The sequence below is a fragment of the Chenopodium album genome, chromosome 1 (assembly GCF_948465745.1).
Source record: "Chenopodium album chromosome 1, dcCheAlbu1.1, whole genome shotgun sequence".
Lineage (NCBI taxonomy): Eukaryota > Viridiplantae > Streptophyta > Magnoliopsida > Caryophyllales > Amaranthaceae > Chenopodium > Chenopodium album.
This window is the reverse complement of record NC_137834.1, coordinates 23,044,877-23,116,965: the sequence shown is the minus strand read 5'-3', so window position 1 is coordinate 23,116,965 and position 72,089 is coordinate 23,044,877. Positions and strand designations below refer to the sequence as shown.

The 72,089-nt window shown below is 37.5% G+C and overlaps 1 protein-coding gene and 3 non-coding genes across 4 annotated transcripts; 2 read left to right on the top strand and 2 right to left on the bottom strand.

Moving 5' to 3' along the window:
* Positions 1-18,637: 18,637 nt before the first annotated feature.
* Positions 18,638-18,744, bottom strand: LOC145564527 (small nucleolar RNA R71). Its single transcript, XR_014094850.1, has one exon. It is a non-coding gene; the product is annotated as a small nucleolar RNA R71 (small nucleolar RNA).
* Positions 18,745-50,466: 31,722 nt separating this feature from the next.
* Positions 50,467-50,573, bottom strand: LOC145565052 (small nucleolar RNA R71). The gene has a single exon (XR_014094956.1). It is a non-coding gene; the product is annotated as a small nucleolar RNA R71 (small nucleolar RNA).
* Positions 50,574-61,246: 10,673 nt separating this feature from the next.
* On the top strand, positions 61,247-61,352 carry LOC145566257 (small nucleolar RNA R71). Its single transcript, XR_014095390.1, has one exon. It is a non-coding gene; the product is annotated as a small nucleolar RNA R71 (small nucleolar RNA).
* A 3,421-nt stretch (positions 61,353-64,773) lies between these two features.
* On the top strand, positions 64,774-65,510 carry LOC145572195 (uncharacterized). The gene has a single exon (XM_081631227.1). It carries the CDS (start codon positions 64,834-64,836, stop codon positions 65,359-65,361), a length of 528 nt encoding a protein of 175 aa, XP_081487353.1. The 5' UTR covers positions 64,774-64,833; the 3' UTR covers positions 65,362-65,510.
* The last annotated feature ends 6,579 nt before the right edge of the window (positions 65,511-72,089 follow it).

Genomic DNA, 72,089 nt, shown 5'->3' with positions numbered 1-72,089 from the left:
GTTCTCCTTATTGTTCTTGCTCGATCACTTGTGGAATCACGCTTCAAAGGTATTATTCTTACTCTTTATGTGTTATGCATGAGATCCTTGGTTAGGTGCTATATGAATATGATTCATGATTATTTCCGTTGCGTAGTACCTATTATCCCCTACATGTGGCGCCTGGCGACAGTCCTGTCGTCCGGCGCTACACTGCAAAGAGAGGCGCCAGTTCTGTCGTTTTGACGATAGTTCGGATTATTGATCGAGTCATCACTTTGTGTTTAATTAACCAGTTTACTAATTAATTCGGTTAAATATTACTGTCAATAATACCTTGTTATGTCATTAATTGAGTCTAGTCACATAGTCTAGCCACATGGTCATGACACGAGTCTTAACATGTCACCTACACTCACTAGTCTTAGCACACACTTTGAGTACATATCACCACGACCATGTCTTAGGTTCATGCATGAGTTGGTTTTTTCCGTCATTTGAGTTGGGGGTACATTCTATTCCTAATTTTCCACATCCCTCCATCTACATCACCTTTCTTCACTTCCTCCATCCATTGCATGTTGAATAAAAAAATTTGAGTCAAATAATTAATTATGAATATCCCCATATTCCTTTTCCATAGTACTTGGCCGAGGAGAGAAGGGCGATTAATCAAGGACAACCTCTTTATTCAAGTCTCACTTTTTTATAAACCAATTCGTCAAAAGAGGAAGGCTAAAAAGATAATGGCAAGTCAAGAAGAGGTCAATGAACTTAGGAATCAATTGACTGACGTGACTGAGGTGTTAAAGGCTTTAACCCTCAAAATTGATGACCCTGTGAAGCAACAACAAATAAACCTCATGCAAGAAAGCTTAAGTAATCTATCTAGTGACTATAAATTTCAGGGCATTAGTTCACAAGGGGTCTCACTGGACAAGGAACTTCTTCCGCATAAGTTCAATGCCAACGACATCCCAAAATTCAAGGCAACGTATAACCCTTACTTTCATCTAAGAACTTTTGAAACTATAATAAGCATTAAGGGGATCGATAAGAAAGTCTTTCATTCTTTGTTTTTTTTATCTCTTGAGATCGTTTGTCAACAATGGCTCTTTTCCCTTGACAAAGAGAAAACCTCTTCTTGGGAATCGATAACAAACGCTTTCATAGATAGATATAAGTGCAACATCCAAGACGAAACAGACCATAGACAACTTGAGATTTTAAACCAAAAAGAAAACGAAGGGTTCACGTCTTTTTTCAACAAATGGTGGGAAACTTCCGCTAATATGGTCAAGGCTCCTACCGAAAAAGAATTTGTGAGGATGTTTATCAAGAATCTCCAAGGGAAGTATTCATGATTATTTCCGTTGCGTAGTACCTATTATCCCCTACAGTGGTATCAGTTAGCCTCTTGCAATTACATATATTGAGTATTAAACCTTTGTTGATCCACAATTTTAATTCAATTAGGAGGGAGAATAATTTAATTATGGGTCAATTATTATATTAAATGTGATTTAACAATATAGAATCATTAAAGGTGTTTAATTTGCTCCATATTAGCCCTAAAAAGATCCGAAAATTGCCCTATCAAGTTCAAAAAAAATTCGAACCCCCCCCCCCCCTTAATATTTCGAAAAATTTCGAAATCAAGAACCCTAATTTATGAAATTTGTGTTTTGATTTTGATTTAATTCGAAAGTTTTATGTTTAACTGAATTTAATCTAATTGATTTCATGATCAATTATGAATTTTTCATGATCAACCTATTTAATTTAAAAGTTAAATTGAATTGGGATTAAATTCATGAAGAACCCTAATTTTTAAATTGAATATGATTTAATTTTAAAATTGGATGGACCACACTAATTTTAATTTTAATAAATTTTTTTTGTTTTAAATTAAAAATCAAAAAAAAAAAAAAAAAAAAAAGGAAATTGAGGTGCGGCAGCCGCGGCTAGGTGGCGCAGCCACGGCGACTGCCTCACCGGTGGTGGTCCAGGAGGGAGGGCAGGCTGGGCACGGGTCAGTAAAGGGGGCAACGCAGCAGTGCACCACCCCGATGTGTGTGCTGCTGCTGCTGCTGCTGTCCGGGCGTCGCTGCAGGGGCAGCGCACACCGCAAGGTGTGAGGCCACCGTGGCCGGCTTCGGCTGGCCACACCACGGTGGCTGACGCGGGTTTTCAAAATAAAAAAAAAATTATTTTATTTTATTTTATTTTGGATAAAATCAGTTTTCAAAATTAAAATTAAAAGATAAGTTTTGATTTTGAAAAGATAATTAACAAAATTAAAGTTGTTAATTTTGTTAAGATAGGATAATTATGGAGCAAAAGATTCTATTTGGATAATAATTGATTAAATAATATGATTATCCCATAATTATTTTAGGATATTAATTGATTTAAAATATGTGATTGGCAAGTAATTAGGATAAAATCTCCTAAAAGTTAGGATAATCATGGAAGATAAATATGATTTATCTTCCATAATTAAAATAAGATTTGATTCTATCTCATACCTAAATTAAAATATATGATATTTTATAATTGGTCATGAATAATATATGATATTATCTAATTCCAGTAATTAATTAATTAAAATATGAGATATTTTAGGAGCCATGTTTCCTTTATTGTGAACATTCGATGTTGTAGTTTAGGAAAGCATGATGAGTGATTTATTATATGGAATTTTATAATATATGATGTTATATATTGCTATATAGACTAGTATGGCCCATAGATTCTAAATACGATCTGCGCATCGTTTCGTATTTTTGTAATCTAAATACGGTCTGCGTACCGTTAAGTATTTTTGTAATTTATTTTATTTTATTTAAGTAGTAGATAGAATAGAATAGAATTACAGGTTGCAGTTAATCCAAGAATCCATGGAGTGGAGGCCCAAAGGAGCAAGATGGATGAGATCCATGAAGGTTCAAGTGGGAGCTTTAGCTTTATTAGTTTTCTTAGGATTAAGGGGCCATACTATGTCATGTTTTATTTATGCATTAGTAGATTATGCATGTTAGATTTTATTTATGTTGTTTGATGATGTGCTAGAGTTCACTAAACAATCACAACATAATGAATCTAGGTCCCAGTAATATTGAGGTTGCTTTCCCAATTAAAAACCCGATGAAACCTTCGATATTTATGGCAGGTCATGCCTCAGCTGGGTGTCATACTATATCTTAGGGGAGTGGGGGTAAATCACGTTTTACACTTTTAATTGGTTATACTCAACGAGGTTACCTAAAGAGTTTAGAACCTTGAAGCTAAGGGTAATAATTAAACATGTGATGGTTAATTATTCAACCAAGAATTACAAAGAGTTGTAATCAGTAAAGAGTTTACTCACCTTGAAAATGCAATGTTTGATGGTAGGGCCTCAGTCCGGTCAATTTTTGCACAAATAAAGGATCTTGGAATCATTCTATTCAATAGGGATCAATTAAAGATTGAATGAATGTTTTAAAGTTACCAATTTTATAATCGATTATGGTACTTTAAAAGTTTATTAAACATAATTATTGAATTTTGCCTCGTTTTTGTTCTTGTTTGTAGATGAATAACTTATACGACAACACAATTTTACCAATGAAACTTAACTTAAGGCTGAATCTCAGAAACTTCAGGGAATGGGAAAAGGAGTTGAGAAATGTTCTCACAAGCCATGGGCTTGAATCTCGTTTATACATTCCTGTTGAGAGCAAATACACAGAAAAGTATGGAGCTGAAAGGCATGCTGAAATTGTTTCAGCTGCAGAGAAAATCAGAGAGCTCATTTTAGAATCTATTCCAACTTGTTGGAAAAGAAGATTCAGGCACTATGAGCTAACCATATTGTACAAATGTCTTCGTGCCATCTGTCGAGGTGGCATAGGAGCACTAGGAAGTGGAGGCATAAATGATCAAAATGTAAGAGAGGTCGTTAACTCGATCCCTCAGATTTACTATTCCTGGACTGACAGTGTAAGATATGAGGCTTACAATGTCCATTGTAAAATAGTGGCTAAAAGACTCATGCCTGGTCAGTCAGTAAGGGCCCATGTAAGGGAATTGATTGAAATGTTCAATCAAATGGATGTCCTTGGGAAACCGATCGATGATGACTCTGCTCATGATATTATTTTGTTCTCACTCCATGATGGTTTTGACATTGTCAAGCTCACTCATAATGATGAGGGATCTTCGGTGACATTGATCAATCTGTTGCTTAACCATGCTGAAGAGTTCCTGAAGAGGAGAGGAAGCGAATGCTTCTTTTGCGGTAGTTGGCCATGCCATACACCAGGGTGTCCCCACTATACACCAGTGAAAACAGAAGGTAAAGAGTTATTTGATGTTTTCGTTGTAGAAATTAATCTTACTTCATCTTCCACTTGGGTATTTGATACCGGATGTGGTGCTCATATTGTTAATAACGTGCAGGGCTTGAAAGAAAGTAAGAAGTTGGCAAAAGGGGAAGTAACGCTTCGAGTAGGAAATGGAGCAAAAGTTGCTGCACTTGCTATTGGAAGCTATCATTTAAGACTTCCCTCTGGACTTATTTTGGTGCTTAATAACTGTTATTATGTACCAACAATAACTAAAAACATTATTTCAGTTCCTGTTTTAGATTCTGAAGGATTTTCATTTGAAATAAGAGACAAGTGTTGTTTTATTTCGAAAGAAAATATGTTATATGCCAACGCCAAATTAATTAATGGTTTGTATGTATTAGAATATACAACCCATGTCTACAATATTGATCATAAAAGGCAGAAAAAAGATGGTTCAAACCCTACTTACCTATGGCATTGTAGGCTTGGTCACATAAACCAAAAGCGCATCCAGAAACTACATAAGGATGGACTTCTTTCTTCATTTGATTATGAATCATTTGAAAATTGTGAGTCATGCTTGCTTGGGAAAATGACTAAGTCACCCTTCACGGGTATAGGTGAAAGAGCTAGTGATCTTTTGGGACTCATACATACGGATGTGTGTGGACCAATGAGTTCAAAAGCAAGGGGTGGTTTTAACTACTTCATTACTTTTACTGATGATTTAAGTAGATATGGTTATGTCTACTTAATGAGGAACAAATCGGAATCCTTTGAAAAGTTCAAAGAATTCCAGAATGAGGTACAAAACCAACTTGGGAAGACGATTAAAGCATTACGATCAGATCGTGGTGGTGAATATTTAACCCAAGAATTTGATGAACATCTGATTAATTGTGGAATACTTTCACAGTTAACTCCTCCAGGAACGCCACAGTTGAATGGTGTGTCAGAAAGGAGGAACAGGACTTTACTTGATATGCATTACTTGGTGTGTCAGAAGGTGGTAAGGTCCATGATGAGCTTTACTGATCTTCACATATCATTTTGGGGATATGCATTAGAAGCAGCTGCTAGAATACTAAACAGAAGCCCGTCCAAAGCAGTTGAAAAGACTCCATATGAGATATGGAATGGAAGAGCTCCAAAGTTGTCTTTTCTCAAGATTTGGGGATGTGAAGCCTATGTAAAATGTTTACAAGGTGATAAACTACAACCTAAATCAGACAAGTGTTTCTTTGTGGGCTATCCAAAAGAAACAAAAGGGTATTACTTCTACAATTGCGAAGATAACAAAGTGTTTGTTGCTCGCGATGGTGTCTTTCTAGAAAAGGAATTCCTGTCTAGAAAGCCAAGTGGAAGTAAAGTGGTTCTCGAAGAAATTCGAGACGAGCAACAAATGGATGTGGATAGCACCACATCAGATGCGAGGGCGCATGAGTCGATTAATCATGCGTCGGAGCAAGCTAATTCGACTAGCGAGACTCCTATCGTCCCACTTGAACCTAGTTCTTGCGAAAATCTTCAAAGAGTTGGAGAGAATATTTCTATTGTTGCTCCTACCCCACGTAGGTCTGCCAGAATCAGAAACAAACAGTTTGTTGAGGTTCTGATAACCGAGGATTCTGAAATCTTCTTATTGGAGAATGAAGAACTCACAACCTACAAGCAAGCTTTGGCGAGCCCCAACTCAGATAAATGGCTTCAGGCCATGAAGTCCGAAATGGAATCAATGTCTGAAAATGAAGTGTGGACCCTAGTTGACTTGCCTGATGGGGTAAAACCTATTGGTTGCAAATGGGTTTACAAAATTAAAACAGACAAGGATGGAAATGCCTACATCCATAAAGCAAGACTGGTTGCAAAAGGTTACAGACAGATTCATGGTATTGACTATGATGAGACCTTTTCCCCAGTAGCCATGCTTAAGTCCATTCGGGTTCTTCTAGCGATTGCTGCATTTTTCGATTACGAAATTTGGCAGATGGATGTCAAAACCGCCTTCTTGAATGGGTTCTTGACGGAGGAAGTGTATATGATACAACCTGAGGGTTTTGAAGATCCAGAAAATCCTAGAAAGGTATGCAAACTTCATAAATCCATTTATAGATTGAAGCAAGCATCGAGGAGTTGGAATCTTCGTTTTGATAAAGCAATCAAACAGTTTGATTTTATCAAAAGTGAAGAGGAACCTTGTGTATACAAGAAGTCTAGTGGGAGCAGCATTGTCTTCCTAGTCTTGTATGTAGATGACATACTACTCATGGGAAATGACATACCAATGCTTGAGCCAGTCAAGGAATGGTTGAAGAGTTATTTTTCCATGAAGGACTTAGGAGAGGCTGAATACATATTGGGGATCAAGATACATCGAGACAGATCTCGAAGGATGATTGGATTAAGTCAAGAAACTTATATTGATAAGGTTCTTGATAGGTATTCCATGAAAGACTCTAAGAGAGGATTTCTCCCCATGTCTCATGGCATTACGCTCAGTAAATCTCAATGCCCTAACACGCCAGAAGAGATGAGACGTATTGTTGATAAACCTTATGCTTCGGCAATAGGGTCAATCATGTATGCCATGATATGTACGAGGCCGGATGTTGCATATGCTCTGAGTATGTGTAGCAGGTTTCAGGCAAATCCAGGAGAAGCACACTGGACAGCTGCCAAGAACATCCTTAAGTACTTGAGAAGGACTAAAGGAATGTTTCTATTATATGGTGGCGAAAATGAGTTGGTTGTCAAAGGTTATACTGATGCGAGTTTCCAAACAGATAGAGATGATTTCATATCACAATCTGGATATATTTTCTGTCTGAATGGAGGAGCAGTGAGCTGGAAGAGTTCGAAGCAAAGCACTGTCGCAGACTCTACAACAGAATTAGAATATTTAGCTGCTGTTGAAGCAGCTAAGGAAGCAGTTTGGATTAAGAAGTTCCTAACTGAGCTGGATATTATACTAAGTGCTCAAAAGGGAATCGAGTTGTATTGTGATAATAATGGCGCCATTGCTCAGTCAAAGGAGCCTAGGTCACACTTCAAATCCAAACATGTAGAGAGGAAATATTACCTCATTCGAGAGATCGTTAACAGAGGAGATGTCAAGATGTGCAAAATTCATACGGATGAGAACATTGTTGATCCACTTACTAAACCCCTTCCACTTCCAAAGCATGAGAAACATGCTAGTGAATCTGGATTGAGGCAGATGATGTAATTAGAAGTTGTATTTATTTTTGGAGAAAAATAAGTTACATATGTAATACATTCATTTGCAGAATTATGTTTAATTAGAAATTTTATTATTTCTCTTATTTAATGATGGTTTTCAATATTAAATAAAATGTCCAAAATAATTATGGATTGATGGGCTCATCAGGTTGATGACCTGGTGAATGAAACCCCACAGGTGAACAAAATCCATATATTATTTAAAGTTCCTAGTTCAGAATCATTAAATTGGACATAAATGATTTCTAATAATGGACTAGCATGTAAGATTGATTGGATAGCGCAGTTTCATGGGCTATAGGAGCATAGTGAGGCTCGGTCAATCACATGGATATGCATGAATGATGCATGATCGAACTATAGACCTACTTTGAAGTTCAAGTATAGAACTTCCGGATATATTAGTGGATTCCTTTGACATGAGTGGAACATTGATTTCATTCAATGGATGTTATAGCTGTGGTACACTCAAACGTCTGCCTGTAACTGGAGATTATAAAGGGTGTTTCCCGGTTATTTCAGAAATTGAGTGGGAGCCTTGGTTGCCACAAGATTGAATTGAGTCTACCTATTTAATTAGGAATGTGTCTTGGCCTCTTGGAGAGGGAGAATTCAGAAAAATGCATGGCCGTGCTCAAATGGATTACATAGTAATCATTTGTTTTGTAATTCTCACTCAGTTTTCAAGAAAAGATTTGTAGACTAATATGATCACGACATGAGATGCAATCATATTATCAAATCGACACACATTGACTTAAGGAATTTGAATATTGCGCACTTGTCTCAGACAAGTGGGAGATTGAAGGAGTTATGTCTTCGATAAGTGCAATTACTAGATATATCAAGGATCACTATTATGGAGATAATAAGTTCATTCTATAGGGTCGTCAATGTTTGGTGCTAGATATGACAATTGATCTTTGGGCTAGCTTAATAGCCCAAAGCCTTATAGAATGGATCCTACAAGGTCACACATAAGAGTATTGGGTTAAACAAGTTAGAGGCCCATTATTGGGCCTCATGAGTTCATGACATACCATATTGATATTTGGGCTTGGATAATTAGAAGAGTCTAATGGGTTTTGGACTTGACATGGTTTTATTTCTAGATATGATCTATAAATATAAACCATGCCTAGGATTGCTAGAGAGAACAATTGACATACAGTAAATTATCACACAAGCAACCAAGCATCCCAAAACCCTAATTCTCTCTCTCTCTATTCGGCCCTCACTCTCTCTCCTCCTTGTCCGTACGGCTCTCCCTTGTGGGCGGCGCGTGTGGTGGCGCGTGGGTGGTGGTGTGGTGTGTTCGTGACTCGGATCTCCGTTGAAGGTTGATTGAAGCGTTCAGTCACAACTAACTAGCATTAGTGGAGGTTTAATCCGTGCTCGTGGACTAAGTAGAGGAATCACACGTGGGGTTCTTGTTCTCCTTATTGTTCTTGCTCGATCACTTGTGGAATCACGCTTCAAAGGTATTATTCTTACTCTTTATGTGTTATGCATGAGATCCTTGGTTACGTGCTATATGAATATGATTCATGATTATTTCCGTTGCGTAGTACCTATTATCCCCTACATGTGGCGCCTGGCGACAGTCCTGTCGTTCGGCGCTACACTGCAAAGAGAGGCGCCAGTTCTGTCGTTTTGACGATAGTTCGGATTATTGATCGAGTCATCACTTTGTGTCTAATTAACCAGTTTACTAATTAATTCGGTTAAATATTACTGTCAATAATACCTTGTTAAGTCATTAATTGAGTCTAGTCACATAGTCTAGCCACATGGTCATGACACGAGTCTTAACATGTCACCTACACTCACTAGTCTTAGCACACACTTTGAGTACATATCACCACGACCATGTCTTAGGTTCATGCATGAGTTGGTTTTTTCCGTCATTTGAGTTGGGGGTACATTCTATTCCTAATTTTCCACATCCCTCCATCTACATCACCTTTCTTCACTTCCTCCATCCATTGCATGTTGAATAAAAAAATTTGAGTCAAATAATTAATTATGAATATCCCCATATTCCTTTTCCATAGTACTTGGCCGAGGAGAGAAGGGCGATTAATCAAGGACAACCTCTTTATTCAAGTCTCACTTTTTTATAAACCAATTCGTCAAAAGAGGAAGGCTAAAAAGATAATGGCAAGTCAAGAAGAGGTCAATGAACTTAGGAATCAATTGACTGACGTGACTGAGGTGTTAAAGGCTTTAACCCTCAAAATTGATGACCCTGTGAAGCAACAACAAATAAACCTCATGCAAGAAAGCTTAATTAATCTATCTAGTGACTATAAATTTCAGGGCATTAGTTCACAAGGGGTCTCACTGGACAAGGAACTTCTTCCGCATAAGTTCAATGCCAACGACATCCCAAAATTCAAGGCAACGTATAACCCTTACTTTCATCTAAGAACTTTTGAAACTATAATAAGCATTAAGGGGATCGATAAGAAAGTCTTTCATTCTTTGTTTTTTTTATCTCTTGAGATCGTTTGTCAACAATGGCTCTTTTCCCTTGACAAAGAGAAAACCTCTTCTTGGGAATCGATAACAAACGCTTTCATAGATAGATATAAGTGCAACATCCAAGACGAAACAGACCATAGACAACTTGAGATTTTAAACCAAAAAGAAAACGAAGGGTTCACGTCTTTTTTCAACAAATGGTGGGAAACTTCCGCTAATATGGTCAAGGCTCCTACCGAAAAAGAATTTGTGAGGATGTTTATCAAGAATCTCCAAGGGAAGTATTCAAGGCACTTAAAATACCAACACAATTTGAATACTTTCAAGGTTGTCTATAATATAGGCATTGACATTGAAGATGACCTTCTGAAAGATAATAGTGCGAGAGGAAAGAAGAACGACCATCCTTCTTCTTCCTCTCCCATTAATGAAGTACGTGCTACAAAGGCCTCTAAGTCGCGAATCCAAAGGTCAAAAAGAGTGTTCACTCCACTTGGTATGAGTTATGAAACCGCTTTCGAGAAGCTACATCATAAAGGACTAGTCATGCCCATAGGGCCCATCAAAGATCCAGTTCCAGAAGCCAGGCCACCCAAGTGGGATCCTAATAAACACTGCATATATCACCAAGGAAAGGGTCACGATGCTGAGGAGTGTTGGAAGCTTAAAGAAGTCATTCAAGATCTGATCGATAACAATGAAACTTCCGAGATTCTAGCTATCGAAGAAGATCAAACATCCTTCGATCCATCACTTCTTATCACACATGTAGGAGAGCCCATGATCGAGACAGCTTATATAACCTCTCTCGATGAAGTGGCCATGATTGAGGAGGATGAAAGTCTTTTCTTAGATAATACCAGGGAAGACTCGTCAAGTGTAAAAGAGGACGTTTGAAAACTGCAAGATGTCGTTGCCATGCTCTTGAATGTGGTAGAAGGACTAGCAAATCGGGTGATGCTTATCGAACAAAATTCTCGCCAAGAATTTAATGAAGAACTCAATGCTCCTAAGCCACGGGCAAAACGGACCATTGAAGAATACACACCAATAGGAATGACTTACAAGGAAGCTTTTGACTGTCTTCACGATCAAGGTCTTATTCACCCCATTGGTCCCAGTCAAGACCCTCCGCCCGAAAAACAGTTTCCCAATTGGGATCCAAATTCTTATTGTCGATACCATAGAGGTCGTGGTCACACCACCGAAGTATGTCTCGCCCTCAAAGATCATGTTCAAGATCTCATTGACTCAAATCTCCTTCATGTTCCTCCGCGCGACAAGAAGGCCAAGATTAGTAATAATAAAAACGGTGGCTGTAAAGGAAAGAAGAACGACTATCCTTCTTCTTTCGAAAACACCTACTCTAATAACAATATCGGTACTTTGGACCTTAATGAAATCTTAGCCATGGATAATTGAGGATTTAGAAAGCAACTAAAAAAGGATTTCACCCCTATTGGAATTAGCTACGATGATGCTTTCGATCGACTCCATGCCAAGAGACTCATTACTCCTATTGGACCTCTCCAAGATCCCCCGCTTGAGAAGAGATTGCCTAGTTGGAATCCAAATGTGCGCTGCAAGTACCACCAAGGTAGGGGTCATACTACCGAGAGCTGTTGGAAGCTAAAGGAAGCAATCCAATATTTGATCGACAATAACGGGCTCCCAATACCTCCAGTCGGCAAGAACACCAAGTAATGATGAGCCAAGGGACAGGAAGAAAGCTTCAACGACAAGATTTCATGATATTTTTTCTATTTTTTTTATTCACTTTTTCCCCAATAAGTCTAGCATAGGCACCTTTCTATTCTCTTTAGATTTATTTTGTAGGATCATTATTTCTTTTCCTTAAATAAAATGAGCATTTTATTTTCTTGCATATGATCATTCATTACATTGCAAAAAAAAAAAAAAAAAAAAAAAAAAAAAAAAAAAAAAAAAAAATCCATGTCAAACTAAGCACAAGGTATGCCAATGATTTGAGGCACCCCTTGTAACCACATCATAATGCCTTTCACCCTTCTAATTTACAACCCTTTCTTCATAAACCACTTTGAGCCTCGTCTAACGATAGACCTTTCTTTCTTCAACCTACATCTACCTAACCTTGGGATGGGATAGTGTACGTGCAACTTATGCAGTTTTTAATATTATAAAAAGCTTGAGTGATTTCAAAAGATCAAAATAAGTAAAAATAGAAAAAACCAAAAAAAAAAGTGTAACAAAGGGCAAGTGTTCCAATGTCATTGACATGGAAATGTCTTTGATAAGAACACGTCTCATATTGCGTCTTTTATCGAGTGCTCAGTACCGTGCCTGAGAAACATGAATGCCAAGTGAGTGATAGACCGCATGATCGGGATTTCCCACACTTAAATAAATAAAAAAAAAATGCAAAAACAAAAAAAAAAAAAGAAAAAGAGCTAAAAAGAAAAGAGTAGAAACTTAAGCATAAAAATACAAAGATCCAAAAGCAAAGTTGCACACCTTGGGGGCTTATCCAGGGTCTTGAGCCTTTATCCCCTTCTTCTTCAAACCTTTAGCCTAACCACGTTACAACCCTTAAAAAGACCTTTTTGAGGTATACATACACTCGTGCGAGGTTCGGCTAGAGCTACATTCGGCCTGATTCCTAACGGATACGTAGGCAACCTCACATCGAGGTGTGGCCGTAATAAAAATGCATTCATATTCACATTCACACACTTACACCATGATCATATCCAGGGATCTCCTATGCTCAGCCCTATTCATTTAGAGCTAGACTTGGGGGCTTGATCCTTACATCATTAGCTTGCCTAGCCTAAGAGTCACCACTATTTGACTCTTCTAAAAATAATATTTTCCAACACAATTAGCCCTTGCAGCCTAACTTTAGTGTCACTTTCACACACAGCACAGATACATGACCAAATATACTTCCCTTAGGAACCCTTTTGTCATGGAATCTTAACACAACGCTGAAGCATGCCTTGTCATATCAACATCACTCATCAATCATAATTGTCATTGCATCACGAAGTATGAAGTGCTTAGCCTCCGTGCCTAAGTTACCCAAATGCTTTCATCATTGAGTCAACAATTGAGATAGCCTAGGATGGGTTAATCCTTGCACCTTGAGAGATAGTATCAAATGACATTTGACTAAGCTCATTCAACATGCACCTTCAAAAACTTCGCTTCTTTCTTTTTTGCATCTTTCTTTTTCGGGAGAAATTTGGTACCCTCCACAAAAATGACGGAAAATTTTTGCTTTTTACGAGTCGCACAATCATAATACAATGCACACACGGGTCATGAGTCACATGTGTCAAACACTTCGAGTCGAGTCAACCTTGAGTCAATCACAGCGAGTCAAGTCTATGCCTTGAGTCGTGTCGTGTCAATGAGTCAAGCGACATTAAACCTTAGGTCAAACCTAAGATAATTAAAGAAATTAGAAAAGTTCTATAGTTAAAAATAAATGTAGGTGCAGCAGAATAGGAAAGACCCCACTCCAGCGCCAAGCAAAAACATCTAGCGTCTAGCAACAGTTTTTAGCGCCTGGTGCTAGATCCCAGCGTCTAGCGACAGAGCCAATTCTTGGCGCCAGAGATATTTCAGCAGCGACAGAATGCTCAACCACTCAAGGAAGTATATTTCAATCTCATACAGTAATTCCGGGTTCCTTGGTACGCCAGTTAGCCCCTATAAGCAATTTGACATGATTAAGTAGTCGGTTTGATTACAATCGCAATAAGTGATCGACCTGACGAAAGACCGTCTCACTTAGCTTAAAGCGCCTAACCATTGGCTCATAACAGAGACACCAACATAATGGTTCACAAGCAGCATAGCGGAAGCAAAGTTCAAGCGAGCTTTAAAGGTCGACAAGCGTTGGTCTTCGGAAATTTTCTTCGGAATATTATCACAGAAAACATTCAAGTATTTTCAAGCTCTTTTGTTCAGAGACGCGTGGACATTTCTTTTAAGATCTTTGCTCAGAGACGCGTGGGTATCCTATTTTCAAGCTCTTTTGTTCAGAGACGCGTGGACATTTCTTTTAAGCTCTTTGCTCAGAGACGCGTGGGCATCCTATTTTCAAGCTCTTTTGTTCAGAGACGCGTGGACATTTCTTTTAAGATCTTTGCTCAGAGACGCGTGGGCATCCTATTTTCAAGCTGTTTTGTTCAAAGACGCGTGGACATTTCTTTTAAGCTCTTTGCTCAGAGACGCGTGGGCATCCTATTTTCAAGCTCTTTTGTTCAGAGACGCGTGAACATTTCTTTTAAGCTCTTTTGCTCAGAGACACGTGGGCATCCTATTTTCAAGCTCTTTGTTTAGAGACGCGTGGACACATCATTCAGAAGTTCATATTAAAAAGAAGCTCTATTATTCAGAGACGCGTAAACATATCCAAAAGCTCTGTTGTTCAGAGACGAGTGAACATCAAAATAGTAAGATGGCGTTCCCTAGATTGTGGAGAGTTGTCAAAAACAACTGAAGGTAATTTCAAGCGAAGTTGTCTTCGATCGTGTTCCCTAAGATGTAGAAGATGGTCACAAAGCGGAAGAGGATCGTTTCAAGCGAAGCAATCTTCGATAATGTTCCCTGGTTTGCGGAAGATTATCATGGTGGAATTGGAAGCAGTTACAAGCGTATCAGTTTTCAAGAGGGATGGCATTCTCTAGTTTGCAGGAGGTCATCAAAACAGTAAAAAATGCAACAATCGGTTACCCCCAGAGACGTGTGCTCGACGGTGCAAGATACGCGTTTCTTAACTCTTTTATCTGTTTAACTAACGCTAGTTTGCAGGTATTGGAGTTACCAGAGTGATTTAGGATCGCAGAACATTCTGAATCATTCTCCGTCCCTATCGCTACTTTGACTTTTGTTTTCGAAACTTGCGTTTCTCCAAACTCAGTCAAAGTGGGGGCTTCTGTAGACACCCGTTTGTGTCTCCCAAAAACCAAACCCGGTGATGAGTACCTTTTACGTCGAATCATAATCGAATGAAGTGAAAGTGTGGAAAGTTTAGAGTTGCGGATAGTTTTAATTTCTTTTCTCTTCTCTCTGCTTTTGAAAACCTATTTTAAGAAAACAGCCAATCCAGTTTGGTTGGTCCATGATATGGGCCCAATAGTAGTGTAGTTGGATGGGGCTTTTGTTGACTTTTTAGAGTTTTAATCAGAATAAAAGAATGTTTTTGAGGAAAATACGATTTTATCCTCCTGTACGGTTAAATTATATCTGATTTTAGAAAACACGTTAAAAACGGTATTAGCGCCTAACGCCAGACATTAGCGCCTGGCGCTAAGCCTGGCGCCTGGCGCTAATGTTAGCGTCTGGCACCAATTGCCGGCGTCGGCGCTAATCAAGTTTTATCCGCGTCAGAGCTCTGTTTTGATTTTTTATCTTTTTGGTTGATTTTCTTTATAAATAGTCTTCTAAAAACTCCGTTTTCAATCATCAGTTTTCACCAACTCTCAACAAGATTCTCTTGATTACTCTCTCTCTCTCTTTTTATAAACTAGTCTTTTCTCAAATATAAAAATTCCGCATTCATTAGCACTAGACACACCTAGCCATATTCGAAGTTGCCTTCGCCCTAGACGTGAAAGGTTTTAAATCTGAGGGTTTGGTCCCAAATCTCTCTTTCAATAATTTAATTTAATTGTTGTTTATTATTTTCCTTGAAGTTACTAACGTGTGTATTTTTTTATTAGAAAGAGGTACGAGGCATCCAAGTAAGTGCTTTAATGGTTTTTATTGATATTATTATGTAGAAATCATGCTTAGATTGTGATTATGATTCCTAGTATCATGTTTAGCGTAACTTTAATACCAATTATGATTTCTATGATGCCTTTTATGTTCATTCTAATATTTATTCATGTTAGTGTCATGTTAGGGTTAAAGATTTGATCTTTGATGCTTAGTGACATGCTATGGTTTGTTATTAATCTTGTTAGTATCATGCCTAGGATCTTGCTATTATTATACTTTAACATGATTATTTTTAATTATAATTGTTATTATGATTATAATTATGATTATTTATTATGTTGCTTGATATATATATATTTTTATTGCCTGATCACGCCTTTTATGCATGTTTAAAGGGAATTTGTACTTGTAATCACGCTTAATAAGATAATTAATAATCTTGTTTAGGGTTAATTTGATTATAATTCAAGTGATCGCCAATAATAGTTTATTTTTGCATTAATATTCAACCAACATAGATAAACATGTTTAGGGTAATCCTAGTGATTGTATGTTAGTCAGAAAGCGCACATGAATACGATCATAATAAAGTATAGGCCTATTATTAGGGCAGGTTCAATCTCTTTTAGGTTGGATTTGTACCTTCATCCCCGAACCCTATTTGGTTCAAGACCTTATAGAGTTGACGATCTCTTGGATCGTTAAGGGGTGTAACCTTCACCTCGTGAACGGTTTACAAGTTCCTAAAACTTGTTGGCGACTCTTTTGCTCTATCTTCTTTCCCTTTGGACGCCACCGTACTTTAGTGTACGATCACAGTGGGGTTCAAGCTAGGGGTTAATGCTTGAAATATTCCCTACAGCCATATTCTTTTAACCCTAACTAATTTTTTCCTTCATTCAATCTAAATTATACACAAATTCATAGAGTCATGGCCTAGATTTCGAATTCATATCTCATTTCTCCTTGTGTTTCTCATTATTCAATCACAATAATTGATATATTTTGTGGAAAATAATTGTCTTCCACTCAGATTTGATGGTTTGTATTGAAAATTGATATGCGATAGCTATTGTTCTTGTTCTCCTCGCAGGTTACATTTTTACATCACTCTTTGTTGATTTTAACTTCTAATAGTACTTCTTTCATTTTTTTGTGTGAGTTTAATTGATACTTGCAAGTTGCAATTACCTAATTTTACTCGTTTCAGAACCCTAGGTTATAGATCTCGTTGAACTAATATTTCTTCAATTAAAACTCTTATTGGATTTCAAAAGTTAAGATCTTTTTTATTACGGTATTAAAAGGTTGACATTGAAATTTTTGTTTATAAGAGAAAAAATTAAAAAAATCAAATTACTCTTATTGGAGCAGAGTCGAATGGTTAATGGGGTTAGAGATTATATCGTGGAGTTGAAAGAAACTCCTAGAAACAAGAGATTGTATCAAACTAATTAATGGGTGAGATATTGATTGATTTATTGTTTTCACTAGTTTTGAATGATTTTGATAATAATGTTATGAAGTTGTTGGCAGGGCATTGCAGTTGGATGCTAATTAAGCACAGCCGATCTTGACGCAGTATATTGGTCCTTAGTATGAAATAGCTTAGAGTATACTGGTCCTTGATGTGTCTATTTTATATAGTATTTTTACCCCCGCCCCTTGGTCATAATTAGTAGTGTTTTTGGCTCTTTAGAGCCACTTTTATTACTAATTGGTGTTTTCTAGCGTTTTCGTAGATTTGGTTGACTTTTGTAGGGATTTGCACTTTTGGAGCATTTTCCCGAGATATTATGGAGCAATTACGAGCATTGGAGAAGCACGACCAGTTTTTATAGCTTGATGAATGATTATTATGTTTTACTCTGTAATATTATTTATTGGTGAACCTATGCCTTAGATCCTTTTATTCATTGTTTTCTCCTTATTCTTAATCTTCGTAGTTTAGTTTCATATCCAAATTTACATATTGGTTACTTTATAATTTAGATTACTTTAATTAATTAGGAATAGAAAGACTCGTTTCTCTGTGGATTCGACCCTACTTCCCTATCTACATTAGTTAGAGGATTTAGGAATTACTTTTGATTAGGGGATACGACTTTACCCTGTCAAAATTTGGCGCCGTTGCCGGGGAAACGGTTTTATTTTTATTTATGATTATTTTTGTAGTCTAGGTTATTTCTTTTTGTCTAAAATAACGTTAGTTCTTTGAGGCAAGTCTCATATTTGCTTTTAGTTTTTTTTTTTTTTTTTTTTTTTTTTTTTATTCCCAGGTGTTCCAGATCAGGGTACATCCCATTCGATCCTGAGATCTTTTTTTTGTTTATGCCCAGGTGTTCCAGATCAGGGTACATCCCATTCGATCCTGAGATCGAACGATCCTTCCATAGACAGAAGAATTTTTCTAGCAAATTCTGGCGGATTCTGGTGATAATAATAATCACCGAGATCCTCCAACTGGTTCTAGCGATTCAGAGGTATCATCAGATCCAGAATCAGAGATGACGACTCCAAAGAAGCTTAGTGATTACTCACAACCAAAGCTTACAGATTTTCCACATCTCACTCCCACTCCGGCTCTTGATGGGGTACAATTTGAGATTAAACCCCAATTTATAACGATGATAGAGAGGAAGCAATTTAGTGGAGCTAAGGGTGAAGACCCAAATCTTCACATTGCAGACTATTGTCAGTATTGTAATACCATTAGGCAAGCTGGGGTCACACAAGACCAAATCAGGGAGATTCTCTTTCCTTTCTCTTTAACTGGAAAAGCCAAAATATGGTTTAATGGTTTAAATAGAACTGCACTTGGTATAACTGACTGGGAAACTCTTGTTTTGAATTTTTATAAAAAGTATTATCCTGCAGAGAGAACAGTCGTACTACGGAGTGCAATTTAGAACTTTGCCCAAGAAGCTGATGAAACTTTATATGAAGCTTGGGAGAGGTTCAAGGACCTACAAAGAGAATGTCCCCACCATAATTTGGCACAATGGCAGTTAATCCAAGCCTTTTACAATGGCATTGGAAATTTATCTAGAATAAATTTAGATTCTACAACTAGTGGGAGGTTTATGAATCTTAATGTTGATGATGCAGGTCAGGTTATTGAAGATATGGCCACACATAATTCCCAATATGGGAATCCTAGAGGCTTTGCTAACAAGGGGAAGCATAGTGTTGACTCCGTATCCTTTTTGCAAGCTCAATTAACTTCTATCTGCCAGAAATTAGATAATCCTAGCACTGCTAATGTAGCTAATGTTTATGCAATTAATAATAATGCTAATGAGGCTTTCTGAGAAAATTGTGGAATTTTAGGTCATTGGGAACAAGATTGCAGGAGTTCCGTGGAGCAAGTTAATACCTTTCAAGCTTATAGGCAAAACAACCCATACTCCAACACCTACAATCCTGGGTACCGGAATCATCCGTACCTTTTCTACCGGAGTACTAATGTTCAGAATCCGCCACCACAAGAACCACAGGCGCCACAACAACAACAGCAGAAATATTACCACCCCAATGCTGGCCAGAAGAACCAACCACAACAACCCTCCTCATCTTCCGACCCTACTTTGGTAGAAATTAGAGCGATGCTGGTTAATATGAAGAAGCACATGGAAAGTAGAGATGCATAAATTGATTCAATTCTAGCACATAATAAAATTGTAGATAATCAAATTGCGCAACTTTACGCTACTCTACAAGCCCGCCAACAGGGATCTCTGCTAGCACAGCCAACCAGGCCTACGGATCAAGCCTATGCAATTACTCTAAGGAGTGGTTCAAACTACGAAGGGCCGCCTATGCCCAGAGTTGATGAACCTGTTTTAATAAATAATGCTAATCTTGATTCCGTTAAACCAGACAATGTAGCTAATAGCCCTGCAGGGCTAAAGCATAGTACTAAAATATCTGATTCTACATTGCAGGGTACGACCCCAGAGAAGGTGGCCACTCCAGATAAGAGCAATAATGCTCCAAATCTAGTTATCAAACTTCCATTCCCCAATCGTCACTTGAAAACAAATTTGGATAAGTAGTTTGGTAAGTTCTTGGAGATGGTAAAAGATTTGAAGGTAACAGTTCCCTTCACTGAATTAATCACATAAATTCCTGCATATGCAAAATTTATGAAAGAAATATTGACAAGAAAAAGGTCTATTAGTGAGGTAGAGACAGTAGCTTTCAATGTACATCAAAATAAATCTCCACCTAAATTAAAAGATCCGGGTAGCTTTTCTATCCCTTGTCATATTGGCAATCTAATGATTGATAATGCATTGTGTGATTTGGGTGCTAGCGTTAGTGTTATGCCATTATCTGTGTGTTCCAAGTTGAATATGGGTAAATTAAAAGCTACTAATATTACTCTACAAATGGCCGACCGTTCTTTCAAATACCCCTTAGGTGTTTTAGAGGATCACTAGTACAAAAATGACCTAAGGTAACATCACATGGTATCACTTTGAAAGCTAGAAATTGTACTAAGTTATAAGTAACACTATTGTAACACTTTAACATTAGGTATCACTTGATTGTAACATTTTAATATTAAGTAATATTTTATTGTAACACTTTGATATTAAGTAACACTATTGTAAAACTTTGATACTAAGCCATGCTCACTAACTAAAGGTATTATTTTTAATTTTTTTTTAGGAAAAAAAATGACATTCTTCATTAGCTCCCTAAACTTATTATTGACATTTCGATTCATTTGAACTTGCTTACATTTCATTATTTCAATCTCTCTTCGCACTGCATTCTCCACCACATCCCCCTCCACCGCAACAACCTCCTCACCGGTGCTCCACCGTAGCTCTCCTCCACCAGACCTCATCCACTGCAGACCTCGACCTCCAACACGTTCAACTCCTCGTCTTCCTTTCTTTCCCAATGAAGCGCACTCCACGTTCTCCTCTGAGGCGACCTCATCTGAAACCAATTGAGGCGAATTATGATATCAATTGAGGTGAATTCTCTCAGGTAAAAGTTGATTCTCTATAAAAATTATCGAATCTCAATTTCGCAATCTAGGGTTTATGTTTAATTTAGTTGTAAGTATATTCAATTTAGGGTTCTTCTAAACTCGATTATTATAATAAATTATTGCTTATAATTAGTTTCTATTGAACTATTGCCTGTAAACTTAATTTTACTGCCCTAGGTGTTCGAAATATGCATACGGGTTACTGTTGCTGTATATTTCAGACTCCAAGAGGAAAATTTTTCTATTTTATTTGGATAAATTTTTCTGATATCCGGCACACCTACCTCGAGCAACCTTAGGGGAAATTTAAATGGCAGAAAATATGCCAATTTTAACAATGTAAGTTATCTTTGATATTTGATCTTGCAGTGTCAATATTGTCAATCAAGGGTTTATTTTTTGGTGCTGCTCCAGGCAAGGGGTTTCTAAACTTCTATTATTCATTCTATTCTATTCTAAACTTTTGTTAATAGGATGGTTCTGATGAAAATAGTTGTTGTATATAGGCGTTTGTTTGAGTTAATTAACATTCTAGCCCATTTTAATCTTTGATGATGTTTGTTAAACTAAGTGATATGTCACTGCAACATTTTTTGCTGAATTTTCCACGTTGATTTACTGAATTTTAATTCTGAAAATTCGGGAAGAATTGCTCAGATTACTGATCTTATATTACGATGCTCTGTATCTCCATAAAGGTGTTGTTCATTTGGGCCTTGTACTCTTGTTGAAACTGCATGGTTAAGGATAAGAGTAATATTGAGGGGTTAAACTTGAAGATAGGCATGTCAAAGCTAGAGGAACGTCCCAAGAATGGTATTCTATTGTGAATGAAACTGCAAAAAGGCCTAAGTTTAGTATGATTAATAAACCATTGCTTGTGATATTTTTGGGAGTTTTAGCATGATTTATGTGCTATTGGTTGATGGTAGATAATAGAAGAAATTGGGTCAAATTGAGGTACTTTGATGATACTTATAACTGCATATATGAAATTCTAATATTAGTGATTGTTTTTGGGTTTTCCCTTGGATTTATAATTAACTTCGATGTTTAATTATTGATATTTTTGAATTGATTTCTGGTTTTCAGTGATCTATGAATTTTAAGATCTAAAATTTCCATAATTTTTTTATTTATTTCCAGCAAGAATTTGAGCTTCTTAGAGTTGATGCATAGAGGATACAATGACAGTTGCAGTTGCGGTGGTGAATTATTGTTCTTCATTCACTACACCTTTTTTCTAGTTTCATATATCTAACCAAAAAGAAGAAAAAAAAAAGGTTTAAAAAAAAAGAAGAAAAAAAAAAGGTTTAAAAAAAAAGAATAAAAAGAGTATGACTTATTGATCATTTGATATCTTATCTATTTATTTCAATTTCATAAATTCTAGAAATGTCATCATTATTCCTATTCTTACATATAAGCCTCCATGGATTATTTAGATTGGCCTTGGTTGGTGTCATCTAAGCTACAATCCGATGATAGCCATATTTTTACTGCAATTCCGAAAGAATAAGCGTCGTCTGTACTGTACTTAATGTACATCCTGATAAACTATTTTAATTTATTTTAATTCAAACATTGTGTTTATCTGGCTCCTTATCATTGTTATTACACTTTACTAGGAAGAATTTCCTTAGGTCTGATAATGTTATATGGTTGTTTGAAAGAGTGATGTCTCAAAAGCCCTTGAAAGATTATCCCGAAAGATTTTAATCTTTGATCAGGACTTAGGAGTATTCCTAAGTTGATTAATTACCAAATTTTTATTAGACATACACATATAGAACACTTAATAAATATATGGTGCACCACTCAGGCCCTGTTCTTTTGAGCTTCTAGGCAGGGCAAAGCAGAGCAGAGCAGGGGTCAGCAGAGAAGAGTAGATTAAATTTCAGCAGAGCAGAGCAGATTTCAGGATAGCAGATTAGAGCAGAGCCGAGCCGAGCAGAGCAGAGCAGATTTCAACATTATTATTAATACTATTATTAATGTCATCATCATTATTATTATTATTAATACTATTATTAATGTCATCATCATTATTATTATTATTAATACTATTATTAATGTCATCATCATTATTAATTAATACTATTATTAATGTCATCATCATTATTATTATTATTAATACTATTATTAATGTCATCATCATTATTATTATTTTTTTTTTTTTTTTTTTTTTTTTTTTATTATTATTATTTTTACTATTACTATTACTATTACTATTACTATTACTATTACTATTACTATTACTATTTCTATTTCTATTTCTATTTCTATTTAGCATATGTTAATAGTGAAAGATAAAATACAATGGTTTACTTATATTTATTTCACAAAAATTTTAAAATAAAATGATTTAATGAGTAATAATGATTTTACTTATAATTTGTCTTAATCATATATTTTTAACCCTAAAAATAATAATGATATACAAAGTACTACTTGAAAACAACCTCTTTTTTTTAATTCTTAAATTGTATGGAAAGATTTGAAAAATAATTCAAATCAATGAAGTAACAATCAATACCCACATACATAAAATGTTTATACACATTGTGATTCTAATATCAAATGTTTATAAAAGAAATTGTTATTATTATTATTTAGTTATTTGAAAGAATTGTTATAATTATTAGAAATTATTAATTAATAATATTATTAAATATTAATTCTTAATAGTTTGAATTATTATTATTAATTATTATTATGATTAATAAATATTAATTATTTTTAATATTAATAATTATTATAATTATTCAAAATAATAGATTATTATCATCAATACAATATTAATTATTATTATTATTGAATATTAATTATTATTATTGCTATTATTAATTATTTATTTGAAAATAGAGCAGGGCAGAGCAGAGTAGTGCAGAGTAGAGCAGATTTCTTTTGAGCACAGCAGATTTAATTTGGGCTTGGCAGGGCAGAGCAAAGCAGAGCAGCTCTAAAGAACGGGGTCTCAGTCCACAATTATTATGATGTCTTGAGTATAACATATGAACAAAAGGTTTTGATGTCTTTAGTATGAGTTCATGATTTATAACCAAAAGTTTTTGTCCTGTGGAAATTTATTGTAAGGACAAACTCTGCTAGTTAGAGCTACAATTTTCAAATAACCTGTACCGATGATAGCCATGTTCTTATGTTTGTTGGTTTTCTTCTATTATGAATTATTAGAATTTTATGATTTCATTTTTTGCTTTTCGAGTTCTTTTGATTCATCTATGAGTTGGTTTTACTTTTTTTTTTTTTTTTTTTTTGTATTTTTTTATCTTTTAATTCACTTGCCAAGGAAGACATGGCCTTTTTGTTACAAACCATAGTAGCCTAGGCAACATAAATTAACATAAACTACCTAATAATCTTACTTTTTTTTAGGAAACCTAATAATCTTACTTCAGACTACATATATTCTAATATAATAATAATAAGGAATTAACCTTTAACTTTATTTTTCAGTCTTACGTGTTTTTAAAATCCTTCTACGTGAGATTTAAATTGTTATTAGCCCTAGCTCGCTGGTTCCATTGGCTCTGTAACTTTAGTATTGGCCTTTAAAGATGTCAATTTCATTAGTTTTTACTTCTACATATTGAGTTATTTACTGTGATGGAATTGGACAGATTATCCGGATGATTCTTCGTTTGCTTGAGTTTGCAGTAACAATATGGTACTATGATTCTTGCCATATTGTGACTTAGATTATGGTTCAATAAAAATCATGAATACTTTTAATGATTTGCATGAATACTTTATTTCAGGGTATCTGATATATGATGCTTTCGCACATATATAGGATCAAATGGATCAAGATGAAGGATTGGAGTAGCAAGTAACGATGCCACAAGAATTACATTTTGCATAAATGTAGCTTTCGATTGTTGTCTCTTTAGAACTATTCTCACTGCAATTTTTTATTTATTTATTTTTTTTTTTTTTTTTTTGTCGTCTATAGGTTGAAGTTGACCTTTTCTTTTTGGATAATTAGATTTTAATGAATTTTGTAAGAAAATATGAAATTTTATTAATTCAAATTAGTGTCTTTTGTATATATTAATTTCACATTCATAGTTGTTATGTTAATATTATTTTTATATTCTTGAAAAAAAGTCGAATATTGTAATATGTTACCTATTAATTAACAAGGTGCTACATTGATTTACAAAAAGTGATACATAATGTCGAATATAGTGATACTATATATCAAAAGATGATTGAAAAATGTTACCTATTAATACATAAAGTGTCACAATAGTTCACAAAAGTGATACATAATGTCTTATGAAGTGCTACAATATGATTGAAAAATGTTACTAAAGATAAGTAAGTGTTACATAAGAAATAAAAAGTAACACTTTAAAAATGCTACTAATAATATAAAAAAGTGTTACATAAGAGGGTTTATAATATCACTTTTAAAAGTGTGTTCATACGTTACCCAAAGTGTTACATAAAACCTTAGGTAACATGAGCGGATGTATCACCCATTAAAGTGTTACCTATTGTCTATAACACTTTTACCACTTTATGTAACATTTTTTGGGTGTTACTTATGGTTAGTTTTGTACTAGTGGATGTTCCCGTTAGAGTAGGTAAATTTTATATACATGTTGATTTTGTTGTTCTTGATATGGCTGAGGATATGCAAACCCCAATCATTTTGGGTAGACCATTCCTTAACACTGCAGGAGCAATTATAGATGTGAGAAGTGGTTAATTAACACTATCAGTAGGGGACGATAAAATTATTTTTAATCTTAATAATACCCCTAAAAGCCCCATGACAGAGGAGAAGTGCTTTAGTGTTAATGTGGTTCATAATTATTCCAACAAGCCCCAAGCTCTTGAAAAAAAGCCCTTGGAGGCGGTATCTTGTGTTGCATCCCTTTCAGATGAGATAGACAAATGGCAGAAGGAAGTTGATGCAATAGAAAGGGCCCTCTACACTGTCGGTCTTGGCTTTAAGGACGAAAAGGTGGAATCAATCAAGCAAGTTGTGGAAATTGAGCCTATGGTGAGTGTTCCGCCAGATCGAGTTGCAAGTGCTCAATGCAGTGACAATTTGAAGCAACCCTCGATCAAAGAAGGATCTTTAGCGCGTAGCATTGAAGAGCCCCCAATCCAAGTCAAGGAGGATCCACCAGATAAAGTGAATTGGCGTCCCACATGGTATGTCAGGAAGCCGCGTCGCAGCCTAAACAACGCTCGACCAGGTGAGAAACCACCCAACCAAGGGTTAGGTCAAGGGTCCTAGTTCTTGTACTTGGTAAGAAGGTCGTGCGGGACCTAGATAAGCCAGCGCTTTGCGGGAGGCAACCCGTATTTTAATGCTTTTTAGACTAGTTTTTCTTTCTTTTTCTTATGAGAGGAGAGATAAGGGAATTTAATGAGTTTTATGAGTTGTTGTACAGGTTTGAAGGAAAATAGTTAGCCAAAAATTGAATAAAAGAAGAAAATAAAAAAAATCGTCAATTAGCCTCGGGCCCGACCGGGCGCGAGAGCAAGGGTTGAAAAAGTTCAATTTTCGCCCGACCAGGCGCGAGATTTGACGTATACAGACATATTTTTCCGCCCGACCGGGCGCGAGAGTAGAAGAAAATAGAAGAAAAATAATTCCAGATCGCCCGATCAGGCGAACACCTGCCCGACCGGGCGCGACACACCCGACTTTCTTCTTCTTCTTTCTTCTTTCTTTTCTCATTTATTCTCTTTCATCCATAACTTTATCTCTCTAAAACCTTAAATCCTCTACCTTCTCTCTAAGATTCTCTCTTCATTTCTCACCCAAATCCAAATATTTTTACATTTTATCAATCCTCTCTTCATCCTCTACAATTCTATATAAAAATTTCCGAATTCCATTCAAATTAATTTTCAAACCCATTTTTACCATGGCTTCAAAGAGGGCTCGATCTATTTTCGGTAGAAGTTCTAGCTCGAGGGAGGAGTACGACCCGGATCTACAACTCCCCTACTGGCCAACGATCCGTATTGCTAGCCAGGAGCAAAAGCATTGATGAATGATTATTATGTTTTACCCTAGAATATTATTTATTGGTGAACCTATGCCCTAGATCCTTTTATTCATTGTTTTCTCCTTATTCTTAATCTTCGTAGTTTAGTTTCATATCCAAATTTACATATTGGTTATTTTATAATTTAGATTACTTTAATTAATTAGGAATAGAAAGACTCGTTTCTCTGTGGATTCGACCCTACTTCCCTATCTACATTAGTTAGAGGATTTAGGAATTACTTTTGATTAGGATATACGACTTTACCCTGTCAGTCCTCTGTATGAAATAGAGACAGGAGTTACGGTAATTTTACTCAAAACATGAGATTAATAATCCATTACAGCTAGAAAAGTAATGAGATAAATAAGTTCAAAATTGCAAAATTAAGTTGTGTACTATACTTACTATGAGCTTTAATTTTTCTTACTGTTGTTTTTCAAATATTTTTTTTATCAAGTTCTTAATTATCCTTGTTGTGGAGTAGTATGGTGGTATTTTTTTTGTCCATGTTTCTCTTGATTTATTCTACTTCTTATGCCTAGAGTTGAAATCTTTAAAATAGACTCTAAACTGGTTGTATTGTTTTAAAGCTAAGTTTGATTACATTTGGACCGTTTTGAAACCTTGTTTGTGATAGATACTTACTAGTTTTTTTAAACAAAAAAGTATAAATTTAAATGAATTTAGTTTCTATTACCATACTTGTTATCTAAATACTACTTCTAGTTTAACTCCTAGGATGAGGTAAGTCAAGTCAGTTAAAATGTCTTAATTTAAAAGTGACACTTAACCTTACCTTTGCAATCGCAGTGAGACTATTCCAACTCTAAACATTCTGTTTATATCTGGTTGTGTTGGTGTTTTATATTTTTTCTGGTAAATTACCATGGTTTGGAGTTTTTATATGTCTCAGCTATGTATTGATGATGCTGTTATTTTACCAATGCCCTGTAGTTGCAGAGATGTTCATCCCCAAAATTATAGACCTACAGTCGTTTTAGCCCCTAGTCCCTTCATGAAAGTTATAGATCTAAAAAATTTATCCCATTTAGGCTCAAGAATTTCTCGATTTGGAATTGTGTGCTAGGAGTTATGCCTTTTGGAAATTTATGTGGTCTTCTGGCTTGATTCTATCGCTGCGAGGCTGTTATATATAAGGGATGAAGACTTAACTCCGTCCACACAAGGAATAAGAGCCTACGATAACACTCGTCGTCAAACTCTTAGCAAAATTACCCTAAATGTAACGGCAAAAGCAACAGAACATGCCACTACTTTCCAAGTAGTGGACATCAAAGCTTCATTCAACTTATTATTGGGACGCCCTTGGCTTCATGATCTAAAGGCCGTCCCTTCATCTCTCCACCAACAAGTAAAAGCTATAGTTGGGGGAATTCCAATTACTATCGATGCTTCGCCTATGAGGATTAAATCCATAGAGAATCCAATCATTAATGTAGAGCACAACGAAGATGATGAAGATTTATGGGGCTTTAACGAAGAAGTTTCTTTAATCCAAGAGGATGAAAGGACCCCACTTTGCCATGACCCCCATTCCAACATGATTGTCAACGCCATGCTGAAGAAATAAGGACACTTTCCTGGTATGACCTTAGGAAAGAAGAAAGGAATGGCAAAACCGCTGGAGTCACCTGGCCTCCCTAAGTTAGATACTTTCGGACTTGGTTTCGAACCGACTCGGAAAGATCTCAAGCGAGCCCAGGAAAAGTTGAAAGCACGTAGGGACGCTCGCATTCAAAAGAAAGCAATTCCAATGGATCAGTACCCTCTTACACTTAATGGTCAGTTCATAAAAGAAGGAGAGGACTACCCATGCCATGAATTTCCCAATCCATTTGTCATAAACGGCATACGACAACCGGGATTCGAGATTTTCTTGGATTGCTACTTCACTGATGAAATCCCAACTCTCGTCCATAAGGAGAAAGCACCCCATGCTTTGACTTTAACGTCATGGGATTACTGTTTGGGCGAGAAAAGAATGAGCCAACTTATGAAGAAGTCCTCGCTCATTCAAACAGTCCTACAAAGTGAAAGCTTCGACCCCTAGAAGCTAATTACTTCAGCTGAAGGATCACTACAAGGGTGGCGCAAGACTATCAAGGTGACTACTCCAAGCGGAAGAAAGATATCAATCACGACAGGACAGGGACCGATGTTTGAGGAGTCGTCTGAGTCAGAGTCTGAGTCGGAGTCTCTCCGTCTAGATTTTTCTAAGTCTTTAGTAGTCACACCTCCCCCTCTTATTTCTTCTCCTAGGATAGTTAGTGATCCAGTCCCTGAGGACATATCACTCTTTGATGTAATGATCTCAGAGTATAATAATATTTCTCATTCTCCTTACTTCTTGTGTTCTTCCCTAACCCAAGATGACGAGCATTGCTTAACTAACAATGAAAAAGACAAAGAAATTATTAAAGCAATGGAAACACTCGAAAAGAAAACACCGGTAATTGAAGAAACTGAAACAGTTGACATCTCAAATGATTCAACTCATAAAAGAGAAGTTAAAATCAGATTAACATTGAATAAGCAAGAAAGAACCGATTTAATTAACTTACTTAAAGAATTTATCGATGTATTTGCTTGTTCATATGAAGACATGCCAGGCATTAATAGAGAAATAGCTCAACACACCATACCACTAATTCCAGGAATGAAACCTGTAAAACAAAATTTACGTCGAATGAAACCCGACGTAGCACTTAAAATAAAAGAAGAAGTTCAAAAACAGATAACCGCAGGTTTCATCAAGGTATCCAAATACCCCGAATGGGTCGCCAACGTCGTCCCAGTTCCGAAGAAAGACGGAAGGGTAAGGATGTGTGTCGACTATCGAGATCTAAATAAGGCAAGTCCAAAGGACGACTTCCCTTTGCCACACATCGATATTCTGGTAGATAACACGGCAAATCACGCGCTTCTTTCGTTTATGGATGGATACGCAGGTTACAACCAGATTCTCATGGCAGAAGAAGACATGGAGAAAACAACATTTATAACACCATGGGGCACTTACTGCTACACGGTAATTCCATTCGGGTTGAAAAACGCAGGTGCTACTTATTAACATGCAGCAACTGTCTTACTCCATGACATGATGCACAAAGAAGTCGAAGTATATGTCGACGACATGATTGTAAAATCAAAAGACCGTCCAGGCCATCAAGTAGCCTTAAGGAAATTTTTCGAAAGGCTAAGAAAATATAATATGAGGTTGAATCCATCTAAGTGTGCTTTTGGAGTCACCTCAGGCAAGCTCTTGGGTTACGTCATAAGCTCTAGAGGAATAGAGGTAGACCCAACCAAGATCAAAGCAATCATGTCCATGCCACCGCCCAAGAATGAGAAACAGATTCGAGGATTTATTGGCCGGTTGCAATACATAAGTAGGTTCACATCAAAACTGACGACGATATGTGAACCAATCTTCAAAAAACTCAAGAAGAATGTACCAGTAATATGGGATGACGAGTGTCAAAAAGCCTTTGAAAAGATCATGCCATCTCCCGGTAGAGCTTGAACATCGTGCCTTGTGGGCCATCAAGAAGATAAATTTTGACTTAGCTAGTGCGGGGGAGAAGAGGTGGTTGGATCTTCATGAGCTAGAGGAACTTCGACTTGATGCTTACGATTGTGCTAGCACCTACAAGGCTAGCTCCAAGGAGGTTCATGACAAGTTGATTGAGAAAAAGGAGTTTTGTGTAGGTGACAAAGTCCTTCTCTACAATTCAAGGATGAAGTTGTTCCCCGGAAAGCTCATGTCAAGATGGAGTGGACCATTCTTGGTGAAAGATGTTTTTGATAATGGTGTCGTGGAGATTTTTCCTTTGAACTCCTCATCTTCATTTAAGGTTAATGGTCATCGGCTCAAGAAGTACTATGATGGAGTGTTTGTTGGACTTGTTCACAAAATTATTCTTTTTAAGCCACCTTGAGATGGTGGTGCACGTCGAGCTAACGACGTTAACCAAAAGCGCTTACGGGAGGCAACCCGGATTATCATCTCATTTCTCTTTCCTTGCTTTTCTTTTATTTTTCCTTGATTGGTTTTTTATTTTATTTTGTGTTGGTTTTGTGTTTGTTTTGTAGGTCGCCTATTATCATCACTTTTTGGAAAGAAGGGGTTTGATGAAGAGTTTAGAGTGCAGGGGAGAGGGCTCCCCGAGGGCTTAGAGAGACCTCGGGGGCCTCTTCACCTTTTTGAAGCATATCATTCCAGGGACTTCCCGCGGTTTCCCCGCGGTCTCTCCGCGGGCGCGGGAGGTTTTGGAGAGGGCGCGTCATGATTGGAGAGGGCGCGGGCCTCAATTCGAGCAAAATTGGAAATCCATTCCAGGAACTTCCCGCGGTTGCCCCGCGGTCTCTCCGCGGGCGCGGGAGGTTTTGGAGAGGGCGCGGCTTTTCTGGAGAGGGTGCGGCCCCCCGTCAGGTATAAAAATCACAAAAATTCCAGGAGCTACCCGCGGTCTCTCTGCGGGCGCGGGAGAGTTGCCGCGGGCGCGGCAGATTCGGGAGAGGGCGCGGCGATCTGGGTTTGTTAAACTCGGGCGCGCCCCTCTTCTCTCTCTCTCTCCTCTCTTATTTTCCCTTCTTCTCCTTATTTTTCCCCTTTCTCTCTCTACATCATCTCAAACCCTAACCCCAAAACATCAATTTCTCACAAATTTCTTCAACTTTTACCTAAAATTTTCACAAATTCCTCCATATTCCTCCATTTTCAACACTCATACTCTTCTTTCTCGTGGTTTTTCGGGAAATTTCGGGTCTTTGAAGTGCCTTGGGTTTAATTTGAGTCTCCAATCTTGGTATACTTCTAACCATTGTAATATTTTTGTCAATTTCAATTGATTTCTTTACATTGGTTTGTTTACCTAGATTTTGAGCATGATTTTTGTGTTTTATAGTTGATTTATGGGAAATTTGGTATATTTGGGTGATTGTTACTTTTTCTTGTTGATTCATGATTATATTGATGAATGATTGTTGATATTGTTGTTTGTTGTTGGATTTTGGTTGTTGTGTTGATTGGAACAGGTACCTTGTAGTTTGTGGTGGTTTGGTTGGATTTGTAAGGAGGTTTGTGAGTAATTTTGGTGGAAGTTGTTTTGTTTGAGGGAGTTTGTGTTGTTCTTGTGAATTGTGTGAATCTTGTCAAAAGTTTGTCAAAATGGATTTGATAAGGAGAGTCAAAAGTAGCAAGAAGCGCTCAAACCAATCCCCCGGCCAATCTTCTCAAGGCCAACCCTCAAACCCTCAACCCCAATCGCATTCCACAACACAAGATGATGCTCCTCCTCTTCCTCTACCCCCTCTCAAATTTTGGAACCGGTCCAAACAAACCCCCATATATAACAAAATGAAAGACCGGAAGTTTAGACCCTCCCGCCATTACTTTCGTGAGGATATGGCCAAGATAGGAATTGAAAATGACCTTGACATCCTTCTAAATAACCTAAGCTTGGGTGAGTTTCTAAAGTCTTCCCCTAGAACCTATTTGGAGCCTTCCATTGAGTTTTTCTCCACATTTGAGTTCAATAAGGTGGGGGAAACCGACTTTATTATTTCCTTCCAACTCTTCAATGTCAAACACACCATGAACATAGCCGAGTTCAATGTAGCCCTTGGTTTCAACCCCAATGGTGATATCTTCGAGCCCCTTATCTCCCTAGTCCAATCTGAGTATAATGAGGTTTCTTGGTGGAGAACCATAGCCAACAAGAGGGAGTTTGATTCGAAGAAGTCTCTTGCTAGTGAGATTATCCATCCGGCCCTTAGGATCCTTCATAGAATTCTTGGGTATTTGGTTTTTAATAAGCAAGATTTGGGGAAGTTATCTCGAGAGGAGATTATGGTGTTATGGATGGCTACCAAGCCGGAGTTAGGGTCAAGGATTAGTTTTGGCTATATCTTCATGAATTGTTGTAAGGATATCATGCATGGGGTCAAAATAGGGGAAATTCATTGTGGGGGCATGGTGACACGTCTTGTGTCGTATTTTAAGCAAGAGGGGTTCTTGAAGTCTTGCACTCCGGTTGGAAGGAGCGAAGACGTGTGGATTAGTTTGAAACAAGTTAACACTTTGCGTTTCATAACTAGCACTAGGAGAGCCGGTACTTACTCTTGGCTAGTGAGAAATACCCACCATTGCCTACTCCCTAACCCGGCCGCCACCTCCATCCTTCGTGAGGCTAGAAACATTTGGATGGTCCCTAGGGACAATGGGAGGATTGATGATGAGATGGAGGAGGATGATGAGACTGATGGGGGTGATGAGAATGATGAGGAAGAGGAGGAAGGAGGAGGAGAAGAATATGATGAAGAGCAACAACAACCGCCACTACAACAACAACATGAGCATTTTCATGATGATGCTCAAAGAAGAAGAAGAGAAAGAAGACAACAACGACAACAACAACAACAAGATTTCCAAGGAGATGCTTATCTCCGAGAGATGGAGGCCATGAGAGCCAACATGGAGCGCATGCAATTGAGCATGCAAGGTATGTACTCGGACCACCAAACTTTGTCTTATCAAACTAGCGCCTTGTATGACACTAGTGTGCGTAGGGGGGAGGTCACACCTCCGGTCAACTACCCTTATGTGCCGCCCCAACAAGGGTCGGTACCTTCATGGGGTGGTGACAACCTCCCTACGTACCCATATTAGCCCGGGGTTGAGGACCCCGATGTGCCAAGGCGTGAATTCCCACCTTATGATTATAGGGTCTCGGGGGGGAGTGATTATCGGGGTGATCCCGCATACTACTATGTTCACCCCCATCACCCCGAGCCCCTTGTTCAGCGTGAGCCCTACGACCAATTGACCCGATCCCAACTTGACCTATTCAAGGGTCACTATGGATTTCCTCCCGGTTACACCGGAGGTTGGGATACGGGTGATGATGGTGCCGGCCCTAGTGGCCAATAGTCCCCTTATGCTTGTTTGTTTCCCTTTTTGTTCTCCCCCTTCCCTATTTTGCATGTTTATAGGCATCGCGGTCGATGCCTTCATTTTGTGAGGGGAGAGGGTCAAAAAGGATGTTTTATGGTTGGTTTGGGGGAGGCACCTAGGGCTCGGTGGGAAGTCTTTGATAGGGTTTTTGGTGGATTTTTTCTAATGGTCTCGTTGGTTTGTTGCTTGTTGTTGTTTTGTTTCACTTCATGATGTTTTTGGGAATTTCTTGAAAAAAAATTTTTTTTGATGATGATGGGTTTCTCTAGGTTTTTGTATATAGCTTGTGTCTAAGTGTTTTATCGTTTGCTTTTGTTTGGAAGTTACTAACAATTTCTTTTTGTATATATAGTTTTTTTTTCTTTAACTCACCTTGCTCGTAGCCTATGCTTTGGATTGCAGAGCCTTTTGGAGAAGCACGTTCCTACTCCTTGGGTATTTTAGTTTAGCACGGACGCTTGGTGAGGCCTTTCTTATTTTACCTCTTTATTTTCACTTCTATATTTTCTTGGTTGCTTAGATTAGGATTAGATTTAAGGGAAGTTGAACGGTTCGAGGATGTATGAATTTAACACCTAGTGTGTTTGGGGTCTTTGGCGATGTGGCCATTAGACCGCTTGTATGTCGATTGGGATAAACGTGTTATGATTGCATCTTTGCCCTTTTCCTCTTTCCCTTTCTTGTCCTTGTCTAAGTTTTCCATTTTCTCTTTTCTTTTCTTTCCTTTTCTTTTATTCTTGTTTGTGTGCATAACTTTTTGAGGCTTTATTTTCACTCTTTCTCTTTTTGAAAATTGGACTTGTATGCAATGGACTTTTGCTTTTGAATAATAGTCTTCCTAGGTAATAATGGTATGCACGGTTTGAGATTACGTTTGGTTGATTCTAGGATAAAGCATGCTAAGATAGTTGTCTAGATTAGGGGAATCATGAAACCGGATTCTACTCGTTTGTGGCATGTTGGTAGTTGCTCCCTATCTTTGATTTGACAACCTTAGTGAGTTTTTGCTACAACCATGTGAGATGTATATTTGTTCAAGCTTTCATCAAATTCTTGCATGAGCGGCATGGATCCTTGATTTTCGCAAACCTAATCTAGAATCTTAGCGTATGATTCCTAAGACCGTGACCGAACTACCTAGGGAGGACAAAGGCACCTTTTCGGGGGGGTATTTTCTTTTTCTAGGATAGTCCCTTTTTGTTTACTTTTTTTTGGTTTGGGATACATTTGCCTACTTGTTACCCCTTTGAACCTTTTTCCCTCTTTTCAAGCCGCATAATTAGATATCTTGAGCCTTTTGTTTCATTCTCCTTCTTTTTGGTTTTTGTGAAGCAAGGGTCAATGTTTGGTGATTGTGGTCTATGAAGTTGGAGTTTGGTTCGAATTGGTACACATAATTGAGTTGTTTATATTTGGTAAATAATGGCAAATGCTTTTGTAAAAGTCGTCCTTAGTAAAAGAGGCAAGGATGTTAATAAATGCATTTGAAAAAGCCGTCCGAATTGAAAAAAGGCAAGGACTAATGCTTTTAAGGAGTACGACAAAATTCAAACAATTTTATAAATGAGAAAATGCAAAAAAAAAAAAAAAAAAAAAAAAACCATAAAAATTCAAGTGTCTTTCTCCTCTCTATGCATTGAGGACAATGTTTCTTTTAGCTTGGGAGGAAAAGCGTTTGCGCTTTTTATTCTTATGTTTGTAGATTGTTGCTTTGAATAAGCTTGGGGGTGTTAATACGTTTTTGTTTGGTGATTACTTAAGTTTGGTGTTGAGATTTGGCCGGTCTTTGCTTCACAATTTAGGATAACCACCAAATTTTAAATTTTAGCCTACCTTAACCCTTCTTGCCTTACGTTACAACCTTTAGGAAGACCTTTGGACCTAGGAGTTGAGTCTTTCATCGGTGGAGGGAATCATGGGTTGTAGACTAAGGAAAGGGGATGCGAAATCAAGATGTCGAGTAGCCCAAAATATTGATCTTTTTCCGGTTCCTTCGCGGAATCTATGAGATGCTCACTAAGGGGAGACATGAGATTAGTAGGGGGAACGCAGTAAGACCGTTTGGGATGAAAGTGGAGTGTGATAACTAGTTCCTATGCTTAGAATATTTATGTTTCAATCAACCTTAGGTATCTTATAACGTGCATACCATAATTCACTTTAGAAAGGTTGTTATTCTTTTGAATTATAGTCTCTTTGTAAAGTCCATTTCGTAAAGATTTTGTTTCCTTTTTCCTCTTTCTTTTCCTTTTATGGTTTTCCTCTTGGGGGTTTGGTGGAGAGTTATGGGTAAACTCTTAGGATACCCTTACGAGAGCATCACTCGTCCTCTAGGGCGATCTAGGGGTTTAAAGGGCTTGTTGTAGCTAAAAACAACCGTGATTCCTATGACAGTGAGTCTTAGTGTAAATTCTCGCCCCTCTTTTTATTTTTGCTTCGAATAAGCCCTTCTTATTCCTTTTTAGCCTTTGTTTTGCTCGGGACGAGCAAAAGTCTAGCTTGGGGGAATTTGATGAGTGTCATTTATGGCACTCATAGGGTAGTCTTTTAGGGTTATTTCTTTCCCTTTTCATGCTTTCTTCTCTTATTTTTGTTCCTTTTTCCTTTAGTTTCTCTTTCTCCTCTTTTCTTTATGGTTCTCGTGTTTTTCTCGTGTTTTCCTTTTATTTGGCTCTTTTTCCCTTTTATTTCCTTTCTTTGTTTGCTTGTGTAGGTATTTGGAGAATCACTTTTGCAAAGGAATCAAGTTGGGACCTTAATAACCAAGTAAGGAAGAAGCATTTGGCTAGAGAGGGCTTAGAGAGGCCTCGGAGAGGTCTCCAAGGTATTTCCAGCAGGCCGTGGGCGCGGGTCAGTGGAGCCGCGGGCGCGGGCTTAAGAAGCACAAATTGCCAGATTTTGGCAGGAGCTTCCCGCGGTTGCCCCGCGGGCTCTCCGCGGGCGCGGGAAATCTGGAGAGGGCGCTCCATCTCAGAGAGACCGCGGCCCTCTGATTGAGTTTTGGGAGTAGGGGATTAGCCGCGGGCGCGGGTGTTGCCCTGAAAGCCCGTGGAGGGTTCCGTACCCATTTCTCCGCGGCCGCGGGTTCATCGGGAGAGGGCGCGGGATTTGCCGGTTTCTTCTTTACTTATAAATAGAATTGTAATTCCTTTTTGAAACCAACTTTTTGATAATATTTCATTAGCTTAGTTTTAGAGAGAGAATTTAGAGAGAAATTAGAGAGAAGTTCTTGATTTTGGATTTGTAACTCAACATTTGATCAATCAAGTTTGGATTTCTTCATTTTCAATCATCAATATTAGTGAGAATCTCTTCCTTCTTTCATCTCTTACTTACTTGCTATTTGATTTATGCTTGTTGCTTGTTTTTCTTTGGATTTGAATTTGATATTGTTGAATATTTTGATTTCTCTTAGATTTTGATATAGAATGATGATTAATGCAATTTCTAGTTATTTGTTCTTGAATTTCACCATGATTAGTGAGTAGATTAGTTGCTAGGGAAACGGGGAAGCATGTTTGATTAATGAAATTGCTAGTTGATGCTCTTTGATTGATTGATTTGTTGCAATTAAATTGGTTGACATGGTTTTGCATGTGATTGATTAGACAAGGAGTGATCAACCTATAAGATTAATCTAGATTGCATTGCAACTCTTAATGACATGAACAATTGATTTGAAAGTTGCTCTAATTGATTGGGTTTGCTTGTGATTATTCTTGATTTGCCTTTCATAGTGACACCTAGATTGGCCTATAGGAGATAGCATTTGAACTCTCTTGATTGCTACTATTGTTTGTCCATTGCAATACTTGAATTAATTGATTGAGCTCTAAACTAGCATTATCATTGAACTTGCATGTGGAACCCATATCCCTAGTGTTTAGACATTTGATTTACTTGATTAGACTTGTCTTAGTTTTCCATAGTTCCAACCATAATCTCAACTCCATCTTCGAGGTAGCTTGACTTAGACTCTAGTTTTCATCATTGCATTCCCTAGGGATCGACCCTTGACTTGCCCTATATTCATATAAGGTTGGTTAGGTGTTTACAAATTTAGTTTGACTTGGGGGAAGGGTAGATAACGACATACATTTTCCTCTCGTCACTATGTTGGTTGAATATTAATGCACAAATAAAACTATTTATTGGCGATCACTTGAATTATAATCAAATTAACCCTAAACAAGATTATTAATTATCTTATTAAGCGTAATTACAAATACAAATTCCCTTTAAACATGCATAAAAAGGTGTGATCAAGCAATAACAATAAATATATATAATCAAACAACATAATAATAATAATAATAATAATAATAATAATAATAATAATAATAATAATAATAATAATAATAATAATAATAAATAATTATCATAAATAAAATAATCATCATCAAAATAATAATAATAATAATATTGATGATAACAATTATAATCATAATCATGTTCATGTTAATATTAAAGCATAATAATAGTAAGATCCTAGGCATGATACTAACAAGATTAATAACAAACCCTAGCATATCACTAAGCAATAAAAATCAAATCTTTAACCCTAACATGATACTAACAATCATAAATATTAGGAAGGAAATAGGAAGCATCGTAACAATCATATTTGATATTAAAATTACCCTAGACATGATACTAGGAATATCATAATAACAATATAAACATGATCTTTATATCATAACATCAATAAATCAATTAAAGTACTTACTTTGATGCCTCGTACCTCTTTCAATAACAAAATACACACGTTAGTAACTTCAAGGAGAATAATAATAAACAATTAAATTAAATAATTGAAAGAGAGATTTGGGACCAAACCCTCATAAATTAAACCTTTCACGTCTAGGGCGAAGGCAACTTCGAATATGGCTTGGTGTTTCTAGATCTTGTGAATGCGGAATTTTGTATGTAAAAGCAAGTTTAGAAAAGAGAGAGATGAATGAATTAGAGAGAATGAGAATTGAAAACTGATTATAGGTGAATATTGATTAAAAGTGGTTGTTGATGAATGAAAACGGAGTTTTTAATACGTTATTTATAGAGAAAATCAGCCAAAAAGATAAAATATCAAAACAGAGCATCTGGCGCACGTGAAACAGAGCTGGCGCCAACTCCAGCTGATTGGCGCCAGGCGCCAACATTAGCGCCAGGCCTAGCTCCAGGCGCCAATGCCTGGCGTCAGGCGCTAGTCCTGTTTTTGACGCGTTTTCGAAAATCAGATAAGTTTGCCGTACTGGAGGATAAAACCGTATCTTTTCCTCAAAAATGCTATTTGATTTTAATTAAAACTCTGAAAAGTCAACAAAAGTCAATTTATCAATGCTAATTGAATTAGGAATGAAAAGAACCTTCTAGAAGAATCTAGAAGACTAAAACCATTCCTAATTGCATTAGGAATGATAAATCATATTAGGCCCTCCCCTAGATCATTGGGCCGCATATAAGGCTCAAACCGGGCCCAGTTTAGTAAATTGGCCATAAATTCCTCAATATTCATCGGAATTGGGCTTATAATATATCGTTGGAAAGCTCTTGTCAAGCCCCATCCAACTACACTACTATTGGACCCATATCATGGACCAACCAAACTGGATTGGCTGTTTTCTTAAAATAAGTTTTCAAAAACAGAAAGAAGAGAAAAGAAATTAAAACTATCCGCAACACTAAACTTTCCACACTTTCGCTTCATTCCATTATGATTCGACGTGAAAGGTACTCATCACTGGGTTTGGTTTTTGGGGAGACACAAATGGGTGTCTACAATGATGAAAGAATTAAAGAAAATAACTAAAATTAAAAGAGAAGAAATTGTTACCAAAAGTAATCTGGATTAAGGAATGGAATTAAGAACAAAGTTGAGAGAATTTTAAGAGAGATAAAATATTCTAAGTAGAGAGAGAAAGTCTAAAAGAGAAGGTAATCAAAATACGTACTAAAATCGTACTTAAAACATCCCTAAAACAAATAATCCTAATTGAAAACTAAAATCTCGACAATCAGCTGCCTCCAAAAACACGCGCCCGATCGGGCAAAGGGCCGCCCGATCGGGCACGCCTTTTTCTTCAAGGTATCTTTTGGGCAGCCGCGCCCGATCGAGCTAATTCTCACCCGATCGGGCGCGCCTTTTGCTGGTGCCTTCTTCTGCGCGCCCGCCTGATCGGGCGCCCGGTCTCTTCCTCGAGGCTTGGACTTCGATTGGGCTTGAATCTTCGGCCCAATCCGGATTTCCTCTTTGGGTCTTGAATACTCGGTCCAAATGCCCCGGTATCACACACCGAGCCCTTAATCACCGGCTCTAACCAGTTCTAGGCTTCAAAGAAAGGTCGTGTCCTCCTAATGTTCGTTGTTGCTCCATAAAAAACCCGGAATACGCTCAAAATGTGCAATTTCCTACAAAACTCAAGCAAAACTACAAAAACACTAGAAAACACCAATTAGTAATAAAAGTGGCTCTAAAGAGCCAAAAACACAACTAATTATGACCAAGGGACGGGGGTAAAACACTATATAAATTGGACACATCAAACTCCCCCAAGCCAAACCTTTGCTTGTCCCTAAGCAAAGAGCTCATTAATGAACATATAAAACATGCTTCATCCCAAGTAAACAAAATCAAGCATAAACGATTCAAGGCAAATCTAATGAACATGCTTCAATGTCAATCAATCTTATTCATCTAATCATTCTTCCTCCCCAACAATTGTCAAGTAGAGTAAACCACATGAGCATATAGAATTCAAGACTAGTGCTCACACACTCAACTCTCATTTATGTGGCGAGTAAAAGATGTACTCGATCACTCTCCAACCAACCTCTTTATATGTGAACAATGCCCTCCCAACTCACACTCTCGTGTGCTTAAAAAGATGTACGCTCAACCTACTAGTCGACTCGAAATATGTCAAATCATAACTTGCATTGATAAACAACACTTTCACATTCATACAACTCTATGCACAAAGGTCGGAAGGTCTTTAAAGCTTGTAATGTAAGGGTAGGATAAATTTAGGAAAAATGTGAGAGAAAAGCCATGCTTAAGGGAGCCATATCCTAACAAAACCCAAGGTCAAAAACAAGTAATGACCAAAACATCTCCAATCACAACTAAACTCCACAAAAATTCACCAAGCAATCCCATACATAACAACAATCCCAAAACGTACATATTCACTCACAAAGTATGATAATAGGAAAATAGAGTGAATTAAAACAAACTTTGAACTACTTATTTTTTTTTTCTTTTCTTTCTTTTTTCAAACTTGAATCTTTTTTTTCTTCTTTTTTTTCTTCTTTTTTTTTTCTTGAGCAAGCTTCACATAGAACATTTGAACATTTGAAACAATTTTTTTCTTTGCTCTTTTTTTTCTTTTTATCTCACATTGGAAAATTTCAACTTTGAAACACAAACCATCAATATTTTTCCAATCATAATATCAAAAGAACAACCACTCTTATTTTATTCCCACATTATGCAAATAGAATGCACACCACAACTCCCTCACCTCACCAACTAATAGCTCCCCCAAACCAAGCTTGGGGCTAGTAACCAATGGGGCTCATATAGGCTTGTAATGTGGCTAAATAATCAATAAAAAGGGCACAAGCAACAACATGGGTAGCAAGAAGAGAACAAATGTATCTAATATCTTCTGAAAGCTACCTAAGAGAACAAATTCCTTCGTCCTCCTCAATGTGCATAATATTAAGCCATACAAACATTACTAATAGTTGCAAACCAATACTCAAATTCCTTGACATACCAGGAACTATCACACAATTCCTAACCAAATCAACTAGTCAAGCACTATATTCACAAATAGTTGGCAAAATTGACGCATGTTTAGGCATCCAAACAATTAAACTTCAAATCATGATCAACAAATTCAGAAAGCTCATTATCATATACCAAGAATCAAAACAATATTTTCCAAGTATGGGACACAGGGAAGCATGATTTACAATTTATTGGAACGTATTTTTTTTATTTTTTCAATTTTTTTTTATTTTTTTCATATAGGAAAGCAATAAAAACTACACTAGAAAGCAATAAATAAAGAAAAGAGAGAAAGAGTTACCATATGTACAAGATATCTCTCCCCAAGCCAAATCAAGCAATGCCCTCATTTACTTGGGGGTGTAGCTAGGAGAAGCTACTCCTCATCATCATCCTCATCCATCCTTTGATAGCCTCCTCCAAAGCTCGAGCCGACACCTCCATGGCTTGTACCAGCACCACCATAGCCCGAACCACCTGCAAAGTAGTTAGGGTCTACATTTCCCCCCATCCCCCAAAAGGAGCATCGGCCCCATAACCATGGACTGAAGAGTAGTCCACATAAGTACCAAAGGCTCCGGGGGTCGAATACCCTCCATGGGGGTATTGGAACCAATCGGGAACTAATGCCTCGGGGGGAATAGCCCCTCGACGTGCATAATTGTTATACATGGGGTATAAACCCCTCCCGAGGTTCCTCTCATCATGGCCAACCCTCCTATCTAGAGTGCCTAACCTAGAGTCTAGGTTTTGTACCATGCCCTCCACTCTCCCTTGCCCTCTCTCAATACGGTCTAGTTGGCTCCTAAAAGCCGAAAAGTCATAAGGGGCATGGGGGTCGATGTTATAATCGACGGAGGAGGTGAGTATGCCATATATGTAGGGTTGGGGTGGTGGTTGGTATTGGGGTGGTGGTTGGTATTGGGGTGAATGGTGGGGTTGTGGTGAATGGTGAGGCTCTTGAACCTCGCCTTGACCATCTAACTCAAAAGTGTAGGAAGGCTTCCCCTTCTCAAATTTGGTCAAGGTGGGGTTGGGTAGTTTAAAAGTTTGGTCTCTCCTACTTGATTCCCGGTGGATTATCCACCATGTCTCACCTCCCACAGGTTGCACCCAGTTAAGGCCCCCTAAGTATTCTAGGTCCATGAGGGTAGAACCTTCCACTTTCCTATGCCCGGTCGGGTTCCATCCTAGGTGTTTCACTGCTATATGGGTCACCAACCCCCCAAAATAGATAGGCGCCCGAGACCTACCCCCCTCGGCCGCATTGGCCGCCCTTTGAAAATGTTGGGCTATCCTATGTGGTATGTTCAGCTTCTCATCGTTGGGGATCATATAGGAAGCCAACAATTCAAGTTCATCCCTCCTAACGTTTGCCGGTTCATGCCTCCCAAAGATTGTGAGGCAGGCAAACCTTTGCCAAAACTTTGGGACGGGATGTTGAATCCACGTCCCTTTGGCATGTTGGAGGTTAAGTAAACCATCCCCGATGAGTCTTTTATAGACCACGGAAATGTGATCTTGGGAGGGTTCAATAGGTTTATCCGATTTAAGCTCAAATAATTTACCAAATTCTTTTTAAGTTAAACACACATCATTGTTTAGCAATCGAAATTGGACATGAGTGATTAAAGCATTAGTTTTAATAACATTGAAGCTAGAAACAAATTCTAAAGTCAAATAATCATAGGTTTCATAATGCATTTGAAAGAATCCACTCATTCCTATACCTTTGAACAATTTCTCTACCGGTTTATCAATTCCTAGCCTAGACAAAGTAGGATGATGTACAAATCGAGTAGAAATTACCTTCCTCTGGATGAGGTTAAGCATCCTAGCTCGTTGTTCGGTTTAGGTTATGACAACTTCCTCCCATCCCGGAAATTGCAGCTCCGGGTCGACCATAGGTTGTTGTTGTTGCCTCGAACCTTCACCTCTTTGTTGTCTTGATCTCTTTGAAGCCATTTTATGTGTAAAGGTAGGATTTAAAGCTTTCTCTCTCTAAGGGTTTTGAGAAATCTTGAGAGAAAGTGGTAGAAATTTAGTGGAGAATGTAGAGGAAGGTGTAAGGATGAAGAATATGTGAAAATTTTAGAGTTTTGATGGATGAATTTGAGGAGATCTTGAAAGGAAAGTGAGTTTAAAGGTTTGAAAATGGAGGTTTTAGAGAGATAAAGTGTGAATGAAGAAGAAGAAATAAGAAGGAAAAAGAAAAGAGAGGGGGAGAAAAGAATTTAAGCCCGACCTAAGAAATAGGCGCGCCTGATCGAGCGAGCCTTGCCCGATCGGGCGAACATATGTTTGCAGATTTCTGAAGTTGCGCGCCCGATCGGGCGACCTCTGTCCGATCGGGCGCGAACTCGAAGAAAATTTTCGCCATTTTGCTCGCCCGACATTTCTTTTTAATTCACTTGATTTCTCCAAAAATCCGCCCGATCAGGCGAATTTCCCTTGATTTCTCTTCCTTCCTTGCGTGCCCGATTGAGCGAGCCTCGCCCGATCGGGCAAAATAAAGCTCCGATAAAACTCAAATTGTGCGCCCGATCGGGACTCCTTACCCAATCCGGCACATTTTTGCTCGATTTTGACCCTTAGGTGCGCGCCCGATCGGGCCCGTACTCAAATCGGATGGTTGTTTTCTTCAACTTTTTCTCTTTAAAACTCCTTACTTTATGATCTAATACCTGTACAAAAACACTTATGAAAGGTAAAATTGCACTCTCCTCACCTCTCTAAAAAAATAAAAATAAAACAAAGGAAAAACTAGTCTAGAAAGCAAGAAATGCGGGTTGCCTCCCGCAAAGCGCTGGTTTATCTAGGTCCCGCACGACCCTCTTACCACATTGAAGCTCAAAATGAACCGGAACCGCTTAGGTGAAGTAGTTCAACTGCACCAATCGTAGCCCCCTCATGATATAGCTTGAGTCTCTGGCCATTAACCTTGAACTCGTTACCATGTTCATCGAATACCTCCACCGAACCAAATTTGTTAGCCCTTTTGACAGTAAAAGGACCCAACCACCTTGACTTCAACTTTCCTAGGAAAAGTTTAAGTCTAGAGTTGAACAACAACACTTTATCACCTTCTTTGAATTCTCTCGGAAGGATCATCTTGTCGTGTCATCTCTTTGTCTTCTCCTTGTAGATACGAGCACTATCATAGGCCGTCAACCTAAACTCATCGAGCTGGTTAAGTTGAAGTAACCTCTTTTCTCCCGCTAATTTGGCATCCAAATTGAGCTCCTTAATAGCGCAATATGCCTTGTATTCTGTAGGCGTCGCTCGAAGTGCGCCTACGTTAAAAGCATGTGGTGAATATGCTTGGCACTCATAGGAAGTGGGAATTGACATACGATTAGGGACACGATTAGGGACAAGGAAAGTAGGGAGCCGCCAACAAGTTTTTAAGGAACTTGTAAACCGTTCACGGATCATAAAAGGCAACCACGATTAAGGGACAACGATAGGCAACAACGATTGACCCGTGAAGGTTACACCCCATTCATAATCCATGAGATTACTAACTCCACATGGTTCAGAACCACGAAAGGAGGATCGGAGATGATGGTACGAAGTGAGTCATGGAGTCACATTCGCCCGTATTGGCCTCTACTCGATTCTTATATTGAAAAGCATTCCTGTGATCTCAAAGGCATACAAACAATAATATTCAATTCGCTCCCAAATTATTATTTAACTAAATTGGTTTAATATTAATGCACACATAGTTCTAAAATATTGGTGATCACTTGAATTAAACAACAAGATTAAAAAGGAACCTAAACCGGTTGTCCAAATTATCTTATTAGGCGGGGTTTTCAATTACATATTCCCTTTAACATGCAATATGGTGATCATAATAAATATAATAAACATTAATATTAAAACCAATTTAATCACAATTCCAACAACATAAAATCGTTAGAAAAATAATAATAATAATAAAAAGAGCATGATCCTTACTTTGAATCTGTTTGCTTGCAACTACAAAATAATAAACGAGTTAGTAACTTCAAGGAAATAATAACTAAATTAAATTAAATGAAATCAGGTTGATTTTGGGGCCAAACCCTCAAACGATTCTACCTTTCACACCTTAGCTTAAGGACAGAACCTCGAGTAAAATATGGACTCCTTTGAGTGCTTGAAGAAGGAATTTTGAAGTAAAAAGGGTAGGCTAGTGTTTAGGTTAATAGCATAGAAGAGAGAAAATAAAAATAAGAGAATTCTGGTTTGCCCCGTACATCAGAAATGAGGGGGTATTTATAGGGAAAATGTGCTGAGGGAGCACACGGAACCCTAAAATGATAAAAACCCTAAAAAAGTATCCCGTGACACGGTCAGACTGTACCGTGACACGGTCAGACTGTACCGTCAGACGGTACACTTTCCCGTGACACGGTACAGTTTTGGAGTGACGCGGGAAATTTTCAGAAAGCGGAATGAAAAACGCGTTAAGGGTTTACGCGGAAAGGACACGGAACGTCCCGTGTCACGGCAGACCTCCCGTGTCACGGGAAGTCCCACCGTCAGACGGGAAGGGTTCCCGTGACACGGTCAGACTGTACCGTGACACGGTCACTTCCAGTCCATTTTTCCGTCTAAATTCATTTTTAACCCTAATTTCTTTCGGCTTTTTAAGTGCCGATTGATAATTTCGGGCTTTTTTCTGACTTTTATTATTTTGGCTAAAATAATAAAATAATAAAATAAAAATAAATAAAATGTTTGGGCCAAAAATAAATAATAAAATAAAAAAATAAAAAGGTTTGGGCTTAAAATTAATTAATAAGCTTGGGCTAAAATTAAAACTATGCTTTTACCAAACATCAAGACTAATCCATGGACCTTTCAAAGGTATGAATTTAATAAAATACGATTTTTTAAGCACTCTCGGGATTAAATACTAAACCCGACCAATAGAGGCGGTGAAAGGTTATTTATCATCGGGTTTGGTTTTGGGGAGACATTTTTAGGTGTCTACATATTCTAATTCCACCTGAAGATGACATACTTTACCGTACACGAGTCTATATGGAGTAGTACCTATTGGGGTCTTAAACGCAGTTCTGTATGCCCAAAGGGTGTCATCCAACTTATCGCTCCAATCTTTCCTTGATTTTGCCACCACCTTCTCTAGAATGGCCTTGATCTCACGGTTGGAAACTTCAATTTGGCCACTAGTTTGGGGATGGTAGGCTAAACCTGTCCTATGGTAGACACTATACTTTTTGAGGAGGGTGTCTAACTTCCGCTCATGAAAGTGAGATCCTCTGTCACTAATTATAGCTCTAGGCACTCCAAATCTTGGAAAGATAGTCTTCTTGAAAAGTTTGTGGACCACCTTGGCATCATTAGTAGGAGTAGCAATGGCCTCAACCCACTTGGATACATAATCAACGGCGACAAGAATATAGCAGTTCCCGTTTGAAGAAGGGAACTGTCCCATGTAATCTACACCCCACAACAAAAATTTCAACTTCCAAGATTCCAGTTTGAGGCATCTCATGCCACCGCAAGATGTTGCCAGTCCTCTGGCAAGAGTCACAAGCCTGCACAAAAATGTTAGCATCCTTAAACATAGTAGGCCAATAGAAACCTGGCTCATTAATCTTGGCCACCGTTTTGGTGGGGCCATGATGTCCTCCATATGGTGAGGTGTGGCAACTAGTAAGCACACCGTGAACTTCCCATTCGGGAACACACCTGCGAAATAATCCATCTGCAAACTCACGAAACAAAAAATGATCATCCCAAAAATAATGTTTAACATCAGAAAGGAATTTCTTTTTCTATTGGTAGGACAAGTCAGGAGGTAGAGTACCACCCACTAAATAATTAGCAAATTCAGCATACCAAGGGTGTTGCTCTACAACTTCATACAGGTTATCATCAGGGAAAGAATCATCTATAGGAAGAGAATCCTTACCCTCATCATACCTGATACGTGACAAGTGGTTTGCCACTACGTTCTTTGCTCCCTTTTTATCTTTTATCTCAATATTGAAATCTTGGAGCAAAAGAACCCAACGGAGTAGCCTAGGCTTTGATTCCGCCTTAGCTATCAAGTAATTCAAAGCTGCATGGTCAGTAAAAACAATGACTATGGAACCAACAAGATATGATCTAAAATTTTCTAAAGCATATATGACATCAAGAAACTCCTTCTCCGTAGTGGCATAGTTTACTTGGGCTTCATCCAAAGTTTTGCTTGCATAATAAATAGCATGCAAAACTTTGTTCTTTCTCTGTCCGAGCATGGCTCCTAGTGCAAAGTCGCTTGCATCACACATAATCTCGAAAGGTAGATTCCAATCGGGAGCACATATGATGGGTGCCGATATCAAAGCCTGCTTAATCCTGTTAAAAGCCTCCAGACACTCGTCAATAAAAATAAAAGGGGCATCCTTGAGTAAAAGCTGAGTCAGTATTTTAGTAATTTTAGAAAAGTTTTTGATAAAGCGACAATAAAACCCCGCATGACCTAAGAAAATTCTAACTCCCTTAACATTAACTGGGGGAGGTAATTGCTCAATCACTGAAATCTTAGCTTTATCTACTTGTTGATGTGTCTATTTTATATAGTAATTTACCCCCGTCCCTTGGTCATAATTAGTAGTGTTTTTGGCTCTTTTGAGCCACTTTTATTACTAATTTGTGCTTCCTAGTGTTTTCGTAGTCTTTGTTGAGTTTTATAGGAAATTGCGTCTTTGGAGCATTTTCTCGGGTTTTTCATGAAGCGACTACGGAATTAGAAGTGCACGACCATCTTTGAAGCCCAAGGCCGGTTAGAGTCGTGGAGCCGGTGATTAAGGGCTCGGTAATTGGGATCCCGAGGTATTTGGACCGAGTATTCAAGACCCAAAGAGGAAATCCGGATTTGGGCCGAGAAATCAAGCCCAATCGAAGTCCGAGCCTCAAAGTGGATCAAGGGCCCGATCGGGCAAGAGGTTGCACGATCGGGCGCGGCGCGGCGTTGCTGGTGTTGTGCGTGCTTATAGCGCGCCCGATCATGCGAGCGTCTAGCACAATCGGGCGATGCTGCGGAGAAGGAATGCGAAGAAAAAGGCGGGCCCGATCGGGCGCGTGTTTTTATATAGCCTGATTAGTTTAGTTTTAATTTTGTTTTAGGAAACGTTTATATACGAGTTTTGTACGGAATTTTAATTATCTTCTTTCTTAGACTTTCTCTCTCTACTTAGGATTTTTCTCTCTCTTAACTTTTCTCTCAAACCTTGTTCTTGATTATTTACATTAATACAGATTTATTTTGGTAACGATTTCTCTTTTCTTAATCTTAGTTATTTATTTTACTCCTTCCATCATAACTTGTTTTATTGCTTTGATTAGTTTAGTTTTTAATATGTGTGAGTAGTTCTATTTCTAGGGTTTATGGGGATGCATAAATAATATGAAGGGGTAATTTATTGTTGTTAATTATCAATGCTAGATTAATTTCCTATTGATTGATTTAATGCTCTGTGACTAGATTAGGCCTGATCTTTTATGCATGAGTTTGACAACATTGATTCGAGATTCGACAGATGAGAATTAATGTTTAGGTCTAGTTTCAATAGGCAGATTAATTTATAAATGGTTAGGTCGAGATTCGAGAGATGAGATTTAATACCGGTAAATTAATTGTGTGATTGTAATACGTAGCGAAAGCCCTTTACAATCTGGTTAATTGATGCATTGATGGTTGACTATTATTGATTATTGGTATTGCATGATAATTTCTTATTGAATTGTTTTAACGTTTTACAATTGCGGCTTGTAAAAGTATAGCAATATTGAATTGATGAATCGAGCAGATGTTGATTTGATATTAAAGGCTATTTTCAATAAGAACTTAGATCTAGTAAATTGCGAGAGCTTGTTAGATCTATGTTGATTAATAAATTGCGAGAGCCTATTAATCATGTTATTTATGCAATGTCAATGATTGATTACTATGTTTTACCCTGGAGTATTATTTATTGGTGAACCTATGCCCTAGAGCATTTTATATATTGTTTTCTTCCTATTCTCAATCTTAGTAGTTTAGTTTCTTATTCAAATATAAATATTGGTTACTTCATAATCTAGATTATTTTAGTTAATTAGGAATAGAAAGACTTGTTTCCCTGTGGAGATCGACCCTACTTCCCTATCTGCTTTAGTTAGAGGACTTAGGAATTATTTTTTGATTAGGGGATACGACTTTACCCTGTCAAAATTTGGCGCCGTTGTCGGGGAAACGGTTTTATTTTTATTTCTAATTGTTTTTGTAGTCTAGATTATTTTCTTTGTCTCAGAGAGCGTTAGTTCTCTGAGGAAAATCTCATATTTGCTTCTAGTTTTTGTTTATGCCCAGGTGTTCCAGATCAGGTTACATCTCATTCGATCCTGAGATCGAACGTTCCTTCCATAGACAGAAAAATCTCTACAAGCAAATCCTGGCGGATTCTGGTGATAATAACAATAATCACCGAGACCCTCCAACTGGCTCTAGCGACTCAAAGGTATCATCAGATCCAGAATCAGAGATGACGGCTCCAAAGAAGCTTAGTGATTATTCACAACCAAAGCTTACGGATTTTCCACATCTCACCCCCACTCCGGCTCTTGATGGGGTTCAATTTGAAATTAAACCTCAAATTATAACGATGATAGAGAGGAAGCAATTCAGTGGAGCCAAGGGTGAAGACCCAAATCTTCACATTGCCGACTATTGTCAATATTGTAACACCATCAGACAAGCCGGGGTCACTCAAGACCAAATCAAGGAGATTCTCTTTCCCTTCTCTTTAACTAGAAAAGCTAAATTGTGGTTTAATGGCTTAAATAGAACTACACTTGGTATAACTGACTGGGAAACTCTTGTTTTGAACTTTTATAACAAGTATTATCCTGCAGAGAGAACAGCCGTACTACGGATTGCGATTCAGAATTTTGCCCAAGAAGCCGATGAATCTTTATATGAGGCTTGGGAGAGATTCAAGGACCTACAAAGAGAATGCCCTCACCATAATTTAGCACAATGGCAGTTAATCCAAGCCTTTTATAATGGCATTGGAAATTCCTCTAGAATAATTTTAGATTCTGCAGCTAGTGGAAGATTTATGAATCTTAATGTTGATGATGCTGGTCAGGTTATTGAAGATATGGCGATACACAATTCCCAATACGGGAATCCTAGAGGATTTGCTAACAAGGGGAAACATAGTGTCGACTCTGTATCCTTTTTGCAAGCTCAACTGACCTCTATATGCCAAAAATTAGATAATCTGAGCACTGCTAATGTAGCTAATGTTTCTGCGATTAATAATAATTCTAATGAGGCTTTCTGTGAAAATTGTGGTATCGTAGGTCATTGGGAGCAAGATTGCAGGAGTTCCGTGGAGCAAGTTAATGCCTTGCAAGCTTATAGGCAGAATAACCCATACTCCAACACCTACAATCCTGGGTATCGAAATCATTCGTACCTTTCCTACCGGAGCACTAATGTTCAAAATCCACCACCACAAGAACCACAGGCGCCACAGCAACAGCAGCAGAAATATTACCATCCCAATGTTGGCTAGAAGAACCAACCACAACAACCCTCCTCATCTTCCGACCCCTCTCTGGTGGAAATTAGAGCAATGTTGGCTAATATGCAAAAGCACATGGAGAGTAGAGATGCGACAATTGATCAAATTCTAGCACACAATAAAATTGTAGATAATCAAATTGCGCAACTCTCCGCTACTCTACAAGCCCGCCAACAGGGAGCTCTGCCGGCACAGCCAACCGGCCCACGGATCAAGCATTTGCAATTACTCTAAGGAGTGGTTCAAACTATGAAGGGACCTCTATGCCCAGAGTTGATGAATCTGTTTTATTAAATAATGTTAATCTTGATTCCGTTAAACCAAACAATGTAGTTGATAGCCCTGCAGGGCTAAAGGATAATACTAACATATCTAATTCTACATTGCAGGGTACGACTCCAGAGAAGGTGGCTATTCCAGATAAGAGCAATAATGCTCCTAAGCCAATTATCAAACCTCCATTCCCCAATCGTCAATTGAAGACAAACTTGGATAAGCAGTTTGGTAAGTTCCTGGAGGTGGTAAAAGATTTGAAGGTAACAGTTCCCTTCACTGAATTAATCACACAAATCCCCTCGTATGCAAAATTTATGAAAGAAATATTAACGAGGAAAAGGTCTATTAGTGAGGTAGAGACAGTAGCTTTCACTGCCGAATGTAGTGCCGTACTTCAAAATAAGTCTCCACCTAAATGAAAAGATCCGGGTAGTTTTTCTATCCCTTGTCATATTGGCAATCTCTTGATTGATAATGCATTATGTGATTTGGGTGCTAGTGTTAGCGTCATGCCATTATCTGTGTGTTCCAAGTTGAATATGGGTAAATTAAAAGCTACCAATATAACTCTACAAATGGCCGACCGTTCTTTCAAATACCCCTTAGGTGTTTTAGAGGATGTCCCCGTTAGAGTAGGTAAATTTTATATACCTGTAGATTTTGTTGTTCTTGATATGGCTGAGGATATGCAAACCCCAATTATTTTGGGTAGATCATTCCTTAACACTGCAGAAGCAGTCATAGATGTAAGAAGTGGTAAGTTAACATTATTAGTAGGGGATGATAAAGTTGTTTTTAATCTGAATAATGCCCCTAAAAGCTCCATGACTGAGGAGAAATGTTTTATTGTTAATGTGGTTGAAAATTATTTTAACAAGCCCCAAGCTCTTGAAAAAGATCCCTTGGAGGCGGTATCTTGTGTTGCATCCCTTTCAGATGAAATAGACAAATGGCAGAAGGAAGTCGATGCAATAGAAAGAGCACTTTACACCGTTGGTCTTGGTTTCGAAGATGAAAAGGTGAAACTGATCGAGCAAGTTGTGCAAATCGAGCCTACGGTAGGTATCCCGCCAGATCGAGTTGCTAGTGTTGAATGCAATGACAATTTGAAGCAATCCTCGATCAAAGAAGGATCTTTGGTGCGTACAATTGAAGATCCCCCAGTCCAAGTTAAGGAGGATCCACCAGATAAGGTGATTTGGCGTCCCACAGGGTATGTCAGGAAGCCGCATCGCAACCTAAACACCGCTAGACCGGGTGAGAAACCACCCGATCAAACGTTAGGCCAAGGGTCCTAGTTATTGTACTTGGTAAGAAGGTCGTGCGGGACCTTGATAAACCAGCGCTTTGCGGGAGGCAACTCGTATTTCTTGCTTTCTAGACTAGTTTTACTTTTTTTTTTTAGAGAGGCGAGGAGAGTGAAATTTTACCATTTATAAGTGTTTTTGTACAGGCATAGGTTTGAGAGGTCAAGAGACTTAGAAAAATTTGAAGACGAAAAGAAATCGAAGAAGAGCTAAGGACATCTGACTGGGCACGGGCCCGATCGGGCGGAGCTCGCCCGATCGGGCGCGTAAGCAAGGATAATTTTCAGCTTTTAATTCGCCCGATCGGGCATGGCTACCCGATCGGGCGCGCATGTAGGGCTGGAAATTGGAGCTTATCTCGCCCGATTGGGCGAGGTTGCCCGATCGGGCGCGAAAGTGCAGTTGGAAACTCGGGAGAATTTCGCCCGATCGGGCGAGGTTGCCCGATCGGGCGCAAATCGAGTGAAGGAAAAGAAATGTCGAGCGAAGCTCGCCCGACCGGGCGAGTGAAAGGCGAAATTTTCGTTCGTGTTCGCGCCCGATCGGGCGTGCAACTAAGGTTCTGGGTTTCAACATTATCCGCCCGATCGGGCGCGCCTTTTTGGCCGTCCTCTATATCCTTTCCCATTCCTTCTTTTCTCACTTTCTTTTTCTTTCATCTTCTTCACCATTACTTTCTCTCTCTAAAACCTCCATTTTCATACCTTCAACTACACTTTCAATCCCAGATCTCCTCAAATCCATCCATCAAAACCTCAAAATTCTTACATATTCTTAATCCTCACATCTTCCTCTACATTTCCCACCTATTTTCTCCCACTTTCTCTCATACTTCCTTAAAACCCTTAGAGAGAGAAAGCTCCAAACATCAAATTTTTCCACATATAATGGCCTCAAAACGTTCAAGGACACAAAGGGGTGAGAGTTTGAGGGCACCACAGCCAACGGTCAACCCGGACCTTCAAATTCCGGGATGGGAGGAGGTTGTCATCACCTCGGAAGAGCAACAGGCTAGGATGATGAACCTCATCGATCGCCAGGTAATCTCTACCCGTTTTATTCATCATCCCACACTAGCTAGGTTAGGCTTAGATAAATATGTAGAAAAATTGTTCAAAGGTATAGGCATGAGTGGTTTCTTTCAAATGTGCCATGATACGTATGACTATTTAACATTAGAATTTATTTCAAGTTTTAATGTTATTAAAATGAATGCACTAATTACTCATGTACAATTCCGATTATTAAACAACGATGTGAGACTAACTCTTAAAGAATTCGGAAAGTTGTTTGATTTGAAATCGGATAAACCGATTGAATCCTCTCAAGACCACACCGCCGTGGTCTATAAGAGGCTAACTGGGCAGGATTTAGTTAACCTCCAACATGCCAAAGGGACGTGGATTCAACATCCCGTCCCAAAATTTTGGCAAAGATTTGCCAGCCTCACTATTTTTGGGAGGCATGAACCGGCGAATGTTAGGAGAGATGAATTGGAAATTTTGGCATCCTATGTAATTCCTACCGCCGAAAAATTGAACATACCTCATAGGATAGCCAATCATTTCCAAAGGGCGGCCAATGCGGCCGAGGCTAGTAGATCTAGGGCACCTATTTATTTTGGGGGGTTAGTGACCCACATTGCTAAAAAAACCTAGGTTGGAACCCGGATGGGCATAGGAAAATTGCAGGATCAAACCTCATGGACCTAGCCTATTTAGGGAGTTTAAACTGGGTGCAACCCGTGGGAGGTGACACTTGGTGGATAGTCCACCGACAATCGGGTAGGAGGGACCAAGCCTTCACCTTACCCAACCCCGCCTTGACCAAATTTGAGAAGGAGAAGCCTTCTTATACTTTCGAGATTAACGGTCAAGGTGATGGTCAACCACCTCACCCTTCACCACAACCCCACCAATCTCCCCTAGACCATTCCCCCACTCACCATTCACCACACTACCCACCACCTCCACCCTTCACCTATGGTATACCCACTTCCTCGGTCGACTATAACGTCGACCCCAATGCCCCCTATGACTTTTCGGCTTTTAGGAGCCAATTAGACCGTATCGAGATGGGGCAAGGGAGAGTTGAGGGCTTAATGCAAAACCTAGATTCTAGGTTAAGCACCTTGGATGGGCGGGTAGGACACATAGAGAGGAATTTCAGGAGGGGTCTATACCCCATGTATGATGATTATGCCCGTCGGGGGGCTATTCCCCCCGATTCACTTGCTCCCGATTGGTTCCAATACCCCCAAGGAGGGTATTCTCACCCCGGTGCGTATGGTACTTATGTGGACTACTCTTCGGTCCATGGTTATGGGGGTGATGCTCCTTTTGGGGGTATGGGGGGAATGTGGACCCTAACTACTTTGCAGGTGGTTCGGGTTATGGTGGTGCTGGACCGAGCCAGGGTGGTGCCGGATCGAGTCATGGAGGAGGATATGAGAGGATGGATGAAGATGAGGAGTAGCTCCTCCTAGCTACCCTCCCAAGTCAATGAGGACATTGCTTGATTTGGCTTGGGGAGAGATTTCTTGTATATATGGTAACTTTATTTCTCTTCTCTCTATTTATTGCTTTCCTAGTGTAGTTTTTATTGCTTTCTTATATATGAAAAATACAAAAAAAAAATTCAAAAATAAAAAAATTCAAAAATACGTTCCAATGAACTGTAAATTATGCTTCCCTGTGCCCCTTACTTGAGAAAAATGTTTTGATTCTTGGTATTTGACGATAGGCATTGTGGATTAGTTGATCATGATTTGATGTTTGATTGCCTTGAAACCTTAACATGCGTCAATTTTGTCCAATTGCTTGTGAATATAGTGCTTGACTAGTTGATTTGGTAAGGAATGTGTGATAGTTCCATAGTTCCTGGTATGTCAATGAATTTGAGTATTGGTTTGCAACTATAAGTAATGTTTATATGATTCATCATTATGCACATTGAGGAGGACGAAGGCATTTGTTCCTTTAGGTAGCCTCCAGATGATTTTAGATACATTTGTTCCCTTCTTGCTATCCATGTTGTTGCCTTGACTTTTTGTTGTTTTATTAGCCATATTACAAGCCTATTTTTGCCCCATTGGTTACTAGTCCCAAGCTTGGCTTGGGGGAGCTATTAGTGAGTGAGGTGAGGAAGTTTGTAGTGTGCTTATTATTTGCACAATTTGGGTGGGTTTTTGAGAAGTTGTTTTGTTTTTTATCATGTTTATTTTTGATGAGTTTGAGAGTTATATTTTCTTGAAAAAAATAAAGTATGATATTATGAAAAAAAAAAAGAGAAGTTCAAAGAAAAAAAATATGTTGAAAAAATTAGTGAACTTCAAAAGAAAAGAAAAAAAAGTGTTCAAATGTTCTAGTTGGAGGTTGATCAAAGAAAAATAATTTTGAGCCTCGATGAAAAATTCGAGTTTGGAAAATAAAGTTTGTTTATTCACTCTATTTCTTCATTATTATATCTTATGAGTGAAATTGTAAGAGTTGGGATTATTTATTATGATTGGAGTATATTTGGTTGATGTTAGAGTTGGTTATGTAGGAGATGTTGATCATTATTTATTTTGATCATGGGTTTTGATAGGATTTGCTCCCTTAAGCATAGCTTTTCTCTCACTTGTTCCCAAATGATTCCTACCCTTTACCCTAGCCTTATATTACAAGCTTTAAAGACCTTCCGACCTTTGTGCATAGAATTGTATGAATGTGAAAGTGTTGTTTATCAATGCAAGTTATGATTTGGCATATTTCGAGTCGACTAGTAGGATTGAACGTTCATTATTTTATACACACGAGAGTGTGAGTTGGGAGGGCATTGTTCACATAAAGGGGTTGGATGGAGAGCAATCGAGTACATCTTTTACTCGCCACAAAAATGAGAGTTGAGTGCGTGAGCACTAGTCTTGAATTCTATATGCTCTTGTGGTTTGCTCTTTTTGACAATTGTTAGGGAAGATTGGTAATTAGATGGATTTGATTGGTTGATTTTGAAACATGTTTATTTGATTTACCCTGAATCATTTGTGTTTGATTTTTACTTTTGAGATGAAGCATATTTGTTGATTCATTGACGAGATCTTTTCTTAGGGACAAGCAAAGGTTTGGCTTGGGGGAGTTTGATGTATCTATTTTATATAGTAATTTATCCCCGTCCCTTGGTCATAATTAGTAGTGTTTTTGGCTCTTTCAAGCCACTTTTATTACTAATTTGTGCTTCCTAGTGTTTTCGTAGTCTTTGTTGAGTTTTGTAGGAAATTGCGTCTTTGGAGAATTTTCTCGGGTTTTTCATGAAGCGACTACGGAATTAGAAGTGCACGACCATCTTTGAAGCCCAAGGCCGGTTAGAGTCGTCGAGCCGGTGATTAAGGGCTCGGTAATTGGGATCCCGAGGTATTTGGACTGAGTATTCAAGACCCGAAGAGGAAATCCGGATTTAGGCCGAGAAATCAAGCCCAATCGAAGTCTGAGCCTCAAAGTGGAGCAAGGGCCCGATCGGGCAAGAGGTTGCACGATCGGGCGCGGCGCAACGTTGCTGGTGCTGTGCGTGCTTATAGCGCGCCCGATCATGCGAGCGTCTAGCACGATCGGGCGATGCTGCGGAGAAGGAATGCGAAGAAAAAGGCGGGCCCGATCGGGCGGCCCTTCGCCCGATCGGGCGCGTGTTTTTATATAGCCTGATTAGTTTAGTTTTAATTTTGTTTTAGGAAACGTTTATATACGAGTTTTGTACGGAATTTTGATTATCTTCTTTCTTAGACTTTCTCTCTCTACTTAGGATTTTTCTCTCTCTTAACTTTTCTCTCAAACCTTGTTCTTGATTATTTCCATTAATACAGATTTATTTTGGTAACGATTTCTCTTCTCTTAATCTTAGTTATTTATTTTACTCCTTCCATCATGACTTGTTTTATTGCTTTGATTAGTTTAGTTTTTAATATGTGTGAGTAGTTCTATTTCTAGGGTTTATGGGGATCCATAAATAATATGAAGGGGTAATTTATTGTTGTTAATTATCAATGCTAGATTAATTTCCTATTGATTGATTTAATGCTCTGTGAGTAGATTAGGCCTGATCTTTTATGCATGAGTTTGACAACATTGATTCGAGATTCGACATATGAGAATTAATGTTTAGGTCTAGTTTCAATAGGCAGATTAATTTATAAATGGTTAGGTCGAGATTCGAGAGATGAGATTTAATACTGGTAAATTAATTGTGTGATTGTAATACGTAGCGAAAGCCCTTTACAATCTGGTTAATTGATGCATTGATGGTTGACTATTATTTATTATTGGTATTGCATGAAAATTCTTATTGAATTGTTTTAACGTTTTACAATTGCGGCTTGTAAAAGTATAGCAATATTGAATTGATGAATCGAGCAGATGTTGATTTGATATTAAAGGCTATTTTCAATAAGAACTTAGATCTAGTAAATTGCGAGAGCCTGTTAGATCTATGTTGATTAATAAATTGCGAGAGCCTGTTAATCATGTTATTTATGCAATGTCAATGATTGATTACTATGTTTTACCCTGGAGTATTATTTATTGGTGAACCTATGCCCTAGAGCCTTTTATATATTGTTTTTTTCCTATTCTCAATCTTATTAGTTTAGTTTCTTATTCGACTTGTTTCCCTGTGGAGATCGACCCTACTTCCCTATCTGCTTTAGTTAGAGGACTTAGGAATTATTTTTTGATTAGGGGATACGACTTTACCCTGTCACTTGTATGCCCTTGTCAGATACAATGTGACCTAGAACTACTCCCTCTGTCATCATAAAGTGACATTTCTCCCAGTTTAGTACCAAATTGCATTCTTCACATCGTTTCAAAATTTTAGCGAGATTTATTAAACATGAATCAAATGAAGAACCATACACGCTAAAATCGTCCATAAAGACTTCCATAATAGACTCTATTAAATCAGAAAAAATGCGCATCATGCAACGTTGAAAGGTAGCGAGGGCATTACATAAACCAAAGGGCATCCTACGATATGCAAAAGTACTATAAGGGCATGTAAAGGTAGTCTTTTCCTGATCTTCAGGGTGAATTGGAATTAGGAAAAATCCCGAATACCCATCCAAATAGCAAAAGAACTTATGATTAGCTAACCTCTCAAGCATTTGATCTATAAAGGAGAGGGGGAAGTGGTCCTTTTTAGTGGCGATATTCAGTCTACGATAATCAATACACATACGCCACCCTGTTACAGTTCTAGTAGGAATTAATTCATTTTTATCATTAGTGATCACAGTCATCCCACCTTTTTTAGGCACTACCTGCACAGGACTTACCCACTTGGAGTCAGAAATAGGATAGATAATACCTGCATCAAGTAATTTCATAACCTCTTTCTTAACTAATTCCTGCATGTTAGGATTCAATCTTCTTTGGGGTTGAATGCAGGGCTTATAGTTACCCTCTAGATGTATCCTGTGCATACAAAAATCAGGGCTAATACCCTTGAGATCATCAATACTGTACCCAATTGCTTTCTTATGGGTTTGAAGGACCCCTAGAAGTTGGGAAGTTTGTAGGTCATTAAGTGCAATACTGATGATCACGGGGTATAGTTCCTGCTCATCTAGAAAAATATATTTTAAGTGAGAAGGGGGAGGTTTTAGTTCAGGTTTCTTAACCTCTGCAGGTTTCGATTCCTGAACAAAATTTACTACCTTCATTGTCTCCTTGGGGTCTAACTCTTTTAGGGAAAGAGCTCTTTCAATATCATGTACTTCATTACCCCAAACGCTTGCATTATCTGCAGATAAATTCCCACAAAGAATTTCCTCCAGGGGATCCCTTGCAAGAACCTGTGGCAAGCTATCATCACAGATATCATCCATTATATCAATTACATTAATAAGACAACAATTTTCCTCTAGCATAGGTCCTTTCAAAACTTTCCCTAAATTAAAAGTAACATTATCATCACCAACAGAAAGGGTTAGTTTACCATTTTTAATATCAATAATGGCTCCTGCAGTATGGAGGAAAGGCCTACCTAATATAATGGGAATTTGTGTATCCTCAGCCATGTCTAAAACAACACAATCAACAAGGATAAAAAATTTACCAACTCTGATAGGGACATCCTCTAAAATACCTGGAGGGTATTTTACAGAACGATCTGCCATTTGCAAAGTTATATTAGTAACTTTTAAATCACCCATATTATGTTTAGCACAAACAGACGATGGCATAACACTGACACTGGCACCCAAATCACACAAAGCTTTATCAATAAAAACATTCCCTATATGACAAGGGATAGAAAAACTACCATGATCCTTTAATTTAGGAGGGGATTTATTTTGCAATAAGGCACTACATTCCTCTGTAAAAGATACAGTTTCTACCTCATTAAAGGCCCTTTTCCTAGTCAGAATGTCTTTCATAAATTTAGCATATGCGGGAACCTGAGTGATTAAATCAGTGAAAGGAAGTGTTACCTGCAAGTTTTTCACAACCTCTAAGAACTTACCGAATTTTTTATCAAACTTACTCTTCAATTGTCTATTAGGGAACGATAGTTTGATAACTGGGCTCTGCACATCTTCTCCCTTATCCTGAGATTTACCCTGCAAAGAAACATTAGAAGGGTTAGTATCTTTTTGTAGCCCTGCAGGGTTAGCAGGATTAGCGTTTGGTATAGAGGAATCTGGATCAGGAACTGGTCCATCTCCCTTTGGCATAGGAGGTCCATCATAATGTGAACCACTCCTTAGAGTGATTGCATTGGCATGATCTGTGGGATGGATTGGTTGTGATGGTAGAGCTCCCTGCTGACGGGTTTGTAGGGTAGATGAAAGTTGTGCAATTTGATTATCCATGATTTTATTGTGAGCTAAAATTGAATCAATTTGCGCATCCCTACTCTTTATATGCTTTTGCATGTTGGTAAGCATTGCTCTAATTTCTGTCATAGTAGGGTCAGAAGATGATGAGGGTTGTACTTGGTTTTTCTAGCCAGAATTAGGATGGTAATATTTCTGCTGTGGTGGAGGTTGCTGTTGTGGTTGTTGTGAAGGTGGAGGGTTTTGTATATTGGTACTCCGGTACGAAAGATATGGATGGTTCCGGAAACCAAAATTATAAGAGTTGGAATATGGGTTATTTTGCCTATAGGTTTGGAAGGAATTAACTTGTTCCATGGAACTCCTACAATCTTGCTCCCAATGCCCTACAATTCCACAATTTTCACAAAAAGCTTCATTGTTAGCAACAGCATAAACATTAGCTACAGAGTTAGGAGTAGCAGCAAGATTATCTAATTTCTGACAAATAGATGTTAATTGAGCTTGCAAAAAGGATACGGAATCAACATTATGTTTTCCTTTATTCGCAAACCCTCTCGGATTCCCGTATTGGGAATTGTGTATTGCCATATCTTCGATAACTTGTCCTGCATCGTCCACATTTAAATTCATGAATCTCCCACTAGCTGCAGAATCTAGAACTGATCTAGATGAATTTTCAAGTCCATTGTAGAAAGCTTGGATCAATTGCCATTGTGCCAGATTGTGGTGGGGCATTCTCTCTGTAGATCCTTGAACCTCTCCCAAGCCTCATATAAAGTTTCATCGGCCTCTTGAGCGAAATCCTGAATAGCACTCCTTAGTACAGTTGTTCTCTCTACAGGGTAATATTTATTATAAAAATTCAAGGCAAGAGTTTCCCAGTTAGTAATACAAAGTGAAGTTCTATTCAAACCATTAAACCATAACTTAGCTTTGCCACATAATGAAAAGGGAAAAAGAATCTCCCTGATTTGGTCCTGCGTGACCCCGGCTTGTCTAATGGTGTTACAATATTGGCAGAAATCTGCGATGTGAAGATTAGGATTTTCACCCTTAGCTCCACTAAATTGCTTCCTCTCTATCATAGTGATAAATTGGGGCTTGATTTAAAATTGCACTAAATCTAAGGTCGGAGTGGGAGTAAGGTGTGGAAAATATGTGAGCTTTGGCTGCGAGTAGTTACTGAGCTTCTTTTGAGCCGTCATCTCTGATTCTGTATCTGAAGGAATTTCTGAGTCGCTAGAATCAGTTTGAGGGTCTCTTCGATTATTGTTTTCCTCAGAACCCGCCAGGATTTGTCTATAAAGATTCCTTTGCCTATGAAACGAGCGCTCGATCTCAGGATCGAATGGGATGTAACCTGATCTGGAACACCTAGGCATAAACAAGGAACTAAAAGATAAATATGAGAGTTGCCTCAAAGAACTAACGTTCTCTAAGACAAGAGGGGATAATCTAGACTACAAAAAAATAATCAGAAAATAAAAATAAAACCGTTTTAAGTATTTCCGCCTGTCACGCGGATGACCCGGGTTCGTTCCCCGGCAATGGCGCCAAATTTTGACAGGCTCAAGTCGTATTCACCTAATCAAAAATAAAACCTAAATACACTAACTATGTAGATAGGGAAGAAGGGTCGAACCACAGGGAAACAAATCAATTTATTCCTAATTAATTAAAAGCAATCTAAATTATCAAGTAACCAAATTATTATAAAAAGGTAATTAAACTACTAAAGGTAAGAGTATGAAGGGAGTAAAATAAGAGGTAAATCAATGAAGGAAAAACCTAGGGCATAGGTTCACCAATAAACAATATTCCAGGGTAAATCATAATAAGCAATCATCAATGCATCAATTAATCAGATTATAAAGGGTTTTCGCTACGTATTACAATCACAGAGTTAATTTACCGGTATTAAATCTCATCTCTCGAATCTCGACTTAACCATTTATAAATTAGTCCGCCTATTGAAACTAAGCCTAAACATCAATTCTCATCTCTCGAATCTCGAATCAATATTGCTAAACTCATACAATTAAATCTGGCCAAACCTAATTGCATAGCATTAGATCAATCAATAGGAAAATAATCAAGCATTGATAATCAACAATCACAAATTACCCCTTCATATTATTTATTAGATCCCCATAAACCCTAGAAATAAAACTACTCAAGCATAATTAAATCTAAACTAATCAAAACAATAAAATAAGACATGATGAAAGAATTAAAGAAAATAACTGAAATTAAAAGAGAAGAAATTGTTACCAAAAGTAATCTGGATTAAGGAATGGAATTAAGAACAAAGTTGAGAGAATTCTAAGAGAGAGAAAATATTTTAAGTAGAGAGAGAAAGTCTAAAATAGAAGGTAATCAAAATACGTACAAAAATCGTACTTAAAACATCCCTAAAACAAATCCTAATTGAAAACTAAAATCTCGGCAATCAGGTGCCTCCAAAAACACGTGCCCGATCGGGCCCGCCTTCTTCTTCAAGGTATCTCCTGGGCAGCCGCGCCCAATCGAGCTAATGCTCACCCGATCGGGCGCGCCTTTTGCTGGTGCTTTCTTCTACGCGCCCGCCCGATCGGGTGCAAGCTTGCCCGATCGGGCCCGGTCTCTTCCTCGAGGCTTGGACTTCGATTGGGCTTGATTCTTCGGCCCAATCCGGATTTCCTCTTCGGGTCTTGAATACTCGATCCAAATGCCCCGGTATCACACACCGAGCCCTTAATCACTGGCTCTAACCAGACTTGGGCTTCAAAGAAAGGTCGTGTCCTCCTAATTCGTAGTTGCTCCATGAAAAACCCGGAAAACGCTCCAAATGTGCAATTTCCTACAAAACTCAAGCAAAACTACAAAAACACTAGAAAACACCTATTAGTAATAAAAGTGGCTCTAAAGAGCCAAAAACACTACTAATTATGACCAAGGGACGGGGGTAAAACACTATATAAATTGGACACATTAGGAATAATTATTTTATGGAAAGCATGTTGTTATGAAAAATAATATGGTAAATGGATTTTCTTAGGGAATAATCAAGGATGATTTAAGGTAGAAAAATAAGATGATCAAATATTTAGGAGATGGAAAATAAGAATTAAGGAAAAGTAATAGAATTAAGGAAGATAATTAAAAACACAAACTACAAAAATAAATTACTCAAAATCAATCAAGGTGTTTGAAAATTTTGACCTTTCCATAGCTCAAATTTTCGGACCTCTGTGTAGATTTTAGGAACTTATTTTTGTAGATTTTAAGGATTAAAAATGGTTGTGTAAATAATAATTGCATAAAATAATTAATTAAGAAAATATCAATTATTCACTAATAATTTAACTAAGAAAATCATATTTTCCACACTAGGAATATCCAAAATTCATAGCTAATCATAGGAATTTTCGGACCTTTTAATAATTAATAAAATATAATTGTTTCTTAACTAAAATATCCGAAATATATATAATTCGGTTATTTAATAAAATAAATGGATAACAAATCTTATCCAAAATCCAAAGATAATAATTATGTTTTAAAATACTTTTGGTGCCAAAATTCAAATATTATTTTGGCTCTGAAATTCAAATAGTAAAATAAATTACTACAATACCCTTTTTAGAAAATAATAATTAATTTATTAGAAAATATGCAAAAATACGGGGTATTACACACACGACGGTTTTCGAAGCATTCCTCTTCATCTCTCGAATTCCTGTCGTCGTACCTTAGGGATCCTCGACGCTCTTCCTAACGACCTAGCCACCAGACCTCTCTTCCTATCTCTCTCCTCTTTTCTCTCTCTATCATGTGTTTTAATAATATTTTAATCAATGTTATGCATTTACAAATGTCTAACTTTCCTCCCTTTAAAATTCCTCAAGAAGGGGTACATGTGGCACATACATAATTTTATAAACGCCTTTTAATAGATAGTATAGATTATAGTATATATATACAATAACTCCAAAAAAAAAAAAAAACTAACACAAAAAAAATGACATCATCAATGGTTTTACGTGGGAAAAAAATTCTTAAAAAACCAACACTTATACAATTTTAAGGAAAAATGATGTCAACAATGTTTTGTTTTAATAATAGTTAAGATTAATAGATTAATTACGAAAATATCAGCCCTAACTTGAGTAAAAAGCTTTTTTAAAAATTAAAAAAAAAAAAAAAAAAATCAAAAATCACTCGCTCAGTCGCTGCTGAACGCATGAACCCTTCATATACCCTTTGCCCCCTTTCTCTCCCTCTCTTCCGAGAGAACCCAAGCTCAAAAATCCCCAAAATCCATCAATGGCGGACGTCAATAATTGCCCCGAACCCACATTGCCAACCAAGCGTATCCCCGATCCGACTACCGATAACTCCGCCATTGATGTCAAAAGGCAGAAACTCGAAACCCCAGATAACAATGGCAAAGATACTCCCGAATCTCTTGAACCAACCCCAGAAAACGACGTCGTACACAAAGGAAAGAGTATCGTAGAACAACTAGACCCAGAAGCAAAAGAAGTTGAAGAAGTGAAGGGTTCCAATGGCAGCAAAGCTGAAATTGACAGGAAAGGGAAGGGTATTTTAATTGAAGAAGGCGAAGAAGAAGATGAAGATGATACCGATGATGATTCTGATGATTCGGGTTCCGATGAATTCGGTGATGAATTATCTGATGGTAGTGATATTGCTGAAGATCCCTTGGCTGAGGTTGATCTTGATAATATTCTTCCGTCTCGAACTCGCCGGAAAATCATTAATCCTGGTGCTTATCTTGCTACTGATCTTCCTCCTGAGGATTCTGATGACAGTGATGACCCTGATGCTTAGAATTTTTATTTTTTTTTATCGAGGTCAGTTTTTAGAATTTGATCAATGTGTTAGGTTATTTAAGTTAGAATATATGTTGTGACTTGTGAAGAATGATACTTTTATTAGTGTTTTTTATTTTATGATTATTATTATTGGATTTTTAGCTATTCTTTTTTTTTTTTTTTTTTTTTTTTTTTTGAAAGCTCTATTCTTTGTTTTTAATATGTTTATAATCTTGGTAGCATTGTTTTATTTTTTTCCATAGAGACTTTTTGCTTGGTTTTATATGTTTGATGATGTTGTTAGTAGGTTTGTTGAGGGCAGTAAATTAGGTGTTATAGTTTAGATTAGAGGGTTTGCACCTATGATGTTGTGGACATATGATCATGGAAATTTTTTGAGTTGCTTTGCAGTTTTTTGAGCACCAGGTGGGTGATTAACATTTGTAGCCGGATTAGCTGATAGCATTAGTGGAAGCCCTGATCTTTGTAGCATTGTTTAATTTGTTTCTATTTCCCAAATTCGGACTTTTTGCTTGGTTTTTATATGTTTGCTGGTGTTATTTGTAGGTATTTTGTTGAGGCAGTAACTTAGGTGTTGTAATTTAGATTAGAGGGATTGCACATATGTTCATGTAATTTTTCAAGTTTGTTTTGCTGTTTTTCGAGTACAAGGTGGATGAAGCCGGATTAGTTGATAACATTAGGGAAGCCCTTAGGTTTTCTTTTTTTTTTTTTTATCATGTATTTAGGCTTTAGTAGAATTAGGGTAGATTATTTTGCTTGAAGAACGTTGTATCCCACTTTCATATTTTGTAATAATTGGAGCCACTGGCCTTATAAGATGGTATAGCTTGTTTTTTAGTTGGAATTTGTCTTTTCGGTGTTGTGAATGATTGAGTGAATTTGTTCACTGTAGTGCTTGGTATAACAATAATATGATGGCTCTTTGCTTTGATTCATTGGGAAATTGAAAAGAATAGAAAACGAATTGTTAATCATATTGTGGAAAAGGAAATGGGAGATAGGTATTGTGTTAGATTGGGAAGTAAACCTAGTTCTACACTGGTTAAGAACTGTTATTAAAAATTGACTCAGAACAAAAACCCTATATATATGAAGATAAAGTTGGTCTTCTTTGTGAGTTTCTTTGAGTTCCTAGTCTGCTGGGAATTCCACTTCTTGGACATTTTGTTTTGTAGCTGCTTATTTTATTAATGGTGATTGATGTCATATCTGGTAATAGGCTGACAAGATCACAGAACATAAGTTCTTTTGGCCAAACATGTTAGTATGACTGGTATCTCTGAAAGAATTGTATTTAAAAGCCTAGAATGCAAGTGGTGGACTGGTGGGTATGGTCACCTAAATCTTAGTATATAATTTGCAAACGTAGTACGGATATGTAGTGCGTTTTTCACAGGAAATGTTTATGGTATAACATATGACTAGTTTGCAAAGATTCATGCAATCATACTTATAAGGAGAAATACAATACAAACATGGTCATTACTGATTTTATGAAGAGAAGTTAATATTTGTGAGTAAAGTTGCAGTTGTATTAACTTTGGCATGGAAATTATCTTGTATAATTTATATGCAATCTCAATTACATTCTATCAAATATTACCATGTAAACAATTGGCCGTTAAAGGAAGTCTAAGGATGTAGGGTACAGAAAGACTTGTGAGCAAAGAATGAAAAGAGACTGGGAAAACGAAGTCCGCTAGCTAAAGATAAGACCTCGGTTTACTTCTAAATTGGGGATGATGTTTATTAACTGAATCTTTTTTCCCATTCTAGTCAGCTATATCATTTCTGTAGGTAAACCACTTGGCCACATTTTTCTATTGGCTATCTGGAAGGCCAGCTTGGAGCTGCTTAACAGAGTGTTCTGTTTTTTGCAATCTAAACTTATTTCCCATCTTTTGTCATCTGTTGTACTGTAAGATATTCTGACCATTAAACCCTAAATCAGAAGTAACTTTTAATTTGTTCATGAGAAGGTGTAATTTGTGTCCAATAGGATTCACTGAAATTTCAGCATAGCCTCGATTTAAGTCTATATTTTTCTGGATGTATTTGACTTTTCTCCTTGGAATTTTTCGCTACTGGTTATCCTATATGTTAGAGCTCTATGATCTGTCTAGAACTTGTGCGCGAATTTGGTAATTCTTGTCATGGGCAAGCAACTTGAAATTCATTTGCTCTATTATCTGGGGCCTAAGAGGAGAATAAGATCAGAGAGAGACCTTGCATGCCTGACTTTGAGTTGCTTTTTCTGTAAGAATGTTGAGTGTAGCTTTTAGAGTTTAGATGAAGTGCATCAGATCAATGTTGAGATGTTTGGTCCTTTGTATACTTGCCTACTTGGTGATTCAACTAGCTTTGTTTTTAAGATTTTGCTACAGCATGAAAAGAAAATGCTAGAAGACTTTTGACATTGCTTAGAATCCATCAACTGTAAAATAAACTTATGTGGTCTTTGTGGATACGGCATTTCAGAACTTGGGAAAGCAAGGGTGTCAGATTTTTACTCTGTAATTCTGGTTTACATTAGGACAGGGGAATGTGTGTAATATTGAAAGTAAACTTAAATACAAGATGTGATAATAGTTCCTAATGCAATTAAATTAGTTGTAATGACTTGTGATATGTGAATATATATTAGGTGGCAGCTGGTTAAAACAGTGATACTAAGCCATTGTATATGCAATTTTGTTAGGTCCTGGGTCAACTATTCTTCTGTGGTCCTTTTCTTTTCAATGTTCCATATTCTATTCATATTCATTTGTAATTAAAAGAGAAGGCAAAAATCATGTAAGTCTCTTCCCTTGTATAAAAATGAAGGCAATTATTTGTACTTCTTTGTATTTGAAAAGAGGATAACATAATGAAATAAGTTTCAGCACTTAAAAGTAAGTGATCAATGTTAAAGAGTAAAATACGCCCTACAATATCCCTTATACATTGCAAATTCTCTACTCGTCTTCCCATTTGGAAAGCTCAAAATAAGCTCTTTAAATGGGCAAGTGAGCAAAAAATTGGCCTTGTGTGTTCCTGTATTTGGGTATATGATGCAGTTCTCGCTGTAAGGTATTAATTTGCTTCATACAGTGCAAATCAGCATAGAAAGGGATAGTTAGCTTCCATATCAGTATAGTAGTAAAACTTTGTAACTTGCCTTGCTTTTCTGGTGTTGTCATGTTGGTTTGATATAACATAAAGCTTGATATGAAGCTTGTCCTTTCTTCTGTAGGAGAATGCTTCATTATTTTGTTGTTCTTGTATCCTCTGTATGCTTTCTACATTTTGCAACAGCTTAAATTTCCATCTCTTTTTGCCCAGTCCATTTTATCTTATATTATCCTAAAGGATTTATTTTGCTCATTTGATGACAGTCATGACTCATGACACTAATGTTTCTAGCTACTGATCATGATTGTGACTACCTAATTGTGGTGACTAGGATTGTTTAAACTTTAAAGCGTGGTTCACACCACACACCAAACCGATTTTTGTAGCATGGTGCAATTTTCTGTTCGAAATTTTTGGTTTAGAATTTTGACCACATTGTGCCATTGTGGTTTATGATTCAGATGCGGTTTATCAAACCAACCACATTAGAACGTATACTGTTTCTATATTTTTGTTATAAAGAAAAAGGTCAAATGCTTATTCAATATAGGTTATATAATTTTATTTTTATTAAAAAAAAAAAAAAAAAAAAAAAAAAAAAAAAAAAAAAAAAAAAAAAAAAAAACTGTGAGTTATCTTTGCACAATTTTTTTTATCTTGAATTCTCCATTAATTTATTGGACTAGTTAAATAATAACTCATTTGTTTTGGGTGCAGGATGATCGGGTAGTGGTATTGAGTCATTTGATGTGGTTTGATTTTATTCATATTCAGTCAAGGAGTCATTTGTTTCGGTTTGGAATAATTTGAGTTTATTGTCAGGTAGCTTGTAATGATAGATTAACCAATATTAGTCATGTATATATAGATTGATTTGGTTTGGATCAGTGTTGGTTTAGGTCTCAATGGATTCATGTGATTTCTAGTTTAGTTTGGCTTTGAGTTAGATAAACAGAAGCGAGTTAGTCTTGCCAAGCCCTGTCAGAGCTCTATCAACTTAGGTTCGATTGCACTCCCAAAAACTATACAGTAGACGATTAGAGGTTAAAAAGGCAACTTCCATCGGAGAGGGTTAGGAGATCATCCTTTGATAGTTTGCTCACTTTACCTTGTAACTTTCAGCTAATCTTGTTGTTACAAGGCCCAGGCTAGGCTTTGCCCATATCAATCTCAAACTTGTCATGTCGTAGCAAACTGGAAACTTGAAACTTACACAAAAATTGCGCCCCACTACACCCAATCCTCCAAGCAAATTTATCACTGTTGCAGCAGCATTAATGTTGACAATCCCCCCCCCCCCCCCCCCCTATCGGAGCTACAATCTCGATCTGTAGTGGGAACATGGATCATAAGAGCATTCCTAATGGTGGTTTAAAATTTTATACCACCCTCTCTCTTTATCATTATTTCACTTCCTCACTCTTGCATTTTTTTTTTCTTTGTTTCCAATATGTATCAATATGGGTGTATATAGATATTACTTTTAATTTATTATTATAGCATCTTGCGGTAAAATACATTTAAACCATAAGTTGAGTTTAAGGTACTGCTTTTTGCTAAAATTTCATCAGATGGTATTATTGCCATGGATGAGAATGCTCCAAAAAAAAGCTGCTGAGCTTTCAATTGATGTTGGATGCTCTAAAGATTACTACGCCTTTTGGGTTATAGAGTTTCAAGCAAAAATGTGTTGCTGGGAGCTTTAACATGATCCGTGTTGGTTTTGTTTTTGTTTTTTTTTTTTTCTAAGTAATGGCCCTGGGGTTAATTTGAGAATTGTAATCCATACAATCTTTGGTTTACTTTTCTCAGAGTCTCACCTTTGAATCCAACCTCTAGTTACTTACATGGTTACACCTCTGCTGCGCCTCTCCTCAGCCACTAATGTCCTCTGGCAGCTATTTCCTCTAACCCTTGTTTTGGTTGCTACCACATCTTGCCCAGATTGTCCATTCCGCTGCCAAATCTGATACCGAATGTTAGAGATTGTTGGGTATGGCCTAAATTTTATAAGCCTGTCACTTTGGTGGAGTATTGTGCATATTCATTCTAAAGGCTTTTGGAATAATCAAGTAAGTTCATTACTTGCTTTTGATTTCTTTAAAAATATTATCTTACTTGAATGTCTAGAGCATTATTAACATTGAAAGTTATGAGAATATAATACATGGTTTGTGAATTTTCTAGAACATTATGGATACAAGAATAATGGAGGAATTTCTAGAGTATTCCGGTCATTTCTTCCAAGCTCCATTTACACTTATAAATATAGGTCATGGGCATTTGATCATTGAATACAACACAACACAAGGAGTCATACCATACATAAGTCTTTCTACATACTACACCTCCTTGTATAATTTACCTTCTTTACGAATCCACTAAACCTACTTTGTAATACTCCTTAGAGAGTAATATAGAGAGAGTCATATCGTAATATAAACCCTTAAAGGGATACTTGTACTCTTGTATTTTCAAATAGTGGAATAATAATGTTCGTCATTCCATAAAATTGTGTCTTGATTTATATTAAATATCTTATCAATTATCAATTCAATTTATACTTCTCAATCAAATACATCTTCACTTTCGTTGCGCATTCACCAACACTAACAAGTGGTATCAGAGCCAATAGTTGATTTAGAGTGTTTACATTAAAGATGTCTTCTGTCACGAAGTTTGAGATTAAGAAATTTGACGGCAAAATTAATTTTAGCATCTGGAAAGTCCAGATGAAAGTCGTTCTAGTACAGAGTGGATTAAAGAAGGCTCTAGATGGAAAAGCTAAAAAACCAAAGTCAATGACAAACGAGCAATGGCAAGAGTTGGACAAAAAAGCCCTCTCGACAATCCAACTATGTTTAATCAAGGAGGTATTTCGCGAGTTTGTCCATAAAGACACAGCAGTCGGCCTATGGCTAAATTTAGAGTCACTATATATGACTAAAAGCCTTGCTAACAAGCTTCGACTTAAAGAAAGGCTCTATACAATCTGGATGGTTAAAGGTACGTCAATTCAAACTCATCTCGATGAATTAAATTCAATTATTATTGACCTTGAAAATTTAGATGTATAATAGACGATGAGAATACGGTCATGTTATTAATTGTCTTCCTACCACCTTTACTCTTTCTTTTGAGGATGTTAAATCTCACTTACTCTCAAAAGAAAAGTTTGACCTTGAAGTTCATTCTAATGAAAATGCCGAAGGCTTAAATATAAAAGGGAGATCACACGGTAGTAAAAATACCAATAAGAAGTCCAAATTTAATGGGAAAAAATTCGGAAATTCTTGCAAGTTTTGCAAGAAACTTGAGCACACAGTTGAAGAATGCTGGTTTACAAATAAAAAGCTCGAAAAGAAAAGGCAAAGATGACAGAAGCCAGTTCTGAAATAGAGTCCGATGATGAAGTTCTCTTAGCTTCTTCACTTGATTCGAGTTTTGCCAACCATATTTGTTCTCAAAAGTCTCACTTTACCGACTATCAGCTAGTGAAGAATAAAACTGTTACAATGGGTAACGTTTATCATTGCAAAGTTTGTGGTGTTGGCTCTGTAAGGATCAAGATGCAAAATGGTGTGATCAGGACTTTGTCTAATGTTCATC

Excerpts from the sequence above, each read along its gene's own strand:
- LOC145572195 (XM_081631227.1), top strand. The coding sequence starts at position 64,834 with ATGGCGGACGTCAATAATTGCCCCGAACCCACATTGCCAACCAAGCGT.